The sequence below is a fragment of the Stegostoma tigrinum genome, unplaced genomic scaffold, assembly GCF_030684315.1.
Source record: "Stegostoma tigrinum isolate sSteTig4 unplaced genomic scaffold, sSteTig4.hap1 scaffold_259, whole genome shotgun sequence".
Lineage (NCBI taxonomy): Eukaryota > Metazoa > Chordata > Chondrichthyes > Orectolobiformes > Stegostomatidae > Stegostoma > Stegostoma tigrinum.
The window spans coordinates 85,001-145,000 of NW_026728191.1; the positions used below are offsets into that span (position 1 = coordinate 85,001).

The 60,000-nt window shown below is 47.1% G+C and overlaps 1 long non-coding RNA gene across 1 annotated transcript; it reads right to left on the reverse strand.

The window, feature by feature from the left end:
- Positions 1-25,775: 25,775 nt before the first annotated feature.
- Positions 25,776-32,843, reverse strand: LOC132208042 (uncharacterized). Its single transcript, XR_009444156.1, has 2 exons — positions 32,635-32,843; positions 25,776-26,932 (listed from the first exon to the last, which is right to left on the reverse strand). It is a non-coding gene; the product is annotated as an uncharacterized LOC132208042 (long non-coding RNA).
- Positions 32,844-60,000: the final 27,157 nt, after the last annotated feature.

The following is a 60,000-nucleotide window of genomic DNA, read 5'->3' on the forward strand; positions in this document are numbered from 1 at the left end:
CGTACCCAGTCTGGCCTGTCAACATATATAAATACATTCATGTATGCATCATATATGCGTGTGCATATCAAAAGACAGGAAGATCTTACGAAATAATTCATCAATGCAACCTCAAAATCGCCAAATGAAATTCACACAACAGCTTACTTGTTCCGATCTGCCGACAAACTCAAGGGCGTGTGCATATCAGTTGTTAAATACAAATGTTAGTGCAAAAGACGCAGTCGTTGGTCTAGAATTCTTTTCTTAAAAAAAAGACTGAAGCGTAGAAGATAGGCCATTAGTGCCCCGGAGTTTGCTGTGCCATTCAATAGGATCGCAGCTGATCGTCCCCTGTCCCCGTTGTCTCTCCCTGCACCCTTCAACCTCTCTAGCGCCTCTATGTTTAACCCCTCTTCAAAGACATTCGATGTTTTGGCCCTGACCGCTTACCGTGGCAGAGAATTCCACAGGTTACACACACACGAGCCTTCTACCCCCAACACCCACCCACCCAAACCCCCCAACCCAACTAACACCAACCAATCGGGGCGAAGGCATTCCTCCTCATCTCAGTCTTACCCTGTCTCCTTCGGACTATAATTCCCTCGTTGCGGAAATCTCTCCATCCCGTTCATCGGGGGACTTCCTTCCTGCGTCTCACCCCTCCCATCCCACCTTGTCCCGTTAGAATTTTACAGGTTTCTAAGAGATTCACCACCCCGCCCCCCCATGCATCACCCAAATCATTTTTTCTAAATTACAGTCAATATATCCCTAAGCGACCCGGTCTCTCCACGTGCACCAGGCCTGTTATCACAGGAATTAATGTGCAAAACCTTCACTGTACTTCCTTCACAAACAAGGCGGGAAGGGGGTGGGGGGAGGTGGGGGTGGCTGATATCTCAAATTCTGGAGAGAAAGGTCTGCCTATATTGGGTTCTCTCTGTTTTCCGTCTCCGTCTCTCACTGCCTCCCCCAATCTGTGTCCCCCTCTCCGTCTCTTTCAGTCTTGCCTTGTCTCTCCCCCCCCCCACTCTCTCTTCCCCCTCTACCTCCTATTTCTCCCCCTCGCTCTCTCTCTCTGTCTGCGTCCATCTATGAGCGTGAGTAGAGAGGAAGAAGGAAATAGATGATTAAGTACATTTTCCTTAAACCTCAAAATAAAAAAAATGCACGAATTCATATGGAACTCATTTCTTTCGGTTTTATGAAATAATTCAGAAATACAACCGCGAAATCTCCAAGTGAAGTTCACACAACTGTTCACATGATATGAATATCTCTGATATGAAGAGATATACTATCTCTTTATAAATGCTCTGATATATAGAGATATATTTATATACATTTCACCTATTAAATATAAATGCAATTACAACCAACTCAGATATTGGTCCATTATATACATTTATATAAATACTTATATATATAAAATAGGAATGCGCACACACGTGTTTATGTGCATGAATATTGAAGCAAAATACATTGTCACGTAGGTGGTATATCATCTTAAATCTCAAGAATCTTAGCTCTAATTTGAATATTCCTTCCTCAGAATTCAACAAAAAAGGCACACACACACACACACACACACACACACACACACACACACACACACACACACACCACACAGAGAGACAGAGAGAAAAAAACAGGAAGAGACAGACAGGGTAAGAGATAGACGGACAGAAACAGATAGAGACAATCAGAGAAAGAAAGAGAGGCAGATAGAGAGAGTCAGGCAGATGGAGAGGGAGTGACAGAAAGGGGTGCGGGAGAGAGAGGGAAAGGGAGAGATAGAGAGACAGAGACAGAGCCAGAGAGGGAGAGAGACAAAGAGAGCGCGAAACATAGACATACAGAGAGAGGGAGAGACAGACAGAAGGAGATAGAGATAGGGAGAAAGGGGAGAGAGAGAGTGAGGCAGACAGAGGTAAGCACTGAAACAGAAATAAAGACTCATAGAGTCACACCGCGCGGAAACAGACCCTTCGGCCCAACCAGTCTGTGTCGACCATAATCCCAAACTAAACTCGTCCCACGCCTGCCTGCTCCTGGCCCATATCCATCCAAACCTTTCCCATTCATGTACTTACCCAAATGTCCTTTTAAATGCTGTAACTGTGCCCACAACCCACCACTGCCTCAGAAAGTTCATTTTTCATACGAACGACTTTCTGCTTCAAAAGAAATGCCGACACCCCCCCCCACCCCGCAAAATACACTCAGAAAAAGAACAGAACGATGGTTAGAGGGAGACAGGGAGGCGTGGAGTGAGAGCGAAAGAGGCGGTGAGATCGAGGCAGAGGGACAGACAGAAAACACAGACAGAGGAAATGTGGAAACAGAGAGAAAGAGGGCAGATAGAGAGAGAGAGAGAGAGAGAGAGAGAGAGAGGCAGAGGCGTAGGGAGAGGCACTGAGAGACACACACGAAGAGACAGAGGGAGATGCGGGAACAGAGATAGGAGACACAGAGAGAGAGACAGAGAGATGGAGACAGACAGAGAAGCAGAGACGTAGAGAGACAGACAGAAAATGAGACACAAAGCGGGGTACTCAGACTGAGAGAGGGAGGCGTAGAGAAAGAGAAAAAAAAAGACAGAGACAGAAACGGACAGACAAAGAGAGAGAAGAGGAAGGTTGGCTGGTGGGCGGGGGGGGGGCGGCTTTGCTCTATCATAAAAAGTGGGCTGTGGCAGAGACGGAAGCAGGAGGGGGTAGAGGAGATGATGGCGGTTACGGGTTGGCGGCGGGGGTGGGGGCGGGGGGGGGGGGAAAGTGTTTGTCGAAGAGAGCCCGTGTATAAACTCCTTTGTCACGGTTTTGTCCTTGAGATCATGAAACAGTCGAAATTAACTGTTACTGCAAGGGCAGTGTAACGTGTTTACGTCGGCGGGACTGCTCTCTCTTATATACAACTCTTTATCTTATAGAAGGAAGTATTTATGGGAGTGGGGGTGTTGGTGGGAGGCGGGGGTGGCTCGACTGGTTTTTCGAAGTTGATAAACTTGACAGAACTTGACTCATGCTCTTCCCAAACCGAGGTTTTCATTCATAGTCCGGATAATTTTCCCCCTCTCTCCCTCGCTCTCTCCGGCGCCCCCCTTCCCGTCCCACTCCACAGCGCTAGAGAAGGGGGATGAGGGAGGTTGGACGGCGCAGTGGAGGGTGACATAAATATTGCCTGGCCCCAACACCCGCACCCCACCTCCCAACCACCCCACCACACTCATCCCCAACCCCAGGCCCAAGGGTTTTTACCCAGCCCCCTCCCTGTCGGTTTAAGTTCTCACAAGTACCAAACAGAGAGAGAGAGAGAAAGAGAGAGAGGCACCAGCCAAAAACATGAAGACACCATATAGAACCGGGAAAATACACATGCACACACACACACACACACACACACACACACACACACACACACACACACACACACACAGGCACAGGCAGAGACACACCTAGCACCAGGAAAACACACACAGGCGGAGAGTCAGAGGTAAGGTCAAACACACAGGCAGGAACTCGCACAGTGGGTGCACAAACAGAAGCGCGCACTCGTTCACAGAAATGCAAACATAGGCGCGAAGGGCCCGGGGGCGGGGGGCGGGAGTGTGGAGTGTTGAGTTACAGAGCCGCGGGGTTATGCTGCAGCGCTATAAAACCCTGGCTAGACCACAGTTGGAATATTGTGTTCAGTTCTGGTCCCCTCATTTATAGGAAGGATGTGGAAGCTTCAGAGAGGGTGCAGAGCAGATTTACCAGGACGCTGCCTGGACTGGGGGGCAGGTCTTATGAGGAAAGGTTGAGGGAGCTAGAGCTTTTCTCATTGGAGTGAAGAAGGATGAGAGGTGACTTGATAGAGGTGTACAAGATGCTGAGAGGCATACATAGAGTGGATAGTCCCAGACTTTTTTTTTCCCAGGGAGGAAATGACTATCAGGAGGGGCTATAATTTTAAGGTGATTGGAGGAAGGTCTTGGGGAGATGTCAGAGAGTGGGATTTTTACACAGAGAGCAGTGGCTGTAAAGTCAGATACGCTGAGGGCATTTCAGCTACTCTTGGATAGGCACATGGGTGAAAGTGAAATGAAGGGCATACAGAGTAGTTTAATCTTAGTAGGATAATGGGTCGTCACAACATCGTGGGCCCAAGGGCCTGCACTGTCTATGTTCTATGTTCTCTATGCACACACAGCTACACCCACGCACGGGAGCACATAAACATTTGCAGAAGGACCCTCACATAAGCAGAAACATTCACAACAAATCCCATGTACGGAAACACACAAATATTGACCCGTCCATTAACAGAAACAGACAATCATTCAAACAAGCACGAACAGAAACAGACACGGAGACAGGCACAGAAACATACATGAACACACAGAGAGGCACACTCAGAAACACATACAGACGCACACAAAACTCGCAAAAAACATACATAGGAACACACACGCAGAACCACGCAGAGACGCTCAGAAAAACACAGACGCGCGCATACACGCAGAGAAGCAGAAAGACAAACGTACAAACTCTACAGGAGCATACATAAACACACGGAATTACTCACAAACACTCATAAATGTACAGATAAGGAAAACACAGACAGATCTGCCTGTCTTGAATGACAGTTGAAGTGCCACTCAGTTCAAACCGTGCATCTATATATCAGTCTGTCTGCCTGTCTATCTGAGCAAGAGTCACTGGACCCGAAACGTGAATTCTGTTTTCTCTTCCACAGATGCTGCCAGACTTCCTGAGCTTTTCCAGCAACTTCTGTTTTTGTTCCTGATTTACAACATCCCAGTTCTTTTGGTTCTTGTCGGTCTATCTATCTATCTGTCCATCTACGTGTCTATTTATCTATCTGTCTGTCCTTGAGTCAATCCATCTGTCTGTTTATGGGTCTATCAATCCATCCAACTATCCATTCATCTATCCGTCTAAATATTTATCCATCTATCAATCAATCTCTGTTTATCTATCTATCCAGCTACCTCTCTGTAATTTCTTTGCTGCTAGCCTGTCTTTATTTAGGACACGAGAGGATTTTTTTTTAGGGAGACTGGAGTTTGGTTGGGTGGACATGCAGGAGGACTGGGGCTGAGGGTGGGGTTGGGGGAGATGAGCGCCCATGTGGTTTCGATTTCTGAGGTTTCGATTGAGACCAGCCATCGCAGAGTCTCAGAGCAGTTGGAGATGGGGCAAAGCGTTGAAGGTGGGAGGGGGAAGGGTGGAAGGGGAGAGGTCGAGGAGAAAATGGGGTTGGGTTAGGGTTAGTGTTAATAGGGCAGCTGACGTGTGTGGTTGGTTTCTGTGGCTGAGGATATTGTGTAGTTTGAACAGAGTGGCATTTCAATCGCCATTCAACTTTGTATAAGACTTTCTCTCTCTGTGGCTCTCTGTCTCCCTCTCATCATCTCTCTCTGTGGCTCTCTGTCTCCCTCTCATCATCTCTCTCTGTGGCTCTCTGTCTCCCTCTCATCATCTCTCTCTGTGGCTCTCTGTCTCCCTCTCATCATCTCTCTCTGTGGCTCTCTGTCTCCCTCTCATCATCTCTCTCTGTGTCTCTCTCCCATTCTGACTCTCCTTTCTTTCTTTGTATTGCTCTCTCCCTTCCATTCTGTCTGTCTCCCTCTCTCCATACCGCTCTCTCTCTCTCTTTTCTGTCTCACTCTCATTGTCCCTGTCTCCCTCTCTATCTCCAATCTGTCTTGCTCTCCTTCTCCCCGTGCCCTGCCTCTCTGTCCATCACTTCTCCTTTTGCTGTATGTCTCTTTTCATCCATGTGACTCTCACCTTCCGTCTGTCCATCTGTAACCCTCTCTCTCTCTCCCCCCTACATTTGTACTGTGTCTCTCATGTCATCCCTGTCTCCTGCCTCTCTGTATCTCTTACCTTCCCCCTACCGTGTGTCACTTTATCTGTTTCTCTCCCTCTCGCTCCCCGCCTGCCTCTGCTTATCCTCCTCTGTCCTTTGAATCTGTCTGTCTGTCCGTCTCTCTTTCTCTCTGTCTCCCTCTTTCACTTTGACTCTCTCTCTCTGTATCTCTACATGTCCCTGCCTCTGTCTTCCACTCTGTCTCTGTTTGCGTTTCTCTGTCTTTCCCCCGTCTCTGTCTGTGTCTCTCTGTCACTCCCTCTCTCTCTGACTCTGTCTCTTCATGTCTCTCTGCCTGTCTCTTTCTGTTTGCGTCTCTCTGTATGTCTTCGTCTCCAGTGCTCTCTGTTTCTCTCAACGTCTCCCTGTCTCTATCTTTCACTCTGTCCACCCCGCTTTGCGTTTCTCTGTCTGTCTGTCTCTTCCTCTCTTTATCTGCCTCCCTTTCTCTGAATCTCTCTCTCTCTATGTCTCTTTCTATCCTTCTTTCTCTGTCTCTGTCTGTCTGTCTGTCTCTTCCTCTCTTTATCTGCCTCCCTTTCTCTGAGTCTCTCTCTCTCTATGTCTCTTTCTATCCTTCTTTCTCTGTCTCTGTCTGTCTGTCTCTTCCTCTCTCTGTTTCTATCTCCAATGTCTCCCTTTCTCTCCCTCTGTGTGTCTTTGTCTGTCTCCCTTTCCCTCTCTGCCTGCCTGTCTCTCTCCTCTCTGTGACTCCCTCCCTCCCTCTCCCAGTTTCCCTGCCCGTCTCTTTCTCTGACTCTCTCTGACTCTCTCGCTCCCCCCTCCCCTACAGGCGGTGGTAGGAAGTGACTCAGTGAGGCCCAGTAACCTGGGACCCTAAATATCTCTGTCTTAAGGACCATCCTCCTCCCCACTACCCTCACAGGCTGGGTTTAAGAACCCGGGAGGGGGCTGTTATGTTGGGTGGGTGGGGGGTGGGTGGTTTGTGCAGAACAGACCCGCTGACTAGTCTCACGTCAACGTCTAGCCCTCAGAATTCCCTTCATCAGTCCCTTTTCTGTTCCAAGAATAGACACACTAATTCTATGCTTCCGTCTTCCCCACTTATCTCCTCCTCCCCAAACCCTTCGATGTGTGAATAGCCCTCCCTCCACCGCCCCCCCCGCTATCCTTCCTATTCCCCTCCCCCACCCCCACAGCGCTCTATGACAGTCTCTCGCTTCATTCCCCGCTCTCACTCTTTCTCTATTTCTGCATCTCCCTCCCTCTCTCGTTCTCTCTCATCCTCTCTATTTCTATCGCTAGCGTCTTCTCTCTTTCTCTCTACCGCTCTCCCTTCCACCTCCTCTCCTCTCTCTCTCTCCCACTTCGGCGTCTCTTTCTCCATCTCTTTTTGCCTCATCCCTCCCCCAAACCCCCCCCCCCGACAACCCGTCTCGCTATGTGTCTCTCTGCGCTCTCTCCCTCCTTCTCATCCCTTCCCCTCTCGCTCTCTCTCTGACCCTCTCTGCGTCTCTCTCTCTCTCTCCCTCCCTGCTTCTCATCCCTTCCTCTCTCGCTCTCTCTCTGTTCCTCTCTGCATCTCTCTCTGACCCTCCCTCCTTCTCATCCCTTCCCCTCCCGCTCTCTCTCTGACCCTCTCTGCGTCTCTCTCTCTCTCCCTCCCTGCTTCTCATCCCTTCCCCTCTCTGAGTCTCTCTATCGCTCCCTCCCTCCCGTCTTCTCAACCCTTCCTCTAGCTCTCTCCGCCGCGCTATTCCTCTCTCTCCTCACCTCCCTCCCATTTCCGCTCTCTGCGCCGTTCTCTGTCTCTTCCTCCATTCCATCTCCTCTCTTTCCGTCTCGCGGTCTCCCCATCTCCGTTTTCAGTTCGACCGTAAACAAATCTCAAGGCAATAAATCTATTTTTTTTTCCCAGTAATTCAACCCTTTCGACTTTTTCGCAAATATTCCTTTCGTAATGATGACTGAAGATTTCTCCCGAGATACACCGACCGCTGTCTCATATCTAGATACGTGTAAAAATACATCGTGTTATGTTTTTGAAACGTCTATACATTTCGTCAACCCACGGATACTGAATATATAATCGTGAAAAAAACGACGAATTAAATAAATTACTATTCTTACTGATCAGAGTCTTGAGGCCGAGGAAAGGACCTTTAATTCCTTCGCGACCCACGCCCATTCTGTGTCAGAACGAACGGGAGGATCTTATAAAACAGGGCAGCTATCTGACGTTTGTATGATGCCATGTCGTTAAACAAAACGGCCCGCTTCACACACTCTCTCTCTCACACACACTCACGCATACACTCTCCCTCATACACTCTCTCTCATACACTCTCTCTGGCACACACTCTCTCTCACACACACACTCTCACATACACACTCTCATACACCCTCACACACACTGTCTCTCACAGACACACACATACACACACTTTCACACAGTCTCTCTCACACACACTCACGCATACACTCTCTCTCATACATTCTTTCACACACACTCACGCATACACTCTCTCTCACGCACTCTCTCTCACACACATACACTCTCACATACACACTCTCTCACACGCACTCACACACTCTCTCACACACACACTCTCACATACACTCTCTCACACACACACTGTCTCTCACACACTCTCTCACACGCACACACTCTCACATACACTCACACTCTCTCTCACACACACTGTCTCTCACAGACACACACTTATACACACACTTTCACACAGTCTCTCTCTCACACACACACTTTCACACTCACGCTCTGTCTCACATATACACGCACGCACTCTCTCTCACACACACACTTTCTCTCACAGTCTCTCTTTCTCACACACACTTTCACACTCTCTCACGCTCTGTCTCACATATACACACTCTCTCTCTCACACACTCTCTCTCACACAGACACTCTCACACACACGTTCACACTGTCACACACTGTCTCACGCTCTGTCTCACATATACACATACGCTATCTCATACACATTCACTCTCGCTCACACACTCTCTCCCACATACACTCTCTTACATACTCTCCCATTCACTATCTCACACTCACACATACAAACTCTCTCACACACACAAATTCTCTCCCTCGCACACTCTCACACATACATATTCTCTCACAAGCACACTCTCATGCACTCACAGGCACTCTGTCTCTCACACAGACAAAACACACACACTCTCTTGCACATTCACACTTTCACACACACGCTGTCTCTCTCACACACTGTCTCACTCAGGCACACACACATAGACACTTTATCTGTCGCTCCAACTCATAGATACATACGCTGTCTGTCTCTGTCACATGCACACACAATTTCTCTACCTCCCACACACAGAGAGACACAGACGCACACTCTGACAGACATCAACGTACGGACACAGACACATAGACTCTCCCTCGCTATCTCACGCGCCCCAAATGTTACCGCAAATAAATGGGTAAGATTTCACCCCCGTTATCACACAGGCACAAAAATTCCTCCTCTCCCTCAAACATTCACACCATAAAAGCATCCCCTCTCCCCAAGAAAGTCACAGAAATTTCTTCGTCACCCTCAAACACATATAAACATATGTCCCTCACAATCTAACAAAAAGACACAAACAAGTCCCGTCCCAAATAGACACACAAAAATGAGACGCTTCTCAAACATACACAAAGTCGAACAAGAAATGTGAAGAGAAATATCGTATTGTTTTAGGAGAAAAAACGGTTTTTTTTAACCAGCAGGTAAACCCACGCCCCAGCCTCTACCCCACTCTCGCCTCTCTAACTCCCCATCCCCTCTCCCCTACTCCTAAATAAAACCAGATTGGGGAAAGGCAATATTCCTGATGGAATGTTGTCCAGTTTAGGCCTGGGGCATTTCCATTCAAATCCGAAAGCCGTGTGTGCGTCTGTGCGTGTGTGTGTCAGTGTGTGCGCGCGTTACAATGTGTGTGTGTATGTGTGCCTGTGAATGCGTGTGTCTGTGTGTGCGTGGATCTGTTTGTGTATGTGTGTGTTTGTGTGTGTGTGTTTGTGTGTGTGTGTGCGCGCGTGTGTATGTTTGTGTGTGTGTGTGTGTGTTTGTGTGTGTGTGTGTTAGCGTGTGTCAGTGTGTGCTTGTATGAGTATGCGTTCGAATGCATGTATTTGTGTCTGTTTATGTGTGCCCATGTGCGACTGTGCGCATGTGTGTGTTGTACATGTGTGTATGTGTGTGAATATGTTTACGCCAGAGTGTTTGTATGTGCGTGCGTTTGAATGCGTGTTTATATATGTGTGCCTGTTTGTGTCTGTATGCATGTGTGCGTTGTACATGTGTGTATATGTGTGTCTGTGCGTATGTGCAGGTATGTGTGTGCATGTCTGTGCGTGTATGCATGTGTGTGTGTGTTCGTTGGTGCTTATGTGTCTGATTGTGTATGTGTGAGAGACAGTGCGTGTGTGTTTCCGTATATGTGTGTGAGAGAGAGAAAGGGAGAGTGAGAGAAAGAGTGAATTTCCTTCCCTTCTCCTATATCACTCGCTCCAAACTTGCAACCAACTCCCCTGCAGGCCCGAAGCGTCAGCCTTCCTGCTCCTCTGATGCTGCTTGGCCCCTGCTGCGTTCATCCAGCTCTACACCTTGTCATCTCAGCTTCTCCAGCATCTGCAGTTCCTACCATCTCTGAAACAATTTTAACGCCACTGCGAATCCTCTTCTAAGGACGCCTACCCGGAAGAAATTACCCTGCTCCCCCCCCGGATTTCTGAAGAAGGGTCTAGGCCCGAAACGTCAGCCTTCCTGCTCCTATGATGCTCCTTGGCCTGCTGTCTTCACCCAGCTCTACACCTTATTATCTCTGCCCTGTTTAGAGTATGTTTTTTTTTATATTTTTGTTTTGTTTAGCCCATTCGTCCGTATTTCAAAACGCGCCGTTTAAATTCTGCTGCAGCCTGGATAACTCGAACTGTCTCTCTCTTTCTCTCACACATACGCAGCACATTTTTTTTTGAGTCGAGAAAATCCCTGGTTCCGAAATAGTAGAGCAAACATCACATTTAACGAACAAAGCAGCCCGTTTTTCTCTCTCTCTCTCTCTCTCTCTCTCATTCGCTGCGAGAATGAGAAAAATGCACAGCTCTCGGCAATAGCACTCGCAGCTCACGGCGAGTTAACGATTTAAAGGCAACTTAATATTTCTCCTTCACCCTTCCACACTCATAAACTCCACCATCCTGCAACACCCCTACTTTCTCTCGGGTTCGTTTTGCCTATGTTTGGGGGAATTTACTGAAAACTTAAGCTGCCGAGCGCGCAGCGTCGGAATAAATTTATCCCGAAATATTCCCGGGGAAATATTTTTTTCCAAGAAAAACAAAACGCCTAATCTCTCGGTCTGATCAACACACGCTTATATAGAGACGGATAGATTGATAGACAGAAGCAAACTGATAAATAAAAGGATTCAGAGAGAGACAGAGATAAGTGAAGGGACAGAAATGCGAATAGATAAATTTGAAAAAAAGAGAAAAGGATAGACATACTCAAACAGATAAATAAAAGGATAGATAGAGGCAAGATGGACAGATAGATGGAGAGATGAATAAATAGAAACAGATAAATAAAGGGGATAGATAGATAGAGAGAGATAGACTGATGGAGGGAGAGGGAGATGTAAGATAGATACATATATAGATAGAGAGATAAATAGATAGATAGGCAGACGGATAGATTAGAAAAGACAGACTCGAACAGAAAAAAGATGGATATACAGATGGTGAGATTTATATATACAGAAAGGAACGAATAAATTAAAAAAGTCAGAAAAAGATAAATAAAAATATTTGTAGGTAGGTATATAAAAATAGATAAACAGACTGGGATACATAAACGGTTTGATAGAGAGGCACAGAAAAATGAAAATGATTGTTAGATTCAAACGGATAAATTAAAAAAACGTTGGACAAACTCGAACAGATAAATAAGACGACAGACGGATAGAGGCCCAGACAAATTAACAGGATAGGTAGGCCCAAAAAGCGAAATAAAAAATATAACGATAGACTCAAAGAGAGAGAGAAAAAAAATATATTTATGTACTTTTTCGCTTTGACTCTATCGTTCTATATAGAAAGATAGATAGACTCAAACGGGAAAATAAAAGGGTTAATAGACAGACAGATGGATAGACAGACTCGAACCGAAAAATAAAAGAATAGATAGATAAAGCAAATGTATAAATAAGAAATATTGACAGATTAAAAAAAAGATAGATTCATCAGATAAAGGAACAGATAGGTAGAGAGATACTAACAGATAAATCAAAAGGATAGACAGACGATATATAGAAACGCTCGATAAATGGACAGATGCGAACGGGACAATAATTTTATTTAGAGATAGATCGAGATACAGAGACAAATAAATAGAAACAGACAAATAAAATGAGGAGACAGACTCAAAGAGAAAAACAAAAGAACATAAACAGATAAAATAAAAATATCTATGTAAAATAGACAAGCAGATAAATGAAAGGATTGGTGGAGAGACAGACAAATTAACTGGACAGACGCAAACTCAATCACAGATATATATTATATACAAAGAAAATCACTTTTCAGTCGATTTGAAATTCTCTCGCAGGGTGAACTCAGAGTTCCATCGAAAAACGAAATCTAAAACTCAGCTAAAACCTGCATGGGGTGTAGGAGGAGGTCGAGGAGCGGACGAAAATACGCGGGGTTATTTTACATCAGGGGGACTGTTGGAACGGGTTACAATAAGACTGTAAGTGATATCCACATCTCCAGCCCCGAGAAAAAAATCCCAACAAAACAGGATAGCGAAATAAGGACACCGACAGAGAGAGATAGAGGCAGAAAGGGAAAGGGAGAGAGTGAGAGAGAGAGACAGAAAGAGAGAGAGAGTAAGTGGGAGACAGAGCGAGAAAGAGAGATACGGACACAGAGAGAGACAGACAGACAGAAAGAGAGAGAGAAGGAGGGGGAGAGACAGAGGGATCGACAGGCAGAGCTCCTCAGAGAAAGAGAGAGAGAGACCGAGCAATAAAACAGTAGAGCGAGAGAGTCAGAGAGAGAGCGGGGAAGACAGATACGGGGAGAGAAGGATAGAGGCGGGGAGACAGAGAGACAAAAGCCGAGTACTGAGAAGTCCCACGTTAGAATTAAATTTTCCTTATTGTGTGTGTTTCTCTGGGGTCCGGGATTGGGGGGAGGTCTGGGATGGAGTTGAATTCTAATTCCCCATAACGTTTTCTTAAAAAAATACACAGACACACACTCTTACCAGTTTCTCTAGATTGCACGCTCCCGCTCGGTTAAAAAAAATGCGAAATTAAGCGACCCCGGAATAGACCCCCGACTGGCCTCGCGCTCCCTTCCAGCCTCCAAACCCCCTCCCTCAACCTCTAAACCCCTTACCCGAGCCTCCAAACCCCTCCCCCAGCCTCCGAACCCCCTCCCGCATCCTCCAAACCCCCTTCCCCAGTGTCCAAACGCCCTTCCCCAGTGTCCATACGCCCTTCCCCAGTGTCCAAACGCCCTTCCCCAGTCTCGAAAGCCCCTTCCCCAGCCTCCGACTGCCCCTTCCTCAGCCTCCAGCTACCCCTTCCCCAACCTCCAAACTTGCTCTGCTGTATTCCCAGAGGCCAGCCGGGGCGGGTACAGTCGGCAGCTGCCCCTCTCCGCCACGGATGAGGATGAACTGAAGTCGCTCAGACAGTTCCGGGTTGCAGGCCGAGCTCGAAGGGCGAGCCAACAACGTGAAACTACCTAAGCCACCCGGCAGCCAGGACAGAAGGGCGCGGAGAGGGCCGGAGCTTTCATTCGGTGAGTTTACATGTGTGGGAGTGAGAGGGTGTGTGTGTGTGTGTATGTGTGTGTATGTGTGTGTGTGTGTGTGTGTGCGTGTGAGAGTGCCTGCGTGTGAGAGAGTGTGTGTGAGATAATGTATACGTGTGTGACTGTGTGTGTGTGTGTGTGTGTGTGTGTGTGTGTGTGTGTGCGCGCGCGTTTGAGTGTGTGTGTGTGTATGAGCGGGTGTGTGTGTGATAGAGTGTGTGAGAGTGTGTGGATGTGAAAGAGTGTGTGTGAGTGTGACAGTTGAGTGAGGGGCAAAATGAGAGGATGTGTGTAGAGGATAATGTGTGTGAGAAAGTGTCTGTGAGTGCGTGTGTGTATATGTGAGAGTGTGACAGAGAGTGTGCTTGTGAGAGACAGTGTGCATGTGAGAGAGAGTGTGCTTGTGAGAGTGTGTTTGTGAGAGTATGTGTGAGTGACAGTGAGAAAGTGTGTGAGTGAGAGAGAGAGACTGAGAATGAGTGCGTGTGTATGAGAGAGTGTGTGGGAAAGTGCGAGAGAGAGACAGTATGAGGGCGTATGACAACGTACGAGGGAGAATGCGTGTGTGATTGTGTGTGAGAGTATCAGTAAGTGTGTGTGAGATTAAAAAAAAAGACGCGTGTATTTGACAGGGTGAGGCAGTGCTGAAGTACGTAAGATAGTGCGTGCGAGAGTGCACGTGAGAAAGTGTGAGTGCGTGAGATTGTGCGTGTGTGTGAAGGAGAGTGTGTGTAGAGACAGTGTGTGTGTGAGAGAGTGTTTGTGGATAGTGTGTGTGAGAGGAGTGTGTGAAAGAGTGTGAGAGAGAGCGTGCTTGTGTGTAAGCAATGTTTGAGTGTGAGAGAGGAGTGTACAAGAAAAGCTACAGTGTGTATGAGCGTGTACGCGTGCAAGTACTTGTGAGAGAGGGACAATGTGCGCGGCAGAGACAGCTTATGTATGAAACCGCCGCATTGAAAGCTGCCTCATGTCTCCTCATCTCATACTCTCTTCCCTCCTCTCTCTCTCCCTCGCCTGTCTTCCCTTAGCCAGACTAGACCATCAATTTAGTACAGCCCGGGGTTATCCAAAAATTGGACGGGGGAAATGGATGGCAGGACGAAAGAGCAAACAAGGACAACAGACAGAAAAAAGATGCGATCGTAAATGCAAGTGATATCGACAATAGATGATCCAGGAAGGAGAGAGGGTGAGAACCACGGCGGTGATCAACATTCAGAAGCATACAGAAAAAAAATACTGCTGCCCGTTAAAATGTTCAACATGCGCATTGAATACTGTAATTATAATTTAATTCTATGTATAAACAGAAAGCACTTTATTTTAAATCTGGAGAGGGACCGACAATTAGGTAGAGAAAGATAGATTAAAAAGTGGGTCGCTGGGGCCAGGCACATAGATAGTTAGATATAATAGTGATGGATAGCTAGAAAGGAGAGAGAGATAGATGGATGGACGGATGGATGGATGGATAGATAGATAGACAGGTAGATATAATAGTGATGGAGAGCTAGAAAGAATAGAGAGATGGATACGTAGGTTGATCGATGGACAGATAGATGGATAGACAGATAGATAGAAGGAAAGAATAGTGATGGACAGATAGAAAGAGTAGAGAGATAGATGGATAAGTAGGTTGATCGATGGATAGATAGATCGGTAGATAGTTAGACAGAAAGAAAGAAAGAATAGTGATGGACAGATAGAAAGAACAGATAGATAGATAGATAGATAAAGAGCCAAAATGATAGACTAACTTAGATTTTAAAAAAGCTACAACAGCTTAATATCGGAGTCCCTATAAACAACAGCCATGTGCTCAGTTATACTCGGTAATATTTTATCCGCCTCTTGTCGCTGACATGTTCCACCATATCCAGGCATACCTCTGCCGTTCCCGGTGTGTTCACTCGATGCCTTGGCGGCGCGAGCTCCCGCTGAGTTTCAAGCTCCCGCCGTTGTCGAGCACGATTATAGCTTCACACACTCCCACTCCCTTCGTTTCTCTTTCTCCCTGTCTGTCTCTTTTCTTCTCACAACCCCTTTCTCTCTCTCTCTCTCTCTCTCTCTCTCTGCCTACTCCCCCCTCTTTCATCGTCTCTCCTCCTCTCACTCTCCCCCAGTCTGTCTCCCACATCGTCTCTCACCATTTTCCCCACTCCCTGTCAATCTCTCTGTCCCCCCACGCCCTCTCTCACCCTTTATCTCTCTCCCTTTCTCCCTGCCTACCTCTCTTTCTCCGTAACCCTCTCTCTCTTTCTCTGTTTCTCCCTGTCTCTCTCATCTTTGCTCCCACTCTCATCCTCTCTCCCACTCCTCTCTCTTTCTCTCTGTCATTCTCTCCCTGTCTTCCTCCCTCTGTCCCCCTCTTCTTACTCTCGCTCCCCCTTTCCCACCCCATCTCTCACCTCCTCTCTTGACCCATTTCTCACTCCCTCACAACCTCTCTCACTCCCTCTCTCACACTCTACCTCCGTCTCTCCCTCTCTCTTTCTGCACAAGCCTTTCTCTGTGTTTTAGACTTCTGTTTCTCCTGCCCATAAAACCTCCCATCGGCCCGGCACTGTCCTGACATTTAGTGGGTTTTATGGGCTTGTGAATAATTCTTATTACCTGGATAATGCTCCAAACAAGGTTGTAATCTCTGCGTTCAACTGAAACCATTCGACCTGTTATGTGCAGCTTTTAACCACTGAAATCTCCACTCCCACTTCATTCAGACTCAGCTCAGCACCTATCACTTACCACATATTTATATTATGGATATCTATAAAATATGTGCGCGTGTGTGCACCCGCACCTCATATATTAAAATTGCCATCGAATACTTTTTTGCATAAATTTATGACGTTGAGTTTTAAATTAATCATAGATTCAAACGTTCACACTCTCAGACGCTCCTTATCTCTCTCTCAGACACGCAAGCTCAAACTTTCTCTCTCTCTCTCTCACACACACATACACACACACAGACACACACACACACACGCACACACACACGCACACACACACAATCGAAAGTCCCCCTTCTCTCTCTTACAGACACACACGTACACACAAACCAACCAGCCAGACGCACATTAGTCCCTTTTAACTCTGCCTCTCACACAGATAATTCCATACAATCCCTACTCTCCTCCCACCTTGTTCCCTGTCCATACTACGTTCAGTTTCAATCCTTCTGGTAAAGACATATATTGTCTGAGGTTCTCTCACGCACACAGGCCTCAAACACACCCCTTCACACACAAATGTCGTTCTAGACACTCAGTTCACTCACAAAGTCTCACTCACACAGTACCCTCACAAACACACAGTAGGTTCACAGGGTTAAATTCACACACTCAACATGATTTTAAACACGTCTCAATTTTCTCATTCACTTGCTCATCTACAAGCACACACACACTTCCTCTTTCACTGAAACAAAACACAGAATCCCACCTAATCCCACCTCTCGAACTCAACACAAAAGTACTCTCAAAAAACACAGAATATGCTCACATGGGTAAATTCACAAACTTACAGCCTCTCTCACAAGAACCCACTTAATCTCACACCCTCTCTCTCTCTCACAATAACCCACTCAAACTCACACCCTCTCTATCTCACACAATAACCCACTCAAACTCACACCCTTTCTCTCTCTCACAATAACCCACTCAAACTCACACCCTCTCTCTCTTACAATAACTCACTCAAAATCACACCCTCTCTCTCTCACAATAACCCACCCAAACCCACACCCTTTCTCTCTCTCACAATAACCCACTCAAACTCACACCCTCTCTCTCTCACAATAACTCACTCAAAATCACACCCTCTCTCTCTCACAATAACCCACCCAAACTCTCACCCTCTCTCTCTCTCACAATAACCCACTCAAACTCACACCCTCTCTCTCTCACAATAACCCACCCAAACTCTCACACTCTCTCTCTCTGTCACAGTAACCCACTTAAACTCACACCCCACCTCTCTTACAATAACCCACTCAAACTCACACCCTCTCTCTCTCACAATAACCCACTCAAACTCAGATCCTTTCTCACAATAACCTACTCAAACTCACACCCTCTCTCACAATAACCCACTCAAACTCACGCCCTCTCTCCCTCACAATAACCCACTCAAACTCACACCCTCTCTCTCTCACAATAACCCATTCAAACTCACACCCTCTCTCTCTCATAATAACCTACTCAAACTCACAATAACCCACTCATACTCACATTCTCTCTCTCACAATAACTCACACGCTCTCACACTCTCTTGTTCCCAATAACTCACTCAAACATACACCCTCTCTCTCACCATCACTCACACAAACTCACACTCTCACATCCTGAATCCCACAATAACCCACTCAAACTAGCATTCTCTCTCACATCTTCTGTCTCACAATAACTTACTCAAACTCACATCCTCTCACTCTCTCGTTCACAATAAACCACTCAAACTTGCACCCTCTCTCATATCCTCTCTCTCATAATAACACACACAAACTCACATCCTCTCTCACACCCTCTGTCTCTCAATCATTTACTCAAATTCACATCCTCTCACATTCTCTTGTTCACACAGTTGATTAAATATTACACACTCTCACAAGCTCTATTACACAATAACCCATTCAAACTCACACCCTCTCTTTCACAATAACCCACTCAAACTCACACCCTCTCTCTCTCACAAGAACCCACTCAAACTCACACCCTGACTCTCTCACAATAACCCACTCAAACTCACACCCTCTCTCACAATAACCCACTCAAACTCACACCCTCTCTCTCTCACAATATCATACTCAAACTCACACCCTCTCTCTCAAAATAACCCACTCAAACTCACACCATCTCTCTCTCACAATAACCCACTCAAACTCACACCATCTCTCTCTCACACAATAACCCATTCAAACTCACACCCCCCCTCAGAATAACCCACTCAAACTCACACCCTCTCTCTGTCACAATAACCCACTCAAACTCACACCATCTCTCTCTCACAATAACCCACTCAAACTCACACCATCTGTCTCTCTCACAATAACCCACTCAAACTAACACCCTCTCTCTTTCTCATAATAACCAACTCAAACTCACACCCTCTCTCTCACAATAACCCATTGAAACTCACACCCTCTCTCCCTTACAATAACTCACTCAAACTCACACCCTCTCTCTCTCACAATAACCCACTCAAACTCACCCTCTCTCTCTCTTACAATAACCCACTCAAACTCACACCCTCTCTCTCTCACAATAACCGACTCAAACTCACACCCTCTCTCTTATAATAACCCACTCAAACTCACACCCTCTCTCTCTCACAATAACCCACTCAAACTCACACCCTCTCTCTTACACAATAACCTACTCAAAATCACACCGTCTCTCTCTCACAATAACCCACCCAAACTCTCATGTTCTCTCTCTCTCACAATAACCCACTCAAACTCACACCCCACCTCTCTTACAATAACCCACTCAAACTCACACCCTCTCTCTCTCACAATAACCCACTCAAACTCAGACCCTCTCTCTCTCACAATAACCTACTCAAACTCACACCCTGTCTCACAATAACCCACTCCAACTCACACCCTCTCTCTCTCACAATAACCCATTCAAACTCACACCCTCTCTCTCACAATAACCCACTCCTCAGACCCTCTCTCTCTCACAATAACCTACTCAAACTCACAATAACTCACTCATACTCACATTCTCTCTCTCACAATAACTCACACTCTCTTGTTCCCAATAACTCACTCAAACATACACCCTCTCTCTCACAATAACTCACACAAACTCACACTCTCACATCCTGAATCCCACAATAACCCACTCAACTAGCATTCTCTCTCACATCTTCTGTCTCACAATAACTTACTCAAACTCACATCCTCTCACTCTCTTGTTCACAATAAACCACTCAAACTTGCACCCTCTCTCACCCTCTCTCTCATAATAACTCACAGAAACTCACATCCTCTCTCACACCCACTGCCTCTCAATCACTTACTCAAATTCACATCGTCTCACATTCTCTTGTTCACACAGTTGATTAAATATTACACATTCTCACAAGCTCTATTACACAATAACCCATTCAAACTCACGCCCTCTCTTACACTTGCCTGTTCACAATACCTCACTCAAACCCACACCATCTCTCATACCCTCTCTCACCCACAATACCCCACTCATATTCACAACCTCTCCCACACTCTCTCGCAATAACTCACTTAAACTCACCACCCCTCACAATGACTCACACAAACTTACACTCTCACATCCTCTCTGTCATAATTATCCACTCAAAATAATGCACTCAAATTCACACCTCTGTCTCACAATAACCCACTCAAACTCACACCCACTCTCTCACAATAACCCACTCAAACTCACACCCTTTCTCACACCGACTCTTTCACAATAATCCACTCAAACTCCCACCCTCTCTTTCACAATATCATACTCAAACTCACACCCTCTCTCTCACAATATCATACTCAAACTCACACCCTCTCTTACAATAACCCATTCAAACTCACCCTCTCTCACACCCTCTCTCACAATAACCGACTCAAACTCACACCCTCCCTCTCACAATATCACACTCAAACTCATAACCTCTCTCAGACCCTCTATCTCACAATAACCTACTCAAACTCACACCCTCTCACACACTAACCCACCTCTCTCTCGCACATCCTGTCTCACAATAACTTGTTCAAGCTCACAACCTCTCACACTCTCTCTTACAAAATAACCCAATCAAACTTATACCCGGTCTCACACTCTCTCCCACCACAATCCACTCAAACTCACACCCTCTCTCAAAATTTCTTTGTCACAATACTGCACTCAAATTCACACCCTCTGTCTCACAATTTCATACTCAAACTCACATCCTCTCTCACAATAACCCACTGAAACTCACACCCTCTCTCACAATTTCTTTGCCACAATACTTCACTCAAATTCACACTCTCTCTCACATTCTCTGTCTCAATGAAACTACTCAAACTCATATTCTGTGTCACACCCTCTCTCACAATAACTCACTTAATGACACACCCTGTCTCATTTCCTCTCTCACTCAAAATAACACACTCAAACCCCCAGCCTCTGTCTCACAATAACCCCTACAAATTCAAACCCTCTCTCTCACAATAACCTCTACAAACACACACCATCTCTCACAATAACCCACTCAAACTCACACTCTCTCCCACACCCTCTCTCACCCACAGTAACCCATTCAAATTCACACCCTGTCTCACAGCTGCTCTCTCACAATAACCCACTCATTCACATACCTATCTCCCATTGTCTCTCACATGTGCAATAACCTCCTCAAACTCACAACCTCTTTCACACAGTCACAACTCACACCATCTCTCTCTCATACTCTATGATTAACTCAAACCTATACCCTCGCACACCCTCTCTCACGCAATAACCCACTCAAATCACACCTGTACTCACACACTGTCACAAGCACGATAACCCACCCAAACTCAGACTCTCTCATGTACAATATCCCGCTGAAATTCACCCTCTCTCACACACAATAACCCACTCAATCTCACACTTACTCAACCTCTCACAAATTATGAGCCCCTCAAGTTCATGCCACCTCTCTCTCTTCACACATTCATGCACAATGATCCACTCAAACTCTCAATTCCTCTCTCAAACACACTGGTCCTCTAAAGTCACACTCTCAGTCACAAACACACAATGACCGTTTTGCAATCTCGCCTCCCATAGAATGACACGCTCATAGCTGTTCTCTGTCTCTGTCTCTCTCTCTCACACACACACTCTCTCTCTCTCTCTCACACACACACACACACACACACACACACACACACACACACACACACACAGACAAAATGACCTTCTCCCATCAGCTATTTCCACATGCAGCAGATATGCCCACCCAATAAAGTTGCTTTTTGCTATTGATTTATGTCTTAAATCTTTGCAGTATTGCTTCTGTTGAAACAACAATAAACAATGCTGGGTAGATGGAACGATAAACTGTGTACTTTATTTGGAAGAAGTGAACAGATCCTATTCGAATAAAAAGCACAAAGCAACGCATGAAGTGTGAGAGACATGTCTTTTTGACTTCTTTTTCACACTGAGTCACATTTCAACGTTTCATTTAAACAAAACAAAAAAATGAAGAAGGACCACAGTGCGTATTTTATGGAATGTAATAAGTTAAGACATTCAACATGCAAATAACATACACACAAAAGATGTAAAATTATGACCCAATAGCCAATATTGATCACTCCCTCCCATGTACAGCCCCGCCCACTCGCTCCCTCAGACATGCACACAACCCCCTCCCACATTCCCCTCCCTCCCTCTCTCTCTCTCTCACACACACGCACACACACACACACACACACACACACACACACACACACACACACACAGACCCACTCCCCCTCTCTCTCCCTCACACACAAATAGGCCCACTCCCTCTCTTTCTCCCTCACACACACAGAACCACTCCCTCTCTCTCCCTACACACACAGACTCATTCCCTCTCTCTGTCACCCTCACACACTCTCCGTTCCTCACACACGTACAGACCCATTCCCTCCCCTTTCCCTCACACACGCTCTCCTGTCTCCCTCACAAACATTGCCACTCCGTCTCTCCTATACACAAACACTCCCTCATTCATACACAGGCCCACTCATTCTCTGTCTCACTCACATACAGACCCATTCCCTTCTCTGTCTCCCCGACAGACACACACTCTCTCTCCCTCATGCACACACTTTCTCTCTCTCTCTCACACACACACACACACACACACACACACACACACACACATACACACACACACACACACACATTCTCTCTCTCTCTCTCTCTCTCTCTCTCTATACACACTCTCATGCTTTTCCACCCTCTGTCTCTTCCAATGGAGAACACCCTGTCCATCTTTGCAATGAACATCTATGGGACCAAGCAAGGTTTGCCTCTTCTGTAACTCTTCACTGCAGGGGGCCCATATCGTAATCCTGTGACCAGTTCGAGGCAACACTGGGTAGTTGTTGTGTGGTTCTCCCGGCTGAATTTCTCCCAGTTTATCGGAACCAGACCTTGATGTATCTGTTGGTCAGGTTAATGCTCTTGCTGAACTCCAGTTAGCCATTAGGAGTCAAGCGCATGCTGAAGAGAAACTCCTTCTCCAACACCAGGGTCTGGTGCTTGCTCTAAGCTCTACCTTCCTTCCTCCAGGCCCTAGCCTCTCGCCAGCACCCTCCTGGGACCTCCCTCTTGGCTTGCAGCCCTGCTGGGAGAAACCAGAGTGGGATTCATTGTGGATGTTACACTGGGGGCCCCTCGGTTCTCTATTCAACATGCTCCCTACTCAGGCCCAGGTCATCACAGCCACCCGCACGGGGACTTGGAGTCACAGAGATGTACAGCACTGGAACACACCCTTTGACCCAACCGGTCCATGCCGGCCCAGATATCCCATATTAATCTAGTGCCACTTGCCAGCATTTGGCCCATACCCCTCTAACCCCTTCCTATCCATGCCCCCACCCTTTTAAATGTTGTCACTGTACCAACCCCCACCCACTTCCTCTGGCAGCTTGTTCCACACATGCATCACCCTTTGTGGGAAAAAGTTGTCCCTCAGGTCCCTTTTGAATCTTTCCCCCCTCACCTTAAACCTATGCCCCTCTAGTTTTGGACCCCCCCCATCCCACCCCCTGGTAATAAAGACCTTGGCCATTCGCCCGATCCGTGCCCCTCATGATTTTACAAACCTCTACAAGGTCACTCCTCAGCCTCCGATGCTCCTGGGAAAATAGCCCCAGACTATTCAGCCTTCTGAAACAGATATAGAAGTGGCAGGGGCGGGGAGGGGGTATGTGTATTGCATATATAAGTGCAGACAATGGCTCAACATTTTAATCTGCTGCCTTATTGCACTAGGGATTTAGGTTCAATTCCATGGTTCAATTGTCCCGTCATACCCAGGGACATACAGGTTAGGCTGGGGTTGGCCGTGGGAAATTGTCCCGTAGTGCCCGGGGATGTGCAGGTTAGGGTGGGATTGGCCGTGGGGAATTGTCCCGTAGTGCCCAGGGATGTGCAGGTTAGGGTGGGATTGGCCGTGGGGAATTGTCCCGTAGTGCCCAGGGATGTGCAGGTTAGGGTGGGATTGGCCCTGGCGAATTGTCCCGTAGTGCCCAGGGATGTGCGGCTTAGGGTGGGATTGGCCACGGGAAATTGTCCCGTAGTGCCCAGGGATGTGCGGCTGAGGGTGGGATTGGCCGTGGGAAATTGTCCCGTAGTGCCCGGGGATGTGCGGCTTAGGGTGGGATTGGCCACGGGAAATTGTCCCGTAGTGCCCGGGGATGTGCGGCTTAGGGTGGGATTGGCCACGGGAAATTGTCCCGTAGTGCCCGGGGATGTGCGGGTTAGGGTGGGATTGGCCGTGGGAAATTATCCCGTAGTGCCCAGGGATGTGCGGGTTAGGGTGGGATTGGCCGTGGGAAATTGTCCCGTAGTGCCCAGGGATGTGCGGCTGAGGGTGGGATTGGCCGTGGGAAATTGTCCCGTAGTGCCCGGGGATGTGCAGGTTAGGGTGGGACTGGCCGTGGGAAATTGTCCCATAGTGCCCAGCGATGTGCGGGTTAGGGTGGGATTGGCCGTGGGAAATTGTCCCATAGTGCGCAGGGATGTGCTGGTTCAGGTGGTTGGGCCGTGCAGTGTTACAGGGAATGGTTGCGGTTTGGGTCTAGGTGGGTTACTCTTTTGTCGGTCGATGTGGTCTCAATTTGCAGAATGACTTGCTTCCACGCTGTGGGGATTATATTCTCAGTGGGAAATGGAAGGTGTGTGTGCTGCAGTGCGGGTTATACACAGAGAAAGAAAGAGAGGGGCAATGGGGAATGAATAGCTAAATGGGAAAGAGGGTGATTTCTTGGGGTGGGAACAAAAGGAAGAAACAGAAAAATAAAGACAGATGAAAACAAAAATAAAGACCAAAGTGGAGAGAGAGGGACCCACATGGCTAGAGAAAGATACAAAAAGATGGAGAGAGGGCCACATAGCTAGAGTAAGATGTGAATGGGTAGACGGAGGGTGATGTAGGCAGAGAGAGACACAAATAGTTAAAGACAGGGTGACATGGGCTGAGAAAGACAAACGAATAGAGGGAGATACAGAGCGTGAAAGAGACAGACAAACAGAGGAGGAACAGAGCGAGAAAGGGACAAACACGCAGAGAGATGGGTACACAGATTGTGAAAGAGACAAATGGAAGTGGGCAATGGGTGGGAAGGGAGTGCTAAATAAATAGAGAAAGCCAAATGGATGGGAGTGGGCAGCGTTAAACCGATACATCGTGGATCATTGGTGCATCACCATTTGGTTTGGCAACTCTGCCCAGCACCATAAGGAATTACAGAGAGTTGTCAGCACAGCTCAGTCCATCAGTCGAGTCAATCTTCCATCCATTAGCTCCATCTGCACTTCCCAGCGCTTCAGAGAGGCAGTCACCATCTCCCACCCCAGTTACATCTCTTCCAACCTCTTCCGTCAGGCGCAAGATACAAAAGCTTAATGGACCAGCAGATTTAAGAACCGCTTCTTCCCCGCTGTTATTCGACTTCTGAATGGACCTGTCAAAATTAATGTCGAGCTCACTCCTGGTGCACCTTCTGTACAGCTGTAACATTGTCTTCCTTGCTCTGTTGTATTACCTCAGCGCATGTATGGTATGATCCTTCCACACTGCTCGCAAAACAGAACTTTGCAGTGCACCTAGGCACATCTGACAGTTACAAATCAAATTGAAACTAAATGCATCCCCCTGTTGCAATCATTTCTTGTAATAAGCAGAGCACGATTGGTGGTCACAGCCCCACCTTAAACAGAAGACTATAATTGTAACATGCGTTCTTGTGCATCTGTGGGACAAGCTGTGATGATTCCTTCAAAACAAAATTATGGTTAAGGCTAATCACTGGGGTTCCTAGACAGAGGGGTGCAGGCAGTCAGAGAGTGATAGAGAACACAGACAACTAAAATGGTTATAGTCCAGCAGGTTTATTTGCAATCACGAGCTTTTTGAGCACTGCTCCTTCGTCAGGCGAAGTGACCATGTCATAGCTACCATCGCAGGTAGAACGTAGACATCTTGGCGAAGTCAGATAGTGGAAAGAGGAAGTCACATTGGGTCAAAGAGATAGAGGTAGAGAGATAAACAGGGAGAGGAGGCAGGAATGGATTTTAAACAATGAGTGGACACGTGAAATAGACAGGTGGAGGTGGGTTCAGGGTTGAATTGACATGCAGAGGGACACTCATGGAGTTATACAGCAAGGAAACAGACCCTTCGGTTGAACTCATCCATGCCGACCCAGATATCCTAAATTAACCTAGTCCCCACTTTCCAGTATTTGGCCCATATCCCTCTAAATCCTGCCTATCTATGTACCCATCCAGATGCCTTTAAAATGTTGTAATCGTACCAGCCTCCACCACTTCCTATTGCTCTCTCTCAGAAAATAAAGAGTACATTACAAAATTGAATAGATACAGAGACAATCAGGTGGAAAATGGGGCAGCACGGTGGCTCAGTGGTTAACACAGCAGCCTCACAGCACCAGGGGCTCGGGTTCAATTCCAGCCTCGGGCGACTGTCTGTGTGGAGTTTGCACATTCTCCCCGTGTCTGCGTGGGTTTACGCCGGTTTCCTCCCACAGTCCAAAGATGTGCAGGCCAGTGGATCGGCCCTGCTAAATTGCCCGTAGTGTTCAGGGAGGTGTAGATTAGGTGGGGCAAACAGATACTGAGAGATGAATTGACAGAGATAGATAGGGTTACACACATAACAGAAAAACAAGACAGGTACAAACAGACAAATCAAGCGAGATGGATATGAATAGGCAAATACAGAGAGACGAAATGAATAGAGAGAGACAGATAAATAGACAGAGACAAATCAATAGAGATAAATAGGGGCACAGGCAGACTCACAGAGAAACAGATAAACGGGTAGGCAGATACAGAGACTGAGGGACAAATACTGAGAAATAGATATGAACAGATGAACCAACAGGGACCTTGATAGACAGGGACAAAGACAGACAGATGAATCGATCGAACTAGACAAGAACTCGCAGCCAGGCACACACATGTCGATGTGAACGGAAGAGGGCGAAATGACTGCCACGTGTTGCTCCATCTGTGGGAGAAATGCAGATAGGACTACGTGAGTGAAAGGACGGGGGGCCGTCTGTTATTTTTGTTAAAAAGAAAAATCTTACACCAAAAAACTGATTTCCTACAAAATAAATGTAACTTCCATGACGCGACGGGTCTCACATGCCTCTCTGGGTTTTATTTACACCTAAATCAGCCCGGCCCGCGCTGCTATCCAGTTAGGATTTCCTCTCTCGTCGTGGCGGGGTGGGGGGGAGAAAAATTGAGTGAGAGTGAGAGAGGAAGAGAGAGACAGAAAGAGGTATAGAAGGGGAAATTGAACCAGTGATAGAGAGAGAGAATGAGAGAAAATCGGTGAGACTGAAAGGGAAATTGAGTGAGAACGTGAGAGGGAGATTCTGTGTGTGTGTGTGTGTGTGTGTGTGTGTGTGTGAGAGAGAGAGAGAGAGAGAGAGAGAGAAAGAGCGAGACGCAGAAACAGATATAGAAAGGCAAATGGAGCCAGAGTGATAGAGAGAGAATGAGAGAGAATCGGAGAGATAGAAAGAGAAATCGAGTGAGATTCTGTGTATGTGAGAGAGGCAGAGATTGAAATTGAGTGAGACAGAAATTGAGTGAGAGTGTGAGATGGAGAGAGAGGGAGAGTTTAATTTCACTTGACTCATGTTCCTTGCTTCACAATGAAAGGAGAAACACGGACGGGGTAAACACACGAAAGATCATTTTTTTTTTAGTTAGAAAACGCCGAAAATTATTACTTTGCAAGATCGTGTGAGCGAGAATGCCGAATGCGGGAAACGCGAGCATTTCAGACCAAAGCTCAGATCCTACATATAGATAGATTCACATTGTCTGCGCAGAAAATTCGAATCAATTTGCAGTACCTATTTATACATTTGCATCAGTTACAAAAATCGCACTAGGTAGAGATAAATTCACAACACAGAAATATATTTGCCTCAACCGGACACAAATTTGAATTATATAGAAATAAATCCGCACCATTTGTATACAAACTGGCATCGCAGAGATAATTTTGCGTGTATATGATGCGTAAATAATTCGCATCATTCATGTATAAATAAATTCGTGCGCATATATAAATTCACATCATTTAAAATGATTCGGATTTATATAAATAGAACGTAGATATATTCACATTGAATACATAACTACATTTAGACTTTATAGAAAGGCAAAATCAGATTGTGTATATAAATTCAGATTCAAAAGATGCACTTGAATTCGAATTCTATCTCTAGAGATAAATTTGAATTTTTATATGCACACTTTAATTCTGAATTTAAATATAGGTAAGTTCGGGTTTTGTTCATAGACACAAACTCGAATTCTACATGTAGACATAAATTCAGATTTTATACAAATCCAGATTCTAAACAGAAAAATTTTGAATTCCATATGTAAAGATAAATTCGGATTTATATATATATACGCATTAATTCCGAATATAATTATAAGTAAGTTCGGGTTTTGTTCATAGACGCAAACTCGAATTCTACATGTAGACATAAATTCAGATTTTATACAAATCCAGATTCTAAACAGAAAAATTTTGAATTCCATAGGTAAAGATAAATTCGGATTTATATATATATACGCATTAATTCCGAATATAATTATAAGTAAGTTCGGGTTTTGTTCATAGACGCAAACTCGAATTCTACATGTAGACATAAATTCAGATTTTATGCAAATCCAGATTCTAAACAGAGAAATTTTGAATTTCATATGTAAAGATAAATTCGGATTTTTATATATATACGCATTAATTCCGAATATAATTATAAGCAAGTTCGGGTTTTGTTCATAGACGCAAACTCGAATTCTACATGTAGACATAAATTCAGATTTTATGCAAATCCAGATTCTAAACAGAGAAATTTTGAATTTCATATGTAAAGATAAATTCGGATTTTTATATATATACGCATTAATTCCGAATATAATTATAAGTAAATTCGGGTTTTGTTCATAGACGCAAATTCGAATTCTATATGTAGAGAAGAATTCGGATTCTAAATGAAGAAAGCAGTACGGGTTTTATAATGCAGACAACACTTTCAGATTTTATAGTGGAGAGAAAAGTTTGGATTTTATAACACAGAGAACAGATCATTCTAAATACAGATCAAAACTGGGACCTTTGTATATTAATTCGGATTTCACATATCAATTTGGATTTTATGTAAAAAGATACATTTTGGACTCCGTGCACAGAAATAAATTGATACGATATAGATACATCCACATTGAATACAGAGATATTCGGATTTTATACACAGACAGATACATTCGGATTCCGTGTGTGTGTATATGGTAGGATTTCACGGCGATAGATAGGGACAAAGACAGACACACAGAGAGACAAAATAAAATCAAATTTATATTCTAAACAGAGGCCAAAACAACATTCATAGACAGGAAGAGAGAGAGAGAAATAAATTCAAATTCTATACATATAGAATCTGAATTTATATATATATATATTCGGACCCTACATGAATTAGGGCTTCATAGAAAGATATCAATTCCTATACCAAGTATAAATCAATTCAGACCTTTATATATAAAATCCAATTTGATATATACCAAAAAAACCTCAGGTTTTACACAGAGATCAATTAGCGTTATATGGATGAATTCATATTGAATCCAGAGGGAAATCCAGGTTTTATATTGAGACAAATTCAGATTGCAAAGATCAATTCGTATTTCAGATCGGGATGAATTCGAATTTCACACATAAATTTGGATTTTATACAGAGATCAAATCGGATGCTATATATAGAGAGGTAAATTCATTTGACATTGACAAATTCACACTGAATACGGAGAAATTTGGATTTTATACAGGAGACAGAGAGAGTGGGATCAATTCTAACATTTATGTATAAACCCGAATTTTATCTAGGAGATAAATTCTGATTCAATGCAATGAGATAAACTCGGCTTTAATATTTAGAAATATGTTCACATTATATAGATAAATCCACAGTGAATAGAGAAATCGAATTTTACATATAGATTTTAGAGGAATCGCTGCAAATTTTATATAGAAATTATTTTGGATTTATTGATAGAATTTAATTCGGATTTTATACATATAGGATCGCTTCAGATTTTATATACAGAGGGAACACCAGATTTTATTTAAAGGGATCATTCTGATTTCATATAGAAGTTCATTCGGATTTATAGATAGAAGTTATTTCGGATTTTATACAGAAAGTAATTCGGTAAAATGCACCAAAATTAGTTCGGATATTATACAGACGTTAATACGGATTTATATAGAAATAAATTCGGAGTTTTGAAGAAATTAATTCGAATTAAAAGACAGAAATTAACACGGACTTTGTAAAGAAGTTAATTCGGATTTATAGATAGAAACCAATTCAGATTTTACACAGATTAATTCGAGTTTATAGATAGAAATTCATTCGGATTTATAGATAGAAATTAACTCGATTTATATATGGAGAGAGACATTAATTCGGATGATTAGTTTCTGTGTACGCGGACACGTACAGTTTTAAACAAAATACTCACGGGGTTATAGAAAATTGGTGTGCATCTCCATTCAAAAACAGAAAGACCCCCTCCACCCCTTCTTCAACCCCAACCTTCCAATTGTCGATGTGACACGATTTCCGAAGTTACAAAATCTACCCAGTTCAAACCCAGCGCCTAGTTTAACAAAATAGGAGCCCCGTTCCGTTCTGTTTCTTCTGGCTTTCACGCCCCCACCCCCTCCCCGCCCCTTGCCGACTTGGGGCTGAGGGGCAAATCTGGAGGGTCGGGGGGTGGGAGTTTTGGACGGAAAAGTTCCCAAGAGAAAATGAGAAAAAATCTACAGTTTTCTGTGTGATACTTCGCTTTGGAAAACGCAGTTAAATCTATAGCCAAGAGTTTCAATTGTTACAGAATTTCCCCGGTTCTGTCTCCTAATAATCTGGTCCAACATGGCCCAGCGGTGTTAGAGCCGGGAGGAAGGTCCCTCGCCTCCTTTAGATGTACGTTCTACATTTTCAGTTCCTGAAGTGTTTTGCTTTCCTGGTTGTTTAATCGTTTCTGTGACCTGGCTGTCTCCAGTTTCAGGTTTAGGATGTGCGGTACTCAAGTTTCAGGCATTTTCTGTGTGTCTGCGTGCGTGTGTGTGAGGGAGACAGAGCGAGAAAGAAAGCAAGTGTGAGAGAAAGGGAGAGAGAGAGACAGAGAGGGAGTTAAAAACAGTGCCTGTGAGAGAATATATGTGTGTCTGTGTGTGGGTGAGAGAGAGTGAGTACATGTGTGTGTGAGAAACAGTGTGTGTTTGTGAAAGAGAGCATGTGTATGTGTGAGAAAGAGTGTGAAAGAGAGAGAGAGACAGAGTATGCATGTGTGTGAGAGAGAGACTGTTTCTTTGTGTGTATCTGTGTGCGTGTGAGAGAGTGTGTAGGTGTGTATATGTGAGAGAGAGCGTGTGAACGTGTGTGTCAGTGTGTGAGTGTGAGAAAGAGAGTGTGTGAAAAAGAGTGCGTCTGAGAGAAAGGGAGAGAGAGAGATAGAGTAAGTGTGAGAGTGTGCATGTGTGTGCAAGAGAGTATGAGAGTATATGTGTGTGACTGTGAGACAGTGTGAGACAGAGTGTGCGTGAGAGTGTATGTGAGTGAGTGAGAGCATCTACACGTGAGTGTCTGTACAAATGAGTGAGAGCGTGTGAGAGCATGTACATGTGAGAAGGAGTGTGAGTGTACGTGTGTGCAAGGGAGTGTTTGAATGTGTGTGTGCATGAGTGAGACAGCGAGTGTGTATGTGAAAGAAAGTGAGTTAGAGAGAGAGAATGTATGAGTGTGTGTATACATGTGAGTGAGAGAGCGTGTGAGAGTGTGATATGTGTGAGTGAGAGAGTGTGCAGGGGAACGTGTGAGTGTGAGAGAGAGCGTGTGTGTGTGTATGTGAGAATGTGAGAGACAGTGTGAGTGAGAGAGAGAGTGCATGCGTGTGTGAGAGTTGTGTGAGAGAGTGTGCGAGAGAGAGTGTGTGCATATGTAACAGTGTGTGTAACAGAGTGTATGAGACAGTGTGTGCGTGTGTGTGTGAGAATGTGAGAGAGGTGTGTGTGAGCAGAGAGTGTGAGAGAGAGTGCATGTGCGTGAGAGAGAGTTGTGTGTGTGTAGGAGAAGGAATGTATGTGACTCTGTGTGTGTGTGTGTGTGTGTGTGTGTGTGAGAGAGAGAGAGAGAGAGAGAGAGAGACGTGGAGGTGCCGGTGTTGGTCAGGAGTGGACAAAATCAGGGGTCAGGCGACCCCAGGTTACAGGTTTATTTGAAATCACAAGCTTTTGAAGCGCGGCTCTTGCGTCAGATGAAGCCTGTCCTTCTCTCTCACTCCACTTAGAGTCACAGAAAACAGCAGTTCGTCCCCTCGAACATGCTATCCCATTCGACCAGATGGCGGACGATCATCCAACACTTGTCCCCTGCTCCACACTCAACAACCCCCCTCCCAATTACCTCCGATCCCTTCAGCACGCCCGCCCCGCCCCCCAAAGAACGATATCGAACACTCTCAGAAATGTTCAATGTTTTGGCCCCCCGACCGCTTTCAGTGGGGGAGAATTCCGCAGGCTCACTCTGCCCCACTCTCTGGGCGAAGACACTTCTCACCTCAGCTCCTCTCCCAACACCCATCTATCTAGCCCCAGAGCCAGCTCCCCCTTACCTTTCAGTTCAATGCCAGCCTCTCCCGGGCCCAGCCACGCTTCCTCCGGGGTCGGTCTCTCTCTCTCTCGGCTTTGCCCCGGGTTGATCACTAAGCCCGAAACCCCCACCCCTTCTCTGCTCAAGCGCGGCCCCCCACTCTCCCGGGTGCCCGCTTTGCCGGGGTGGGGAGGGGGGTTAGGTGTCGCAGTTTCCGTGATGCCCGCCTCAGATAAGGTGAGGGGGGGGGGGGGGTTGGTGCCCTCCCGCTCCGGCTCGCAGCGGGGGAAGAGGGAGCTTGGGGGGGGGGGGGTGCGGTGAAGTAGGGGTGGGTTACATTGGGGAGGGCCATGTCGCCTCCATTCAGGGCTCGATCAGGTGAGGGTCAGGCGCTAAGTTATCGGAACATGACATGGTTCAAGCAGGATTACACAGCGGACCCCAGCCTCACGGGGCTGACAGCTCTGGGAGAGATCTATCTGGCACAGGGAGGTTGGGGGGATGGTGGGTGGTGCTGCAGGAAGGAGAAGGCGCTAGGCGGAATTTTTTGCAAGTTGTTGTTGTCAGTGAAGGCCCTGAAGTGTTGGTGGAGGGGGAGGAGAAGCGCCCCCATTTCCAACCCTCACCACCGCCCAACCCAAACGCTTGAGTCACGTGGCCTCCAAGCCAATGGGATTTGAAAATGGCCTTGACGCCTCCAACCCAAGTGACGTCACTTGGGTCAAGTTGCTGGCCGGCGGTGGAGCAACAGCGGCGCCGGGCGGTCACGGGCGGCAACTGCAGGTCCGGCTCGGGTCGACCCACCTTCTCACCCGATCCAGCTCTAAGACCGGATCACGAATCCCCAGCGGGGAGACCTCCAACTGCGCCTTTTGCAAAAGTAAAACCCGAAACTGCGTATAGCTCAGCTCCGCGCCGCGTCCTCCCATTATCCCCGTGTCTGCGGGGGTTTCCTCCGGGTGGTCCGACCTCCTCCCACAGTCCAAAGGTGTGCAGGCTAAGGTGGGACTGGCCGTGGGAAATTGTCCCGTAGTGCCAGGGATGTGCGGGTTAGGGTGGGATTGGCCGTGGGAAATTGTCCCGTAGTGCCCAGGGATGTGCAGGTTAGGGTGGGATTGGCCGTGGGAAATTGTCCCGTAGTGCCCAGGGATGTGCGGGTTAGGGTGGGATTGGCCGTGGGAAATTGTTCGGTAGCGCCCAGGGACGTGCGGGTTAGGGTGGATTAACCATGGGAACTGCAGAGTTATTGGGATAGTGGTGAGGGGTTGTGTTTGGGTGGAATGCTCTTCAAATGGTCAGTGTGAAGCTGATGGGCTGAATGTCCTGATTCCACATTGCAGGGATTTTATGTTTATCTGATTCAGAAGTTGCTGCTAAGTGTTTGAAAATTGAGTCTAACACAGTAACAAATTCAATGAAATCATTATCAGGTCTTCCTCATTGGTCCGCACTTGTCTCCGAGAGAGACAATTATCTCCCCCCTCCCCAATTCCATGCCCCTATGCTCCATTCCCCTCCTTCTCCCCTCCACCCCTCTCCTCACTTGCCTCCCCACCTCCTTTCCTTGCCCTCTAATCCCCACCTCTTTCCTCATCTCCCCTTCAGCGCCCTCGCCCCACAACTTGCCCACCTCTCACGCACATAACCCATTCCTCTATCCTCCACCCAACTTGCCTGCCCTCCATCCTCCTCCCCTTCTCCCCATTCCTTCCCTCAACACCCTTCTACGCCCCTCCTCTCCACCACATTCCCCCTCCAAACACAAGCATTACCCTTCCCTCCACCTGGTCACCTCCCCTTCGACGAAAAATCTCCCCACCCCTTCATTCCACTCCCCTCACCTCCCACTGTCCAGCCAATACCCTTCAACCAACTCACCTCCCCTCCATTCTCCTCCCCACCACAACCCACAACTATCTCGTCCATTCCCCTCCCCCCTCTCCTCCCCGCCACCCAATGTGCTGTCCTCCCCTCCACCTAGTCACCTCCACTTCCTCCACACCCACCTCTCCTCTCCTCTCCACCACCTTCCCTCCCCCAAATTCACCCCTCCGTTTCCACCCTCCAATCACGTCAAATTCCCTCCACCCTCATCCCCTCTACCACCTTCCTACCTTCTTGCCACCTATCTCCGTCCCTTCTGCTCTGTTCCCCCTGCCTTGCTCTCCATACTCCTCACCTCTCATACTGCAATCCTCCCTTCCAGTACCCTCTCCGTATCCCTCCACGCCGCTCCCCTCCCTTCCTTTCCTGTCCTCCCACCAATAATATCCATGTCCCCTTCCATTCCTCTCCCTCGCACCCTCCAACATTCCTGTCGCTCAACTACCTTCCACAGCCTTCCCTTCCGCCCGCTTCATCCCCCTCCACTCTCCTCCACGACCTTCCATCCCTTTCCGCTAGACGTGTCTGAAAGTGGCGGGTGAAGACAGCACGGGTTGAGGTAGACAGTGGAAGGGGAATTTGGGTATCAGGTTTTCCCATATGGAAGTTAAGATTTGATTATTTTGAGCTCCTCTTCCTGCACAGAATGAATGTGCTGTAGTTTATATTGTCTCTCCCAGTGAAACGATGCTCTGTCAATTTTGGAGCTGTCATGTTTCTGAGTGGTGCGCCTCTCTGTGTGTGACTTAGTGTGCCAGTCAGCGAGAGTGTGTGTGTTTGTGTGTGAGGCAGAGAGAGAGAGAGAAAGTGTGTGTGTTAGAGTATGAGTGAGGGAATGAGCGAGAGTATGGGTGTGTGCATATGAGAGAGAGTTGCGTAAGGGAGAATGTATATGTGAGACAGAGTGTGTCTTCGTATGAGAGAGTGCATATGAAAGAGAGTGTGGGTGTATGTACAAGAGAGTGTGCGAGTGTGTATATGAGAGAGATTGTGTGAGAGAATGTGTACATGAGAGTGTATATGTGTGTGTGTGCTTGAGACAGTGTGTACATGAGTTAGTGAGTGTGTGAGCGAGAGAGTGTTAGTGAGAAATTGTGTGTGTTAGAGGAGAGTGTATATTAGAGTGTCTATGGGAGAGAACGTGCAGATAAGAGAAAGTGCGTGTGGGTGAGGGTGTGATTGTAAGAGATGGTGTGTGTGAGAGAGAGGGCATTTATAACAATGTGTGTGAGAGAGGGCGTGTACATAAGAAAGAGTGTATTTGAGAGAGAGTGTACAAAGGAGACAGAATGTGTGAGAGACTGTGTTTATAAGAGAGAATGTGTTCATAAGGCAGAGTGTTAGAGTGAGAGTCTGTGTATAAGAGAGACTGTATATGAGAGAATGTGTGGCTGTGATGAGAATGTAAAAGTGCGTGGGCGTGAGAGTGTGTGTATGAGACAGTATGTGCCAGAGAGAAGTGTGTGTGTGAGTGCGTGTGTGCGTGAAATTGTGTGTGGACCAACCAGTCCGGCCTGTCTCTGCCTCCCTAACCTGTTCTTCCTCTCACCCATCCCTTCCTCCCACCCCAAGCCGCACCTCCATCTCCTACCTCCTAACCTCATCCCACCTCCTTGACCTGTCTGTCTTCCCTGGACTGACCTATCCCCTCCCTACCTCCCCACCTATACTCTCCTCTCCACCTATCTTCTTTTCTATCCATCTTCGGTCCGCCTCCCCCTCTCTCCCTATTCATTCCAGTTCCCTCTCCCCATCCCCCTCTCTGATGAAGGGTCTAGGCCCGAAACGTCAGCTTTTGTGCTCCTGAGATGCTACTGGGCCTGCTGTGTTCATCGAGCCTCACATTTTATTATCTTGTGTGAAAGAAAACGTGAGTGAGAGAGAAAATGTGTGTGTGAGAGACAAAATATGTGCGAGAGAAAATATGTTTGTGTGTGTGTGTGTGTGTAAGAGAGAGAAAATGTGTGCATGTAAGAGAGAGCGTGTGTGTGTGAGAAAACATATATGTGTGAGAGAGAAAATGTGTGTGTGAGAGAAAATGAGTCTGAGAGAAAATGTGTTGGTGTGTGCGTGTGTGTGAGAGAGAAAAAAATGTGTGCATGTGAGAGTGAGATTGTGTGTGAGGGAATGAATGTGTGTGAGAGAGAAAATGTCAATGTGAGAGAGAAAACGTGCGTGTGCAAGAGAAAATGGGCGTGTGTGTGTGTGCGTGTGTGTATGAGAGAGAGAATACGTGTGTGTGAGAGAGAGAATGTGTGTGAGATAGATAGTTTATGTGAGAGTGTAAGTGTATGAGTGAGATTGTGCATGAGTGTGAGACAATGTGTGAGTGAGTGTTTTGATTTCTGGAGACTGCCAGGAGGAATGTCTCATTTTATTTTACGGTAACCTAAAATATTGGAAATCTGACTCAAAGTTGATGGGCTGATGCTTTGTAGGTCAAACAGCCACTGTGACATAAATCAATTTATAGTTGGACTCATTGAAATACCAACCCACAAACTCCTTCATTTATAGCACAGGGAAGTTTCAAAACTACAAAGATAGGAATGAGAGAACATCGTAAGAGTTTTTTTAAAAATTCAGCTGTATGATCAGAAGTACTTTTTTAAAATGTTCTTTTTTTTACACAACTTAATTTTATCCTGCTAAAAAGTTGTTTTTACATTATATTGTTACAATGCAAGTGATCTCAAAATACATATAGATGTGTATTTGTTGATTTATATCATCTACATATAAATGTTTATATGTCTTTGAATGTTTGTATGTTTACACAATCTCTCTATCTCTTTGAATCTATCTTTGTTTTTCTCTGGCTGTCTCTCTGTGGCCCTCTGTCTTCCCCTCTCCCTCTGCCTCTCTCTCTCACTGTCATTTCCTCTGACTATGTCTCTCTCTCTTTCTGCCTCTTTCCATCTTATATCCTCTCTCTCTCTCTCACAACGTACCATCTGTCAATATAATAAAATGTGAGGCTGGATGAACACAGCAGGCCAAGCAGCATCTCAGGAGCACAAAAGCTGACGTTTCGGGCCTAGCCCCTTCATCAGAGAAGGGTCTAGGCCCGAAACGTCAGCTTTTGTGCTCCTGAGATGCTGCTTGGCCTGCTGTGTTCATCCAGCCTCACATTTTATTATCTTGGAATCTCCAGCATCTGCAGTTCCTATTATCTCTGGTACCATCTGTCAATGTTTGTTTTTCTCTCTCTGTTTCTGTTTCCCAACTCCCTACCTTTGCCTCTCTTCCAATCAGTCTGCCTCTCCGTCTCTCTCACTCTGCCTCCATCTCTCTGTCTCTGTTGTGCTTTCTGACTCTGTCTCTCTCTTTCTCTGTCTCTCTCTTTGTCTGTCACATTGTCTCTCTGTGTGTTACTATCACTCCCTCTGTCTCTCACTCTGTCAGTCTGCCTTTCCCTCTACCTCTCTCTGTCTCTCCCTTTCTCTCTCTCTCCATCACTCTCTGCATGTCTCCCTTCCGCAGTGTTTGTTACGCTGTCTCTCTACGTGTATCTCCCTCCCTCCCTGTCTCTGATTCTATCTCTATATCTCTTCCCTGGGTAGCATTGTAGAACAGAGAGAGCTAAGGGTTCAGGTTCCTAATTCTGTGAAGTTTGCATCACAGGTAGACAGGATGGTTAAGAAGGTGTCTGGCACGCTTGCCTTCATCGCTCAGACCTTTGAGTATCGGAGTTGGGACATCATTTTGAGGTTGTATGGGACATGGGTGGGGCCCCTTCTGGAGCACTGTATCCATTTCTGCTCCCTTGCTCTAGGAAAGGCATTATATCTACCTTAGATAACAAAGTGTGGAGCTGGATGATCACAGCAGGCCAAGCAGCATCTTAGGAGCACAAAGGCCCATGTTTCAGGCCAAGACCCTTCATCAGAAAAGGGTCTAGGCCTGAAACGTCAGCTTTTGGCCTGCTGCATTCATCCAGCTCCACACTTTGTTATCTCGGATTCTCCAGCGTCTGCAGTTCTCCTAACCTCTGAGGCTACCTACCTCATCTATGCCCCTCTCATGGTTTTATAGATCTGCAAGGCCACCCCCTCAGTTAGAACGTTTAAAATACATTTGGATGAGCACACAAACAGGAAAAAATTGGAGGGATATGGACCAAATGCAGGCAAGTGGGACTAGTTTACTTTGCAATGTGGTCAGTACAGACGGGTTGGACTGAAGGGTCTCTTTGCATGCTGTATGGCTCATAACTCGCGTTTTCCTCTTTCTCACTCTTTCTTTATCTCTCTCTCTCTCTTTCTCTCTCTGTCTCTCTCAATACGTCCCATGCGGTCGCCCTCCCCATGTTTCTTTCTTTCTATCTTTATTCGTTCACAGGATGAGGACGTTGCTGGCCGGGCTAGCACTTATGGCCCATCCCTAATTGCCCAGAGGGGCAGTTAAGAGTCAAACCACCTTGCTGTGGGTGTGGAGTCACATGTAGGCCAGACCAGGTAAGGATGGCAGCTTCCTTCCCCAAAGGACATTAGTGAAACGGACGGGTTTTCCCAACAATTGACAATGGAATCACAGTCATCATTAGACTCTTAATTCCAGATATTTATTGATTTCAGATTCCACCGTCTGCTGTGGCAGGACTCGAACCCAGGTCCCCGGAACATTATCTGGGTCTCTGGATTAACAGTCCAGTGATAATGCCATTAGACCATCGTCTCTCTCTCCATCTCTGTTTTTCTGTTCATCTGCCTCCCTCCTTTTCTCTCTCACTTTTCATCTTTACCCCTCCCTTCATCTCCCTCCCTGTCTCAATCTGTTGCGGTGTCTCTCATGCTGTCTCTCTCTCTCTCTCTCTATCTGTCTGCCTGTTTCCGTGTCTCTCTCATTCTGCCTCCCTCTGTCTCTGTCTGCTTCTGTCTCTGTTTCTGCGACCCTCTCTCCTTCTGCCTCCCGGTCACTGCCTCTCTCTCTCGCTCCTTCTGTCTCTCTATCTGTACCTGCCTCTCCCTCATTCTCTCTGCCTCTGTTTCTGTGAATCTCTCTCGCTCTGAACCCCTGCCCCTTCTCTGCTCTCTCTCCTTCACTCTGCTTTCCAATCTCTCGCTTGCACATCCCGCATGCCTTCCTCTCCCCCTCCATCCCTCCCTCACCCTGTTTTTTCTGTTTCTGGCTCCCTTTGGTCGACTTTTTCTCAAGAAGGAAAAATCAAATCTTCAGGCTAACCATACAATTGACAGTCACATTTCCAATGATAACTTTCTTTGATTATCTGGTGCGGTCAGCCCAGCAAGTTACCAGCTGTGGTTGTTATAAAGCAGAGGTCGAGCAGCCCCACTGAGAACTAAAAACCAAACCGTTCAAAGAGGAGCACCTCACCCTATAATCTGTAAAAGGAGTTTGAAAAGTGGTGTAACCTGCCTCTCAGCAACTTCCAGTGTTTGAATATAATAAATCCCTGACACCCATTTTACAATCAACAAGTAACAATTTATTTATCTGACTCTAACAGTGAACAAATCCCTTCTATCTCCCAACTATTCCCAAGTAATGCAAGATTCTAATGGCACGCTGTTCCAATAAATACAACTCCCACTTATATAAAACAGAGATGTTAGTCTCTCAAAATTTCAGCCAGGTGATGTGTCTTCCAGCATATTCTGTGTCTTCTCCATTGATTCTTCCGTTAGGAATATTAACTAAGTGTGTCAATGGTCCCATCATTGAGATGGTGCTTTCTCTGAGATATAGCAGAAGCTGTGAGATCCAGTGATTCCTTCTCGAGACTGAGGTTTGTTAGCTCTGGCAGATGGTAGTTAGCTCCATGCTTTGTCCAAATGCCCCCCTTCTTTTATACCCTTGATGACATATTAATATTTCTTACAGTAGGCTTGGTCCTAAGTTGTCAAAACTATCAGACTTAAATTTGGTTATTTTTTTTGGAACCTAAGTGCCTGGTTCAAATTGATTAACTTAATTCAAAAAGCCTGATGCCTTGGTAAAAACTATTGCTTGGCCTGCTAACTGTGCGGCCCTTGGGTACAAACAAACGCTTCCATTCAGGCACTCCCTGTGTACTTGTGAACTTTCAAGCTGTTGCTCACTGATATCCATTTTAAAGAAAAAAAAAGCACAGGATCATTTAAATGGACCGCGCATGTTCCCCCACCCCAGCCCGGAATTTTACAGACACCAAAATCTAACGTCCTGCCTCCAGATCCTCAAGGACCCTTCCCAACTTTGCAACACTGCGCAGGTGACGTGCGTGACACCATGTGGTGGTCTTGCAGTGGGGGGGAGCACAGCTGGTCGACCACCATTAACTTGGAGCCTGTGCGTGATTTTTTTTTTCACAAGAATGCAGTAAATATTGCCTTCCCAGCCAAGAATACTGGACAGTCCCTGAAGAGATTTAACGAGCGCCTCGATGGAAAATTACCATGGGCTGTCCAATGTTTCTCTCAATGCCTATCTATCTGTCACCCTCAGCTAGTTTTTCCTCTCTTCCAGTCTATAATCAGCCTCTCTTTATAACTGTTGCAATTCTATATCAGTGCATATCTCTCTTACTCTCTCTATCCATGCAACCTGTATCTAGAAATCATTATATCTATTGATTTCATGCATATATCGTCCTCTCTGCACCTCTCATATTTTCTGGTATGTTCCTGTATCTAGTCATCTCTCTTTCTTGCTACGGGAGGGGCTGAATACACTGGGGCTGTTTTCCCCGGAATGTCAGAGGCTGAGGGGGTGAACTTATAGAGGTTTATAAAATCATGAGGGTCATGGATAGGGTGAATAGACAAGGTCTTTACCCCCCAGGGGTAGGTGAGAGTTTAAGGGGAGAGGGGAAAGATTCAAAAGGGACCTGAGGGGGTAACATTTTCACACAGAGGGTGGTGCGTGTGTGGGATGATCTGCCAGAGGAAGTGAGTGGGGGCTGGTACAGTGACGTTTAAAAGGCGTCTGGGTGGGGACATGGGTTTGGGGGCATAGGGGGCCAAATGCTGACAAACGGGGACTGGATTAATTTAGGATATCTGGGTCAGCGCGGCCGAGTTGGACCGAAGGCTCTGTTTCCAAGCTGTACATCCCCATGATGCCTTCTTTCTCTCCCTTTCTCTAACAGCCTCTTTGTCTCTCTCTCCGCCTCTCTCTATCTGTCATTAACCCTTTCTCTGTCAGCCTCTTCCTCTCCTTATCTATTTTCCTATTTCTTGACCCATTTTTCTCTCTTCCCCCCCTCCTGTCTATTTCTCCCTCTCTCTCTTCCTCACTCTGCCCACTTTTCTCTTTCCCTTCTCTCTGTTTGCCTTTTTCTCTCTCTCTGTCTGTTCTTTCTTTCTCTTTAGCTTCCTCGCTCTTTCTGTCTCTCTTTGAGGTCTGGCTTTGTGACTCTCTCTCTCTCTCTCTCTCTCTCTCAGTCTGTCTCTCTCAATCCCAATGACTCTGTTGGTCTGTTAATCTGCATTTCTGCTCTACATTTGTCACATTTCTCTCTCTTTCCTTCTGTTTCTGTCTGCTTGCCTCTGTGTCACTCTGTCTGTCCATCTCTAATTCTGTCCATCCCTCTCTGACTGCCTTTTTCCACCTGTTTCCACCCACCTTTCTCCCTCCCTCTCTGTCTGTCTGATTTTGTGTGGACTAGATTAAATTAGGATATCGAGTTGACATGGATGAGTTAGACTGAAGGATCTGTTTTCCTGCTGTACAACTCTATGACTCTATGTGTATGTCTATGCCTGAATATCTCTTTCCCTCTCTGAGACTATCTCTCTATCTCTATCTGTCTCTAAGATATCCCTCCATCCATCAGTCACAGGCATATATCTGCGTATTGTTTTATATCCACCCGACTTTATTTTAATTCACTCATGGGACATAGACATTGCTGGCTGCACCCAGCATTTATTACCCCCACCCCTAGTTGCCCTTTGAAAAGATGGTGGTGATCTGCCTTCTTGACCCCCAATGCCGCCCTAGAGGGAGAACTCCAAGACTTTGACTCAGCTGCGCAGAAGGACCGGCGATGCATTTCTAAATCGGGATGGGTTGCGGCTGGGAGGGGTGACTTGCGGGGTGGTGAGAGGGTCGCTGGTATTCCCATGTATCTGCTGCTCCCCCACCCAACCCCACCCCGTCCCTTTCTGGATGGAAATGGGTCTCGGGTTTGGAAGGTGCTGCCCAAGGGCCCTGCGGCCCGCTCCCGGGCTCCGGTTCCAGACCAGGCCAACAGTCCCACGCCAGGCCGCCCTCCTCTGAGGTGTCTCAACATGGCCAGCGGGCCGAGGAACAGCAGATGGAGCTTAATCGGGATTAGCATGAGGTGTCGCGTTTTGGTGGGTCACACCAGGCTAGGTCTTAACCAGTTGGTGGGTAGGACTCTAGGATAAAGGGATGTTCCCGGGTCCTTGAAAGTGGAGTCACAGGTAGACAGAGCGGTGAAGTGGGCTAATGGCACTTGGTGTTCGCCTTCATTGGTCAGAGCGCTGAGCTTCGGAGTTGGGACATTCTGTTGCAGCTATGCAAAACGTTGCGTGAGGCTGCATTTGCAGCACTAAGTGCAGTTCTGCACAGCCCACCATCGAAAAAGGGCATTATTCAACAAGAAAGAATAAAGTGACGATTTACTAGGATACTACACAGACTGGAAGTTTTGAGTTACAAGGAGAGGCTGGGCGGGCGAGGACTTTTTTCCCTGGAGTATAGGAAAACTTACGGAGTTTTTATAAAATCATGAGAGGCAGAGATAAAGTAGGCAGACAGTAGATTTTCCTTATGGTACAGGAGTTGATGACCAGGAAGTATAGGTTTAAGGGGAGAGCCACAACAGGGTCCTGAGGGGCAATATTTTCACACAGCAGGTGGGGACTGGTTGGAACAGGCAGCCAGAGATGGTGGTGGGAAATGAGTAGAATTTAGTAGTTCCAGAATTATTTGGACATCTACGTGGATGGGATAGGCATGGAGGGATGTGGGCCAAATAAGAAGGATGTGTTGGACTTGAAAGGGTTCAGAAAAGATATACAAGGATGTTCCCGGGATGTTGGAGGGTTTGAGCTACAGGGAGGGGCTGGGGGCTGTTTTCCCCGGAGCGTCAGAGGCTGAGGGTGGGGGGGTTGTGACCTTATAGAGGTTTATAAAACCATGAGGGGGGGGCATGGATAGGGCGAATAGACAAGGTCTTTACTCCCCAGGGGGTGGGGGGAGTCCAGAACTAGAGGGGCATAGGTTTAAGATGAGGGGGGCGGGGGAAGGGACCTGAGGGGGTAACATTTTCACACATTATAGGGAGGACAGTGTAAAGGTGGAGAGAGTTTAGAAGAGATTTACCAGGATGTTGCTGGGAATAGAGGGTTGGAGTAACAAGGAGAGTCTGCGACCTTTTGTCGCTGGAGCGCAGGAGACCGAAGGGTGACTTAATGGAAACTTATTAAGTCTTGAGGGGTATACAATAGGGTTAATGGTGGGAGTCTTTTCCCGAGGGGGTAGGGGAGGTGGTTTCAAGACAAGTGGGCACACTTTTGAGGTGAGAGAAGAGAAACGTAAAAAAGACACAAGGGGCATGGTTTACACAGAGGGTGGTTCGCGTGTGGAATGAATTTCCTGAGGAAGACAGGGGTGCGGGCACAGTTTCATAGATATTTGGATGGAACACATGAATAGGAAAGTTTCTGGGGGGGATATTGGCTAGGCACTGGCAGGTGGGACTGTTTTAGTTTGGGATTACGGTCGGCACGGACTGGTTGGGCCGAAGGGTCTCCTTCTGTGCTGCATGGCTCTCTGACTCTAATGCTCTATTAAAAGCCAAGAGGTATGAATGTTCCAAGTGTCAGCCCTGCTTCCTATCACACATTCTCATGCGGGTTACAGGAACACATCTGATCGTATGACAGTGAGCCAAAGACCCCATCCAGCCATCACTCCAGTGATTAATTCCCCTTTGGCAACTGATATGAAACTCGATATGAAACATTTCAACTATGGGAATTTGATATTTAACACATAAAATACCAGCAACAGATCGGTGATAATGTGTTAATTTTGCTGTGTGTGTGTGTGTGTGTGTGTGTGTGTGTGTGTGTGTGTGTAATTATTAGTGAATAAGTATTTCTGTTCTGTTTTCTCCTTGTCTTTCTGTATGCCTTGCTCTTTGTCTCTCTCTTTTTATGACTGTTTCTCTCTCTTTCAATCTCTCTCTTTCTGTCTGCTCTCTCTGTATGTCTTTCTGTACCACCATCTACACGGCACAAGTCAGGAATGTGATGGAATACTCCCCACTTGCCCCTGGATGGGGGCAGCCCCAATAACACTCAAGAAGCTCGACACCCTCCAGGACAAAGCAGCCGCTTGATTGGCACCACATCCACAAACATCCCACTCCCTCCGCCACCGACGCTCGGTCACAGCAGAGTTTCCCTTCTACAGGATGCACTGCAGAAATTCACCAAAGATTCTCAGGCAGCACCTTCCAAACCCACGACCCACTTCCATCTAGAAGGACCAGGGCTGCAGATACATGGGAACACCACCCCCGCTCGTTCCCCTCCGAGCCACTCACCGTCCCTACCTGGAAATATAACGGCCGTTCCTTCACTGTTGCTGGGCCAAAAACCTAGAACCCCCTCCCCTCGGGGGCATTGTGGGTCAACCCACAGCAGGAGTGCGGCAGCGGCTCAAGAAGGCAGCTCACCACCACCTTCTCAAGGGGCAACTAGGGACGGGCAAGAAATGCTGGGCCCGGCCAGTGACACCCACGTCCGACAAAATGAATAGAAGTGGAAAAGTAGGAGCAGGGGTAGGTTATCTCAAGACCCCTGCACCGTTCAATAAGATCGTGCCTGATCTTTAAGTGGACTTAGCTCCATTGACCCACCTGCTCACCGTAACCCTTAATTTCTTCAAACATCAAGAATCTTTGGCTAAAAGGCATTCAAAGACATAGCCTCACTGGGTGGGAGATTCCACAGATTCCCAACCCTTTGGTTGAAGAAGCTCCCTCTCAACTCTGTCCTAAATGTGCTCCCCCTTCACTTCGAGGCTACGCCCCCTTGTTCTAGGTTCACCTGTCCCCGGGAACATCCTCCCCACTTCTGTCTCATCCGTTCCCTTCATCCTTTTGCACATTTCTATCAGATCCACCAGCGCTCCCCCCCACCTCATTCTTCTAATGGTCCCAATCTCTCCTCATAAGCCAATCCTCTCAACTCTCCCTGTTCAAACTAGTGAACATCTACCACAATCCCCCTACCTCCCCAGTGCCCACTGCATCTTTTCTCAAGTAAGGAGAACCAAACTGTACACAGCGTTGCGAGCGTGGCCTGGCCAGCTCCCTGTACAGCTGCAGCATCACTTCACTGTTTTAGGTTTTATTGGTAGAGGGATTGAGTTCCAGAGCCATAACTGTAACAAACGCTAGTGCGGCCTCACTTGGAATATTGCATACAGTTCTGGTCGCCCCATTACAGGAAGGATGTGGAAGCTTTGGAAAGGGTGCAGAGGAGATTTACTAGGATGTTGCCTGGTCTGGAGCACAGGTCTTATGAAGAAAGGCTGAGGGACTTGGGTCTGTTCTCATTGGAGAGAAGGAGGCTAAGAGGGGATTTAATAGAGACATACAAGATGATCAGAGGATTAGATAGGGTGAACAGTGAGAGTCTTTTTCTGAGGATGATGACTTCAGCTTGTACGAGGGGGCACAGCTACACATTGAGGGGGATAGATGTAAGACAGATGTCAGAGGCAGGTTCTTTACTCAGAGAGTGCTAAGGGCGTGGAACGCCCTGCCTGCCAATGTAGGTAACTCAGCCACATTAGGGGCATTTAAACAGTCCCTGGATAAGCATATGGATAATGATGGGATTGTGTAGGGGGAGGGGCTTAGATTAGTTCACAGGTCAGCACAACATCGAGGGCCGAAGGGCCTGTTCTGTGCTGTGTTGTTCTGTGTTCTGTGTTCTATTACAGGCATATTTTTTGACATCCTTGCAGTGTGCAAACGAAATGATATTTTAGGGGCTGGTGGTGAGGATGTGCGATCCGACAGGAATCTCGTTGGAGGGTTTTTGATCTGAGGGCGCAGAAAACATGCCTAGCTGGGGCAAAGGGATCTGGGAGTCATGTTGAGGTCACACAAGGAGTTGGTGAGGCCCCTTCTGGAGCATGGTGCCCAGTTCCGGTCGCCCAGTTACAGGAAGGGTGCGATTAAGTTGGAAAAGGTTCAGAAGAGCTTTACTGGGAGTGGAAGACTAGAGTGTTGATAGATGGTTGGGGGCTTACTCTCGAAGATGCCAAGGGCCGCAGATGCTGGAGTCAGAGTCAACACAGTTTGGAGCTGGAGGAACGCAGCAGGCCAGGCAGCATCAGAGGAGCAGGAGAGTCAACATTTCAGGCTGGGACCCTTCTTCGGCGTTTTATTCCGCTGGAGCATAGGAGGTTGAGAGGTGACCTTACAGCAGTTTATAAAATCATGAGGGCTATAGGTAAGGTCAGAGGTGGTTTTCTTTTCCATAGGATGGGGGATTTCAAGACACACTTTTAAGGTGAGAGGAGAGAGATTTAAAAAAGACACAAGGGGCCATTTTTTTTGTTACGCAGAGGGTGGTCCGTGTGTGGAATGAACTTCCTGAGGATGCAGTAGGTGTGGGTACAGCTACAGCATTTATAGGCAATAGACAATAGGTGCCGGAGTAGGCCATTTGGCCCTTCAAGCCAGCACCACCATTCATTATAATCATGGCTGATCATCCACAATCAGTATCCTGTTCCTGCCTTATCCCCATAACCCTTGATTCCACTATCCTTAAGAGCTCTATCCATCTCTTTCTTGAAAGTATCCAGAGAGTTGGCCTCCACTGCCTTCCGGGGCAGAGTATTCCATACATCCACCACTCTCTGGGTGAAGAAGTTTTTCCTCAACTCTGTTTTAAACGGCCTCCCCCTGGTTTTTAAACTGCGTCCTCTGGTCCTGGACTCACCCATCAGCGGAAACATGCTTCCTGCCTCCAGAGTGTCCAATCCCTTAATGATCTTATACGCATCAATCAGATTCCCTCTCATCCTTCTAAACTCAAGAGTATACAAGCCCAGTCGCTCAATCTTTCAACATATGATAGTCCTGCCATTCCGGGAATTGACCTTGTGAACCTACGCTGCACTCCCTCAATAGCAAGAATGTCCTTCCTCAAATTTGGAGACCAAAACTGCACACAATACTCCAGGTGCGGCCTCACCAGGGCCCTGTACAGCTGCAGAAGGACCTCTTTGCTCCTATACTCAATTCCTCTTGTTTTGAAGGCCAGCATGCCATTAGCTTTCTTCACCGACAGGGCTGTTAAGAAGGCATACAGTGTTTTAGCTTTTATTAATAGAGGGATCAAGTTCCGGAACCAAGAGGTTATGGTGAAGCTGTACAAAACTCTGGTGCGGCCGCACTTGGAGTATTGTGTACAGTTCTGGTCACCGCATTATAAGAAGGATGTGGAAGCTTTGGAAAGGGTGTAGAGGAGATTTACTAGGACGTTGCCTGGTATGGAGGGAAGGTCTTACGAGGAAAGGCTGAGTGACTTGAGGCTGTTTTCATTAGAGAGAAGAAGGTTGAGAGGTGACTTAATTGAAACATATAAAATAATCAGAGGGTTAGATAGGGTGGATAGGGAGAGCCTTTTTCCTCGGATGGCGACGGCGAGCACGAGGGGGCATAGCTTTAAATTGAGGGGTGAAAGATATAGGACAGATGTCAGAAGTAGTTTCTTTACTCAGAGAGTAGTAAGGGAGTGGAACACTTTCCCTGCAACGGTAGTAGATTCGCCAACTTTAAGTACATTTAAGTCGTCATTGGATAAGCATATGGACATACATGGAATAGTGTAGGTTAGATGGGCTTCAAATTGGTATGACAGGTCGGCACAAGATCGAGGGCCGAAGGGCCTGTACTGTGCTGTAATGTTCTATGTTCTATGTACCTGCATGCTTGCTTTCATTGACTGATGTACAAGAACACCTAGATCTCATTGTACTTCCCCTTTACCTAACTTGACTCCATTGAGATAGTAATAGTAAAAGGACATTGGATAAGGACAGGGATAGGAAAGGTTTTGAGGTGTAGGGCCAGGAACAGGCAGGTGGGACGTTTTTATTTCTGAGGAAGGGTCAGCGGACCCGAAACATTACCTCTGATTTCCTTCCTCACTGGTGCTGCGAGACCTGCTGAGCTTTTCCAGCAACTTCTGTCCTTGTTCCTAATTTGGGGGTTATGTTCAGCATGGACTGGTTGGGCCGAAGGGTCTGTTTCCTTGTTGTGTGACTCTATGGCTCTGTGAGACACAAAAAGTTAACATTTATGCTCAATGGGACATGTGGGAAGGTAAATGGACTGTTAGCCTCTCCTTCACAGAGTCATAGCGATGTGCAGTGCGGAAACTGACCCTTCGGCCCAACACGTCCGTGCTGACCCACATACCATATTTTAATCCAGTCCCCATTTGGCCCCCTATCACCCTAAACCCTTCCTATGCATGTTCCCATCCAGATGGTTTTTAAGTGTAATTGTCCCAGCCCCCACCCACTCCCTTTGGCAGCTCATTCCCCACACATGCATCACCCTCTGTGCGAAAAAGTTACCCTTCAGGTCCCTTTTAAATCTTTTTGCCTCTCGCCTTAAACTTAAGCCCTCTAGTTATGGACTGCCCCACCCCCTGGGGGAAAGACCTTGTCTATTCACCCTATCCATGCTCCCTCATGATTTTATAAACGTCCATAAGGTCACCCCCTCAGCCTCCGACGCTCCGGGGTAAATAGCCCCATGCCCTCCCTGTAGCTCAAACCCTCCAGCTCCGGCAATATTCTTGTAAATCTTTTCTGAACCCTTTTGAATTTCAAAGAGTAAACAGTATAAAGACAGGGAGGCTTTTGCTGAAACTCTGCAAGGCACTGGTCAGACGCCAGCTGGAAAACCGGTGAGCAGATTTACTGAAGGAGAGATAGGCTGGGCTCGAAGGTAGCCCAGAGAGGGCGTTCACTTTGCTGATGCCGGGGATGGAGGAACGGTTTTATGAGGGAGAGGTCGGCTAGGTTGAGATTGGCGCTCGTTGGAGTTTAGAGGAACGAGAGGTGACCTTCCAGAAACGTGCAAGATTCACAGGGGGACCTGACAGGAGAGGCGCAGTGAGGCTTGATTGCCCTTGTGAGAGAGTCTAGTACCAGACAGTGTTGCCTCAGAATGAGGAGTCACAGAGTCATACAGCACAGAAACAGGCCCTTCGGCCTGTCCAGTCTGTGCTGACCATCATCCCAAACTAAACTGGCCCCACCTGCCTGCCCTTGGCCCATAATCCCTCCAAACCTTTCCCATCCACATACTTATCCAAATGTCTTTTAAATGTTGTAACTGTGCCCACACCCAGCCCTACCTCAGGAAGTTCATTCCACACATGATCCACTCTCTCTGTAAAACAGTTACCCCTGGTGTCTACCACTCTCCTCTCACTTTAAAAATATACCGCCCCAGCCCCCCTTCTTAGTCTTGAAATCCCCCACCCCAGGGACCCCAATCCACACACACCCACATGCACACACACACACACACACACACACACACACGCACACACACGCACACACATCTACACACACACACACACACACAAACACACACACACACACACACACACACACACACACACACACACACACTCATACACACACACTTCATTTAAAAATGAGCCAAGATAAATTACATCTGATTGCCTCTGATGAAGTGCTAGGCATAGAATAGAGGTTAATTGCCGCTTGTTCAGAACATTTGCTAATATTTTCTCATCACAAAGAGTATAAAAGATTTAATTTGAAACGTCATTGACAAATGCTTGGCATCTGTATTTGTCGCTGTAAATTCATCTCTTTGTTCATCTCTGTGTGTCATGTGTTATTTTTCAAATTTGCTTTATTATTGCCGCATGTATCTAGGTCGAGTGAAAAATGTTGTTTTGTGTGCAGTACATGTAGATCACGCCTAAAAGATGTGCCAGGGTAGTAGAACAGATTGAAGAATACAATGCTATGGCTGCAGAGAAGGTGCACAGAGAGCAAGACCAACATTAAATTTGAAATCTGAGAGGTCCATTTGACAGTCTAATGACAGCAGGGAAGAAGCTGTTCCTGAATCTGTTAGCCTTTGTGTTTAAGCTTCTTGTATATTTGTCTTATAAGTTTGCAGATGACACGAAGGTTGGAGATGTCGTTGACAGTATAGAGGGCTGTTGTAGGCTGCAGCGGGACATTGACAGGATGCAGAGATGGGCTGAGAGGTGGCAGATGGAGTTCAACCTGGATAAATGCGAGGTGATGCATTTTGGAAGGTCGAATTTGAAAGCTGAGTACAGGATTAAGGATAGGATTCTTGGCCGTGTGGAGGAACAGAGGGATCTTGGTGTGCAGATACATAGATCCCCTAAGAGTCGTGAGATCTTGTTGCAGCTCTATAAAACTTTGGTTAGACCGCACTTGGAATACTGCGTCCAGTTCTGGTCGCCCTATTATAGGAAAGATGTGGATGCTTTGGAGAGGGTTCAGAGGAGGTTTATCAGGATGCTGCCTGGACTGGAGGGCTTATCTTATGAAGAGAGGTTGACTGAGCTCGGACTTTTTTCATTGGAGAAAAGAAGGAGGAGAGGGGACCTAATTGAGGTATACAAGATAATGAGAGGCATAGATAGAGTTGATAGCCAGAGGCTATTTCCCAGGGCAGAAAAGGCTAACACGAGGGGTCATAGTTCTAAGCTGGTTGGGAGGAAAGTATAGAGGGGATGTCAGAGGCGGGTTCTTTACACAGAGAGTTGTGAGAGCATGGAATGCGTTGCCAGCAGCAGTTGTGGAAGCAAGGTCATTGGGGACATTTAAGAGACTGCTGGACATGCATATGGTCACAGAAATTTGAGGGTGCATACATGAGGATCAATGGTCGGCACAACATTGTGGGCTGAAGGGCCTGTTCTGTGCTGTACTGTTCTATGTTCTATGTTCTATGCTCTGTCTATGTGTGTTTGCCGTTCTTTGTGTCTTTGTCTATGTATAAGTATCTATTTGCTTTTGTCACACTGAAAGTCTTCAGAAGGACATAGATAGCTAGGTGACTGGGCAAGGCCGATGGAGTGCGATGTTGGTAAATGTGTGGGTCATCCGTTCTGGTTAGAATAACAGCAAAATGGATTGTTATTTAAGTGGCGAGGCATTGCAGCGCGCTGCTGTGCAGAGAAACCTCGGCCCCCTTGCATGTAAATCACCAAACGTTGGTTTGCTGGTGCAGCGGCTAGTTAAGAAAGCAAATGGAATGTTATCTTTCATTGCCAGAGGGATGGAGTTTAAAATCAGGGAGGCAGTGCTGCATCAGTTATCTTGTATATGGTGAGGCCACGCCTGGAGTACTGTGTACAGTTTGGGTCTCCTTACTTGAGAAAGGATGTAGTGTGCACTGCAGGGGGGTGCAGGGGAAGTTCACTCGGTCAATTCTGGAGTTGATAGAGTTGGCTTATGAGGGGAGATTGAGTAGACAGGGACTATGCTTGTTGGAATTTAGGAGAATGAGGGGTGATCTTACAGAAACTTATGAAAAATAATGAAGGAAACAGACAGGATAGAAGCAGGAAGGCTGCTTCCATGGGCAAGTGAATCTAGAAGGAGGGGAAAATGACGTGGCAGCAGATTTAGGACTGAGTTGAGGAAGAACATCCTCACCCAAAAGTTTGTGAATCTGTGGAATTCGCTGCCCCAGTCAAGATGCCTTGTTGAATGTTGTTAAGGCAAAAGTAGATAGATTTTTGAGGAGTAAAGGAGTTAAGGGTTATGGGGAGGGTAAGTGTGGCTGGGTCCATTGGGAAAGATCAACCACAATCTCATTGGCTGGGGGAGCAGGCTCGATGGGCCGGATGGCCCACTACTGCTCTTGTTTCTCAAGTTCTTACGTCTGTGTTGTTTCTGTGTGTGTTTTCCTCTGTACTTGTCTGCAGAGATGTGTTTATTTGTGAGTGTGTCTTTCTGCGAGTGTGTGTTTCTCTCTCTAACTGTCTCTCTCACTCCCTCTGTCTCTCTCTCTGTCTCTCTGTCTTTCTCTCTGTCCTCTCTCTCTGTGTCTATCCCTCTTTCTCTTCCCTCTCTCTCTCTCCCTCTGTTTCCCTATCTCTGTCTCTCCCCATCTCTCTCTGTCTTGTTCTCTCTCCCTCTCTCTCTATCAGTCTCTCCCTCTACCTCTGCCTCTCTCTCTGTGTGTCTCTCCTTCTCCCTCTGTCTCTCTCTCTCTCTCTGAGCATGTGTGTGTGTGAGTGTGTGTGTGTGTGTGTGTGTGTGTGTCTGTGTGTGTGTGTGTGTGTGTGTGTGTGTGTGTGTGTGTGTGTGTGAGTGTGTGTGTGTCTTTTCTCCTTCTCTGGGCTCCATCTCCACCTGTCACTTACTCCACCCCTCACCCACACCCCTCCTTTAGTGCATAGACTAACTTCTCTGTAACTGTGATGAATTGTGGAAAAGGGTCGCTGGACCTGAAATGTTAACTCTGTTTCTCTCGCGATGCTGCCAGACCTGCCTAGTTTTCCCAGCAATTTCTGCTTTCATTTCTGATTGCCAGTATCTGCAGGTGTTGGTGATTTTTTGGGTCGACCATGGGGTGACAAGGGAGACACGGTGGTAAACCTTGCTGCCTCACAGCACCAGGGACAATGGCTTGATTCTGTCCTTGGGTGACTGTCTGTGTTTGTAGAGTTTGTACATCCTTCCCATGTTTGAGTGGGTTTTCTCTGCGTGCTCCAATTCCACAACACCTCCCCCCCCACCAACACGCACACTCCAAAGATGCATGGGTTAGGGTGGGATTGGCCATGGGAAATTGTCCCGTAGTGCCCAGGGATGTGCAGGTTAGGGTGGGATTGGCCGTGGGAAATTGTCCCATAGTGCCCAGGGATGTGCGGGTCAGGGTGGGATTGGCCGTGGGAAATTGTCCCGTAGTGCCCGGGGATGTGCGGGTTAGGGTGGGATTGGCCGTGGGAAATTGTCCCGTAGTGCCCAGGGATGTGCAGGTTAGGGTGGGATTGGCCGTGGGAAATTGTCCCATAGTGCCCGGGGATGTGCAGGTTAGGGTGGGATTGGCCGTGGGAAATTGTCCCGTAGTGCCCAGGGATGTATGGGATAGGTGGATTAGCCAACAGGAAGTGCAGGGTTACAGGGATGAGGTAGGGGCAATGAGTCTGTTTGGGATGCTCTTCAGAGGGTCTGGGAAGACTGGATGGGCCGAATGGCCTGCCCCAACACTGTTGGATTTTCTCTGAAATATATATTTTTGAACAGGGCAGCTAAAGCATGGGAACACTGCCTCCAGCAATTTTCCCGCTGAGCCACTCACCATCCGATTTGGAAGTGCATCACTGCTCCCTCAGTGTCGCTAGGTCAAAATCCCTGGAATTCCTTCCCTAAGGGACATTGTGGGTCAACCCACAGCAGGTGAGCTGCAGCGGTTTAAGAAGGCAGCTCAGCACCCACCTTCTCAAGAGGGGCAACTTGGGACGGGGCATTTATTACTGGACTCAGTCACTGATGCACACGTCCCATGAATGAATATAGAAGACAACCCTTCGTAGCTTACATAACCTCAAACTGGCTCAATTTGCTGGTGCAGGTCTCTCTCTCTCTCTCCCCCACTCCCACTCTCTCCCTCTCCCTCTGTCTGCCTTTCTGCATCCACCCTCGCTGTTGGTCTCTCTCTCTCTGTCTACTTCTCTCTCTCTGTCTCTCCCTCTCCCTCTGTCTCTTTCTCTCTGTCTCTCCCCGTCTCTCTCCCTCTCTCTCTATCTGTCTCTCCCTCTTCCTCTGTCTCTCTTTCTATCTGTCTCTCCCACTCCCTCTGTCTCTCTCTGTCTACACCCTTGCTGTCGGTCTTTCTTTCTCTGTCTCCTTCTCTCTATCTATCTCTCCCTCTGTCTTCCTCACTCTCTGTCTTTCTCTCTGTCCTCTCTCTCTCTGTCTATCCCTCTTTCTCTCTACCTCTCTCTATCAGTCTCTCCCTCTCCCTCAGTCTCCCCATCTCTCTGCCTCTGTCTCTCTCTCTCTGCGTCTCTCTCTCTCCCTCTATTTGTCTCTCCACCTGTCTTCCTCTGTCTTCATCTCTTTGTCTCTCTCTCTCTGTCCCTCTGTCTCTCTCTCTCTCTATCTATCTATCTGTCTTTCCCTCTCTCTGTCTCTCTGCCTTTCTCTCTCCCCTTGTCTTTCTCACTCTCGTTCCTCCTCAACCTCTCTCTCTCTCTTTCTATCTATGTCTCTCCCTCTATCTCCTTCTCTCTCTGTCTTTCTCTCTCTCTGTGTCCTTCTGTCTTTCTCCTCTTGTCTCTCTCACTGTTTTTTCCCATTCTGTCACTGTCTGTCTCTCTGTCTATCCTTTCCTTTCAATCTCCCTCTCTGACTTTTATCTCGATCTCAGCCTTTGTCCCTCTTACACTCTGTCTGTTTCTCTCTCTCTCTCTCTCTCTCTCTGTCTCTCTCTGTCTGCCCATCTATATTTCTCTCTCTGTTGCAATCTCTGTCTGGCACTCTCTCTGTGTTAATCTTTCCCGGTCTTTCTCCCTCACTTTGTATATTTTACTGTCCCTCCTTTCTGTCGCTGTCTGTCTTTCTCTCTCCCCCTCTCTCTCTCTTTCTGTCTCTCCCTCTCTCTGTGTCTGTCTGTCTTTCTTCCTCACCCTTTGTCTGTCTCCCTTTCTTTCCCTCTCTCTCTGTCACTCTCTCTCTGTCTCTCCCTCTCTCCGTCTCTCCCTCTCTCTGTCTCTCTCCTTCCCAGTAACTCTCTTGCTCTACTTCTTTCTGTCTCTTTATCTCTTCCCTCTGCATCTATCTCTCACTCTTTCTGTCTGTCCCTCTCTCTCTGTCTCTCACACTCCCTCCCTCAGACCCTCTGACTTTTTTCTGTCTCTTTTTCTGTCTCACTCACTCTCTGTCTCACGCTCTCTCTCTGTCTCTCCCTCTCTCTTTCTTTCTCTGTCTCTGTCTCTCCCTTTCTGTTTCTTTCTCTCTCCCTGTCTCTCCCTCTCTCTTTCTTTCTCTGTCTCTGTCTCTCCCTCTCTCTTTCTTTCTCTGTCTCTGTCTCTCCCTCTCTCTGTACCTTCGAGTCAAGTTTAATTAATAGCCTTTTAAGTTTGGAGGGGAACCTTGCTGTCTGCCTCTCTGAGGAGCACACATAAACACGCAGGAGGCAGTGGTTGGAGATGGCAATGGCAATGAAGGGCGATGGACACACAGTTTTATGTCACCTTTTCTCCAGACAATACAAGTGGAGTCAAATGCATAAAACAAAGCCATTACCATCTGCCCATCCCACTGCCTCAAGCCCAGACACACCACTCCCCCTCCCCACTCCCACCACCATTCCGCAATATAATCCTCAGAAGCAGTCAGCCACATTCCATACCTCCCTCACACCTTCCCCCTTTCCCTCTCTCCACCCCCAACATGTTGCCCACAGGAGGTCAGACAATAGTGTGGCAATGTCAGAGACTATCCCAATGTATTTAACTCTTAATCACTCGGTTCACTGGTCTCCCTTCTCTCTCTCTTTCTCTCTGTCACCTCCCCCCCCCCCCACCCCACTCTCTGGCTTTCTCTCTCCCTGCCTGCCCTTCTCCGTTTATCTCCTTTCTCACGCTCTCTACCTGTCTTTCTCTCCCTCTCTTTTGCTCTCTTGTCTTTATCTCTGACTTTCTGTCTGCCCCCCACTGCCTACTGCTGTCTCTCTCCCCTTCTCTGCCTCCTACTTTCTGTCAATACATACGTCTTCCTCTCTGTCTCTCTGTTTGTGTCTGCGTGTCTCACTCTTCCTCTCTCTTCCACTCTTTCTCCCTCTCCTCTGTTTTTGTCCCTCTGTCTCTTTTTTGCTGTTTTACTCTCTCTCTCTATTTCTCCCTGTCTTTATCTCCCTATTTCTCTCTCTCTCTCTCCCTCAATATATCTTTGTCTGTTCCAGTCTCTTTAAGTGTCTGTCTCTCACTGTCAACATGTCATACTGTCTGTCTCTCTACCTTCCTTTCCACAAATATGTCTTTGTCTGCCCCAGTTGCTCTCACTTTCTTTCTCTCTCTGTCTCTCTATGTCAAACTGACTCTCTCTCTGCGTCAATATATTGTTGTTTGTACTGTTCTCCCTCTTTCTGTCTCTACATCTGTCTATATTATTTGCCTGCCTCTGTCTCTCACTGCCTATTAATGCTTCTCTCTGTCTCTAACTCCTACAGTCTCTCTTCTCTCTCTCTGTGCCTCTCACTGCCATTCACTATTTCTCCCTCTTTCTCTGTCTCTGCCTCTCTCCTTCATGCCTGAATACTTTTGTTTTGCTTCCACTCTGAGTCTCTATTCTTCCCCCCTCTACCTGTGCCTGCCCCTCTATCCCAGACTGTCTCTCCCTGTTGCTCCCTATCTATGTGTTCTGACTCTCTCTCTCTCTCTCTCTCTCTCTCTCTCTCTCTCTCTCTCTGTCTACATTGGTCTGTCTGTGTTCTTTCCCTCCTGCTCTCCATCTCTATTTTCTTTGTTTCGGGTTTTGCATTTCCATTCTCTTCCCCACGGCTGCACCTTTTTGTAATTTCCTCTGATTTTCAATTGCTGTCTCTCGGCCTTTCTGTCTGTTTCAATTCTCTGCATTCTATTTCGTCTCTGTTATCACTGCACATTTCAATCTCACTCCCCTTTCCACGTGATACCCCCTTATTTCTACCTCTCTCTCTGTCTCCCTCCCCTCCCTGTTTATTTCTCTCTCTTTGTTTCACCCTTTCTCCCCCTCCCTCTCTCCTGCTGTTTTTCTCTTTCTTTTTCCCACCCTCACACTCTCTCTTTGCTTCTCCCTCTCTGTCTCTCTCTGTCCCTCCCTCCCTTGTAGAAAGATGTACATCGCAGAAGCAAATCCTTTGGACAACATATACATGCCAACCAGATATACTAAATTAATCTTAGTCCCATTTGCCAGTGTTTGGCTCATGGCCCTCAAACCCCTTCCCATCCATACACTCATCCAGATGCCTTTTAAATGTTGTAAATGTACCAGCCCCCAGCACTTCCTCTGGCAGCTCATTCCATACATGCACCACGCTCCCAGAGTTCATCGATCTTAGAATCTCTACGGTGTGGAAACAGGCCCTTTGGCCCAACAAGTCCACACTGACCATCCCACCCAGACTCATCCCCCTACAACCCACCTTAACACTATGGGGTATTTTAGCATGGACATTCCAGACAGCCTTGTACATCTTTGGACAGTGGGAGGAAATTGGAGCACACAGGAGAAACTTACACAGGCGCGGGGAGAATGTGCAAACTCCACACAGACAGTGGCCCCCAGAGGCGGAATTGAGCCCAGGTCCCGCGTGCTGTGAGGCAGCAGTGCTAGCCACTGAGCCACCGCGCTGGACTGCAAGCCTGTGAGAGGTACTTTCCATCTGGTCCTGTTTTCCGCTCATACTCCCTGTACCTGTACACTGCAAGGTGGTGGAGAATCTAGAACTTGCTGCCTGTGAGTACAGTAGTGACAGAAACCCCTCAGGACATTTAGATGTGTTCTCGTTGTGCCAAGGCTAATGGCCAAGTGCTGGCAAATGGGGTTAAAATGTTTAGGTGTCTGGTTTAACTAGAGAAGACTGGTTGGGCCAAAATGCATTTTACTCTGAGTTTCAATTTCTCTTGGAATTTCCCTCTCTCTGTTTCTCTTGGTGTCCTAGCTTGCCTGCACTAATTCTCATTTCCTGTCTGTCATTCTCTCCATCTGAGTTTTCTTCCTACGTGTCTCTAACCCTTACTTCCTTTATCACTGTGTCTCTGTGCTTCATTTCTGTGTGTTTATTTCAGATTTCAAGGGGAAATGGTGTGTGTCAGTGTGAGTGTATTTGCATGTATTTGCTTAAACTTGTCAACAAAATGTGAGGCTGGATGGACACAGCAGGCCCAGCAGCATCTCAGGAGCACAAAAGCTGACGTTTCGGGCCTAGACCCTTCATCAGAGAGGGGGATGGGGTGGGGGTTCTGGAATAAATAGGGAGAGAGGGGGGAGGAGGACCGAAGATGGAGAGAAAAAAAGATAGGTGGAGAGGAGAGTAGAGGTGGGGAGGTAGGGAGGGGATAGGTCAGTCCAGGGAAGACGGACAGGTCAAGGAGGTGGGATGAGGTTAGTAGGTAGGAGATGGAGGTGCGGCTTGGGGTGGGAGGAAGGGATGGGTGAGAGGAAGAACAGGTTAGGGAGGCAGAGACAGGTTGGACTGGTTTTGGGATGCAGTGGGTGGGGGGGAAGAGCTGGGCTGGTTGTGTGGTGCAGTGGGGGGAGGGGACGAACTGGGCTGGTTTTGGGATGCGGTGGGGGGAGGGGAGATTTTGAAGCTGGTGAAGTCCACATTGATACCATTGGGCTGCAGGGTTCCCAAGCGGAATATGAGTTGCTGTTCCTGCAACCTTCGGGTGGCATCATTGTGGCACTGCAGGAGGCCCATGATGGACATGTCATCTAGAGAATGGGAGGGGGAGTGGAAATGGTTCGCGACTGGAAGGTGCAGTTGTTTAATGCGAACGGAGCGGAGGTGTTCTGCAAAGCGGTCCCCAAGCCTCCGCTTGGTTTCCCCAATGTAGAGGAAGCCACACCGGGTACAATGGATACAGTATACCACATTGGCAGATGTGCAGGTGAACATCTGCTTGATATGGATTTGCACATCTGCCAATGTGGTATACTGCATCCACTGTACCCGGTGTGGCTTCCTCTACATTGGGGAAACCAAGCGGAAGCTTGGGGACCGCTTTGCAGAACACCTCCGCTCCGTTCGCATTAAACAACTGCACCTCCGAGTCGCAAACCATTTCCACTCCCCCTCCCATTCTTTAGATGACATGTCCGTCATGGGCCTCCTGCAGTGCCACAATGATGCCACCTGAAGGTTGCAGGAACAGCAACTCATATTCCGCTTGGGAACCCTGCAGCCCAATGGTATCAATGTGGACTTCACCAGCTTCAAAATCTCCCCTCCCCCCACTGCATCACACAACCAGCCCAGTTCGTCCCCTCCCCCCACTGCATCACACAACCAGCCCAGCTCGTCCCCCCCACCCACTGTATCCCAAAACCAGTCCGGCCTGTCTCTGCCTCCCTAACCTGTTCTTCCTCTCACCCATCCCTTCCTCCCACCTCAAGCCGCACCTCCATCTCCTACCTACTAACCTCATCCCACCTCCTTGACCTGTCCATCCTCCCCGGAGTGACCTGTCCCCTCCCCACCTCCCCACCTATACTGTCCTCTCCACCTATCTTCTCCTCTATCCATCTTCGGTCCGCCTCCCCCTCTCTCCCTATTTATTCCAGAACCCTCACCCCATCCCCCTCTCTGATGAAGGGTCTAGGCCCGAAACGTCAGCTTTTGTGCTCCTGAGATGCTGCTTGGCCTGCTGTGTTCATCCAGCTTCACACTGTGTTATCTTGGATTCTCCAGCATCTGCAGTTCCCATTATCTCTGCTTAAACTTGTGTTTGAATTTATGTGTTTGTGT